This window comes from Zingiber officinale, chromosome 1A, assembly GCF_018446385.1.
Source record: "Zingiber officinale cultivar Zhangliang chromosome 1A, Zo_v1.1, whole genome shotgun sequence".
Lineage (NCBI taxonomy): Eukaryota > Viridiplantae > Streptophyta > Magnoliopsida > Zingiberales > Zingiberaceae > Zingiber > Zingiber officinale.
Window position 1 is genome coordinate 101,939,066 of NC_055987.1, and position 72,089 is coordinate 102,011,154.

The 72,089-nt window shown below is 37.5% G+C and overlaps 1 protein-coding gene and 1 long non-coding RNA gene across 4 annotated transcripts; one reads left to right on the top strand and one right to left on the bottom strand.

The window, feature by feature from the left end:
- Positions 1 to 16,572: 16,572 nt before the first annotated feature.
- LOC122027751 (WAT1-related protein At5g07050-like) lies at positions 16,573 to 31,704 on the top strand. 3 transcript variants are annotated; one of them, XM_042586776.1, is made up of 7 exons: positions 16,573 to 16,840; positions 16,913 to 16,975; positions 17,065 to 17,178; positions 17,239 to 17,467; positions 30,885 to 31,043; positions 31,124 to 31,275; positions 31,353 to 31,495. In XM_042586776.1, exons 1-7 carry the CDS (start codon positions 16,635 to 16,637, stop codon positions 31,381 to 31,383), a joined length of 954 nt encoding a protein of 317 aa, XP_042442710.1. In that variant the 5' UTR covers positions 16,573 to 16,634; the 3' UTR covers positions 31,384 to 31,495. The 3 variants fall into 3 exon arrangements, with proteins under 3 accessions (XP_042442710.1, XP_042442702.1, XP_042442695.1); XM_042586761.1 differs by having other exon boundaries at positions 16,576 to 16,840; positions 31,384 to 31,704; XM_042586768.1 differs by lacking the exon at positions 16,913 to 16,975 and having other exon boundaries at positions 16,575 to 16,840; positions 31,384 to 31,704.
- On the bottom strand, positions 28,046 to 29,220 carry LOC122027774. The gene is made up of 4 exons (XR_006124515.1): positions 28,616 to 29,220; positions 28,429 to 28,514; positions 28,261 to 28,344; positions 28,046 to 28,091 (listed from the first exon to the last, which is right to left on the bottom strand). It is a non-coding gene; the product is annotated as an uncharacterized LOC122027774 (long non-coding RNA).
- Positions 31,705 to 72,089: the final 40,385 nt, after the last annotated feature.

The window sequence follows — 72,089 nt, forward strand, 5'->3', positions numbered from 1 at the left end:
ACGATTTAGCTCGATAAATCAATAGGCCCGATAAGTTGGGAAATGATATTATTTATATGGTGTGCTGTTGATTATAGAATGAAACTATGTCCTAGTAATTTAGGTTGATAATGTCCCCAAGAGGAGCTCATAAGGATTGTCATGTAAATCCTGCAGGTGGACTTAGTCTGACATGACAATAAGGTTGAGTGGTACTACTCTTGGACTAAGATATTAATTAAAGTGAGTTGTCAGTAACGGACATCTGACATCTTAAACACAAGGAGATTAACACACTCATGATAAGAAGGAACCCAAAATGTAATTTGGGATTGGTGCGGTAGTTCAATAATAATTCTTTAGTGGTATGAATTATTATTGATGAAATTAAGTTGGGTGTTCGGGGCGAACACGGGAAGCTTATTTCATCGAGAGACCAAAACCAATTCCTCCTCTCGGTCCCTATCATAGCCTCTTATTTATAAAGTATTATACCCACCTATACCCACCTTCTTATCCACCTTAATGTGGCCGGCCAAGCCTAGCTTGGAGCCCAAGCTAGGGCCGGCCAAACCAAGGTGAGTTGGTTCCAAGGTGTGGCCGACCCAAGCTTAGGTGGTGGCCGGCCACAATTAAAATTAAAAGGATTTAATTTTTTAAAAATCTTTTCTTATGTGGAAGCCATGGTTTTAAAAGAGGGTTTAAAATTTAAATCTTTACTTTTATAGCTTTCTACAAAAGATTAAGAGAAAGGTTTGATATCCTTCCTTAATTGTAGTTAAAAGGAATATTTTAATTTTTGAGAAAACTTTCCTTTTTGTAACCATCCCCATGGTTTTAAAAGAGAGTTTAAAATTTAAATCTTTCCTTTTATAGCTTTCTACAAAGGATTAAGAGAAAGGTTGGATATCTTTCCTTATTTGTAGTTAAAAGGAAGATTTTAATTTTTGATAAAACTTTCCTTTTTTGTAACCATGCTCATGATTTAAAAGAGAGTTTTAAAAATTATTAATCTTTCCTTTTATAGCTTTCTACAAAAGATTAAAAGAAAGATTGATATCTTTCCTTATTTGTAGATTTAAAAGGAAGATTTTAATTTTGAAGAAAACTTTTCTTTTTTGAAATCATCCACATGTTTTAATAGAGATATTTTAATTTATAAAAGTTTCCTTTTATAACCAACCATGGATGGAATTTTTTAAAGAGAAATTTTTATTTTAAAATTTCCGAAAACAAATTAGGAAGTTTTAATTTTGTGATTAAAACTTTCCTTGTTTGGAGGGAATAAGGTGGTCGGCCATTAAGAGTTTAAAAAGGAAATTTTTATTAAATTTTCCTTCTTAAACATTGGCAAGGGATATAAGGAAATTTTATTTATAAAACTTTCCTTATTTGCCAAGACCAAGGAATATAAAAGAGAGGGTAGAGGTGCCTCACCTCATAACACATAATCTAGTATTCCTCTCTTCTATTCCTTGGTTGGTGGTCGGCCCCCTCTTCCTCCTCTTCTCCTATTCTTTTCCTTTGTGGTGGGCGACATCTTCATCTCAAGGAGCTTGGTGGTGGTCAGATTTTGCTAGAGGAAGAAGGAGAGATAGGAGGATTTGTTTCTTGCATCCCTTGGAGCTTGGTTGGTGGCCAAAGTTCTTCATCTCTTGGAGATTTGGAGTGGCCAAAACTTGCTTGGAGAAGAAGGAAGCTTGGGTAGAATCTCGTCTCGGGAGATCGTTGCCCACACGACGTCTGAGATAAGAAGAGGAATACGATAGAAGATCAAGAGGTTGTTTCTTTCAAAGAAAGGTATAACTAGTAATTCTATTTCGCATCATACTAGTTTTCTTTGTATGGATTTTGAAATACCACACACAAGAGGCTAGTGATTCTAGGTTTCAGATTAGTGATTGAAATTTGTGTTTCTTTGTTTTTCGATCTTGTGATTCGATTATTCTTTTTGGTTAAACCTAGGGTTACTATAAGGAGATTAAATATTGAATTTCTTTGAGAGACTTTGTCGAGGCAGTGGTGGATGATCTCATACCCAAGAAGGCCAAGTGTCTCGCCATGTTTGACCTGGGAGCCGATCTCTGAAATAAATATTTAATTGAATTTGTAACATGGGTGGATTTGGATCAACAATGTTAAATATCGTTTGCGATCCAAGTCTAAACCTCTATGAACAGATAAGGTAATTTTGGAATCAATAATGTTATACTTTGTTTGTGATTCCAAATTTAATTTCTAAATAACACAATAGGTTGTTAGGAAAGGTTCAGGACTTGTACAAAATTTTTGTACAGGGGAACCGGTACGATATTCCGAGTGGCAACCAACATAGAGATCGTACCTGACTTACCTTGTTAATCCCGTGATCTGAAGCTCCCCCTTAGGTATTACTTTCTTTCGATGTTGCTCCCCCTTTATCGATGCTCAGACGAGCTTGCTTCATCTCCATCTTCTTGGTGACTTGCCACTAGCGCAAGTCCGGCGAGGGCTTCTATCTCCAATTCGGACGACGTTTTGGCCCACGTCATTTTTAGGTTTCGATGCTTCATTTGAATTGGTCTTTTGTCCTTGCTCTTCAATTTAAGGTAGATGTCTTTCACGTGCCCTTCTTCATTGCAATGATAGCATCTTATTTTTCTTCTTTTTCTTTTATCTTGCACTTGATTAAATTTATTAGATTTAAATAATTTTTTAAATGTTCTTATCATGAGTGTCATTTTGTCATCGTCGAGAGAAGATTCATTGTCTCGTTTGTCCATTTTTGCCTTTAAGGCAATGTTGTGCTTTGGCTCCATCTTCAGATCTGCACATCTCATTTCATGGACTTTAAAAGTTGAAAATAATTCTTATAAAGTAGTTAACTCTAGATCCTTAGATATATAACAACTAATGAAGCCCATTCAGTATTTCTAGGGAATACATTAAGCGCATACCTTAGCGAATCTCGTTGTTGATCTTTTCTCCGAGATTCATGAGTTCGGTGATGAACTCCCTGATTTTTGAGTGAAGTTTTGAAACAGTTTCGCCTTCCTCTAGTTTGATGTTACTGATCTGGTTTCTGAACAGATCTTGTCTCGCGAGTTTCGCCTCTGAGGTTCCTTCGTGTAGTTACAAAATTTCTCCCAGAGCTCCTTGGCAAACTCATAGGCTCTTATCCGATTGACTTCTTCTGGCGGTAAGACACTCAGCAGATGGAACTCTGGTTTTCCATTTGCCAGGAAGTCAACCTGCTCCTTCTTCATCCATTAGTATTCTTCTTTTCCCTCAAGTGCTACAAAACCGAATTTCATTATTAAAATTAAATTGAAATCAGTTTTAAAGAATACTTCCATCTTTATCTTCCAACTCGAGAACTCCCCCTCGAATTTCGGTGGGTAGATGCTCGATTCGACCATCTCATGTGATTCGTGTGGCGGTTAGTCCTCTTCAAGAGAACCCACTCTGATAATAATTGTTGGACCCTTGGGCGGTCGGCTAGAGGGGGTGAATATGTAACACCCATGGAGTACTTAGCAAGATTTTAGATATATTTTTATCATGAATAAAAATAGGCCTATTGTGTAAATGTGTGAAAATAAAAAAAATAAAATAGAACCAAAAAGAGATGACCAAGGCTTGAACCTTGGACCTCTTACTAGATATATGTAGGTGTTAACCAATAGACCAAGAGAAGTTATTATTAAAGAGAGAAGTAACAATATAGTTAAGAGTAAGAAAAGAGCTTTTTCATTGAGAATGAGAAGTTAGAGTTGCCTTCTCCCTCTCAAAAGAAAAGAGGATTCTTGCTTCCTCTTTTCATTAAGGAGAAATAAAAGAAAGGAGAAGGAAAAGTACATTTTCCCTTCCTTCTCTCATGATGAATAAAAGGGAAATTAAAGAGGAAAACTTATTTTCTCCTCTTCCTCCTCCATCCTTCTCCTCACCATGACCAAGACCTCTCCTCACCTCTCCTTGCCGAAATCCAAAAACAAAGGAGGACCCCTCTCTAGGAAGGCTCCACAAGCAAGATATTTCCCTTAAGTAAATCAAACAAGGAAGTAAGTATTCCCTCACCTGTGGTACAAGTCGCTTACGGTATTTTTGAAAGATTTGAACTCTTGAAATTAAAAATAAAAAGAGAAGAAACCATGCTCATGAATCTTAGTAGGTTATGATATGAATTTAGTTAGAAAAAAAAAATTATGTGTATGATGTTTTAAGCTTGATCTTCTTATGAATATGTTTATTGACCTTCTCTTTTCTTTTATAAGGTTCGGCCATGATGAAATTGTAGGGTTCATGAAGCTTAAAACTTAATTTAACATGCTTATGGACTTATTTATGATGTGTTATGAAATTAGCTAGAGATTCATGTTTATATGTTGTCTAGAAGTCATTTTCTTGCTTGAGGAAGTTTCGGCCATGATGAAATTGTAGGGTTCATGAAGCTTAAAACTTAATTTAACATGCTCATGGATTTATTTATGATATGTTATGAAATTAGCTAGAGATTCATGTTTATATGTTGTTTAAAAGTTTAACTCTTGCATGAGAAAGTTTCGGCCATAATGGAAATTTTAGGGTTCATGAAGCTCAAAACCTAAGTTAGTATGCTCATAGATCTCCATATGATATGTTATGAAATTAGTTAGAGATTTATGTTTACATGTTGCTTATAAGTTTACTTCTTAGCTTATGAAGTTTCGGCCATGATAGAGTTTTAGGGTTTCATAAAGCTCCAAACCTAATTTAGCATGTTCATAGGCTTCCTTGTGATATGTTATCAAATTGGCTAGGTATTCATGTTCAAAGGTTGCTTAGAAGTCTACTTCTTGTTGTATGATGTTTCGGCCATGATAAATTTTTAGGGTTCAAGAAGCTCAAAAACCTAAGATAGTATGCTCATAGACTTTTTATGATATGTTATAAAATGTGCTAGAAACTCATGCTTATATGTTGCTTAGAAGTTCATTTCCTACTTGATGAAGTTTCGGCCATGATGAATTCTTAGGGTTCATGAAGCTCCAAACCCAATTTAGTATGCTCATAGATTTCTTTATGATATATGATGGAATTAGCTAGGTGTTCATGTTACATGTTGCTTAGAAGTTTATATTCTTGACTTATGAAGTTTCGGCCATGATAAGGTTTTAGGGTTTCATAAAGCTCAAAACCTACTCTAGCATGCTCATAGGACTTCTTTATGATATGTTATCAAATTGGCTAAGTATTTATGTTCATATGTTGCTTAGAAGTTCACTTCTTGTTATATGATGTTTCATCTATAATGAGGTTTTAGGGTTCATGAGACTCAAAACCTAATTTAGTATGTTCATAGACTTCTTATGATATATTATGAAATTTCCTAAGTATTCATGTTGTATGTTGCTTAGAAGTTATCTTTTGTTATGAACTCTCAGCCATAACTATAACCTAGGATTCAAGAAAGTTTAAACTTAAACTTAGCAAGCCATGAATTTTCCTTATGATATGACATGAGAGTAGTTTGCTGTTTTATGCTCATGTAGAACTTAATTCCATACTCTTAGGGGTTCGATCACAACTAAGTTGAAAGGGCTAAGAAGCTTAGAACCTACTACCTATGCTCATGACATTCTTATTAGCTTATGACATGAATTTGATTTAAGGTTCACATGCTTATATGTAGTTGTAACCTAAAACTTAGCATGGAGACTCTCGGCCACCATATAAAACTAGGGTTAGAGACCCAAACATGACTTTGCTAGGTGTCTCACATACTAGAATATGAACTAGGAGATACTAGTAAATGTTTTCCATGTATGATTATGGTTGCCTACGATAATTTATGTACTTAATTAAGGATGCTCATGAATTATGCATGATGATGACCCTTATGATATGTTTTATGTTTAAGTATGCATGCTTTATGACAAGACCAGTAACATGTTTGATTATATATGTTATGAATTATGCATGATATGATTCTTATGATGACTATGTACTCAAGCATGTATGATTTCAAATATGTTGCATGCTCATTTATGTAAGCTTATGAACCAAGCATGATAATGGTTTTATATGATGGCCATGTGCCAAGAATGTATGCCTTATGATATGATAAGAAAATGGCAAAGAGTTGTTTCCCTTAAGTTGGGATTAAGAGCACTCTTCATGTTAAGACAAGAGCATGATAGTTATGATGATATGATATGCAAGTTATGATGATATGATATGCATGACATGTACTTTACTTTGTATGACTTGTACCAAGGGTGGGCTCCATAAGCGCCCCTAGACCGATGGACTATGAACGGGTCTAGTAAAAAGGGATGGGCTCCTTAGTACGCCCCTAGGCCGACGGACTATGAACGGATCTAGATCCCTAGTAGGTTCGGGGCTAGCTACCCTGTCCTAGGGATTGCGCGCATTTATGTATGTATGTGGTACAAGCCGGGCCCTCATGATGATGATATTATGTTCAAGTATTAAAAGATATGTTTAAAGACATCTTGCACTCGACATGGCATATGTTTTAAAAGGATATTTTGCATAATGCACCCATTCATATATGATATGTTTCTTCTATGTTTCATAATATCTGATGATATGTTATGCTTCTCATGACTCTCCTCATATGATTCCTTTATTTATGATATGTTAGAAACATGGTTTATAAGGATATGTTATGATCAAAAATTATGCTCACATTTCATATTGATAGATGATTATGTTTTCAATGATGATATGCTTATATGATTATGCTTGAGATACGGTTTTTGTGAGTAGGAAAGAATCTTACTGAGCTCATGTGCTCATAGCTTACTTCCTTGTACCACAGATAAAGGCAAGGGATGGATGACCTAAGGGAGCTACAGGAGAGGCAAGGAGGTGTGTATGGCAGTGGCTCGGCTAAGACAAATAAGACCTGCTATAATATTTTGTTATGATTGACATGAACCATTTGTATTTATGTTACATTCCAGTATAACTTTATGATATTTCCGCTGCTTTATGTTATAAGAAAGAAATTTTAAATATGCATGTATCCTGGAATAGTTAAGTAAGTAAGTAGCCCCGTCCATTTGTGTAGCAGGGAGGGCGGGCGTTACAGAATAAACCTACAAAATTTAAACGAACCTTTCTCGATATTTATAGCTTAAAAATAATCAACACTTGCATAAACAAAATAAATGACTAAAAAATAAGAGACACGAAAGGGTTACTTGGTTACAATCGGGAAGGTTGTTAATCCAAGGAAGTTGAAAGCGTACTAAAACTCTCCTTCGGATGAAGAAACCTCTTTACAATAGTTAACACACTCAATTACAGAACAGAACTCAAGAGGATTCAATTACAAGTGTTGTGTTTCATTTCCTAGATCCAGGGGTCTTTTTTATAGTCCCTGAAAAATCTTATCCTGGGTTGGAAGGCACCTCCAATAGGTTGGAAGGCGCCTCCAGCGAGGTACCAAAGGATAAGGCTTTATCCTTTGCCAACTGCAAAGTTTGCCTAGTCGAAGGCGCCTTCAAGTGACTAAAGGCTCCTTCCATGAAGGCGCCTTTAAGTGCTTGAAGGCGCCTTCTACTAGAAGGTTGTGAGGGTGCCTTCAATCCATTAAAGGTGCCTTCAGCAGCTACTACCGAGCTCCAAACTTCTCCTTTGGCTCTTCTGCTGCTTCGCTGGCTTGGGTGATTTCGGCCAACCAGAATAGGGCTCACCCGAACTCATTTCCGACCTTCTCCTTGAGCAATGTTCCTCCTAGCTTCTCATCCCTCGGACCGTTGTACGCATCTTTCTCGTCAACTAGTGTACTCTTCCGCAGCACCTCGTCCCTCGGGCGCACCGAGCCCATCGACTCTCTCCCATGTCATCCTTCTCGCTAGCTATGTCCTTCGCTTGACTTCCTGTGCTCTTAAGTTCCTGCACACTTTAACATAGGGTTAAAAACTAACAGGACCTAACCTGACTTAGTTGATCACATTAAAACTATATTGGGGTACTAATAGAGTGTATGTCGCGTTCCAGGGCGGCACAGTCGTGCCTCAAGGCACGACCAAACCATGGGGGTTGTTAGAGAAAGAGACATGACCATGCCTTTTGACAGGACCAAGTTGTGTCTTTGTCTAGGATGAGAGGGATGATCATGCCTCAAGGCATGACCAGACCATGTTTTGCTCTAGAGACCAAGCATAACCATGCCTTAGAGGCATGACTTGCATGTGGTTCTTTCTAAAAGAGGCACATGCACGACCGTGCCAAGGCTGTGACCTGGGTTGCAAATTTGTTTCGGTGCCCAATTTGCTTCATTTTACACTCTAATTTATGTCCTATCAATCAAAACAAGTAAGGAGTAGATCTCGGAATAAGAGGAGTAGAAGTATGATAATATAATAAAATAAGGTGCTATAAAAATTGATTATACTCATGAAATATAAATAGATATGCATCAAATAATGCCTATAAATATATATATATATATGTAATTTATCCAATATATATATTAAATTTAATTAATTATATATATTTGATATCCAGGTGGAAAAGACTAAAATGATTAATTAAAATTTGATATAATAGAATTTATAGATGAAAATATAGATAAAATAATTATTAATAATAAATAAATAAATAGAAAAGAGTATAGGTGAATTTTAGGAATTTACTGGGATATTTGGAATTTTTTTGAAATTTAAATTGAATTTTTATGGGGATAAATTTGTTGGGCTTTGATAAAGTCTATTTTAAAAATACTCCATGAAGTTAGAGTTGATTGAGTATATAAGTCAAAGTTCATCAATTAAACCCTTAGTTTTAATTACCTTCTACTGTGCATCTCTGTCGCGTCTTCACGAACACATGCTTCACTCCAGTGGAGCTATGTGTCATTGCACCACCATCGCCTCTCTTCGCACTGCCAACCACAACCTTCGGCCTACCTCCAACTAGCACTCGATCATCAGTGCAACCACTGTCAGTGCCACTACTCTGCCGCGCTGCCTCATCACAATTATCGTCTCACCACCGGAGAACAATTGCAACTGTCTTCCAGCCTCTCAACACAAGCAACCAACATGAGCGACAAGCGCTATCGCAACTATTGCTTCCCACACTACGAGCATTCGTTGGCCTTCCTCCTTGCCATGTACGCGATCTATGCGTGCCATATCCACTGTCTGGTCGCCACTCTTTCTGCCACACAGTCGACACAACTGTCCTTACCCTTGGCCTCAATTGTCATCGATGGCTTGACGTCTAACTACCAATTGATGTCGGTTCCATATTCTAGGATTATATTGGTACTTTGTTTTATTTTGTAGCATGTACTTATAGGATTCGAGCACGAGGTTTACTCTTTGATTTGAAGACGGCAACGATATTCTACAATGAGGTGAGTGGTTTTCTGCTTTGACCTCAGTAGTTATCTTGATCTTAGTTCATGATTTAATTTTATATATATATATATATATATATATATATATATATATATATATATATATATATATATATATATATATATTTCATATGTAATAGTTACTTATGTTATCTTGACTCCACTCTATGTATTTCTTGAGTTGACCTTTTCTTCTTGCACTTGTTTAAGTTTATTTTTATATCCATATAGTCTCATTGTTATCTATGTTATTTATAATCATCTATGCTTGTACTTTTATGCTAGTGATACTATATCGTAACATAGCTATAAAATATTGAATTAGGTTACTAGTTTGATATTTATTCATGCCTGTATATTAGTGTTAACATACCGTAGTGTAGGATATCGAGTATCCTACGAAATCGTGTATGTTATTTAGGCTCATGCTTATATATTAATAAGATCATATCATAGTGTAAGATATTGAGTATCCTACTAGACACTTGTTTCTTATTTAGGCTCAAGCTTATATATTAGTAAGATCATACCATAGTGTAGGTCGATATCGAGTATCCTACTAGACTTTTGTTTGTTATTTAGGCTCATATTTATATGTTAGTGAGATTAGACCGTAGGGTAGCTTGAAGAGCATGATTTTTTGATGAATTGTTACTGCTTATTTTGCTATTATGGCTTGGTATATGTATATGTCATATCTGCCTATGGGACCATCCATGGTATAACGTTTCTCCCATAGATAGTGATCACTTATATATCTAGACTGCCCATGGGATGTATCCGTGGTAGTGTGTTTCTCCTGCTGTTCGTAGCTAGATAGCTACTGATATATCCTATCTGCTCATGGGACCATCCATGGTAGAGTGTTTCTCTCATAGACAGTGACTGTTTACTTACTCTAACTTCTCTTAGGACCATCTGTGGTAGAGTGTATCTCCTACAATCAGTGTTTGTTATATGCTTGTTATATATCGGTCATGTATTTATTTGTGCAGGTTTGGATGTGTTGTATATACTCTTGTTTTATTGGTTATACCTGATTGAATATGTTAGTGGAAGGTTATGTAGTTATTTACATTTATTAGTAGTTGATTATATTGACTATATTACTTTTGTAGCAAGCATTTTATCTGAGACTGCATTCTTTGATCTCCTTATATTTAGTATCATGCACTATCTTCTCATACCCACTGAGTATTTTATAATTGCTACCCCCTGTTTTGTTTGACCTCCAGGTTAGCAGATAGAGGATGTGTTGTGTCACTTAGAGGTCCTGACCGCCAGTCCCACTCGAGTTGGATTCTTCTTTTCGGTTGATTTATTCTCTATTATGCTGTCACTATTTATTATTTTCTTGCCCTCATTGAATCGTTGAGGTTTTGTTATAATGGTATAATCGTTATCTCATGTAGTTTAATATGATCACATATACATGCATACATATACACATTAGTTGTTATGAGTTTAATGATTTTATTTTGCATCGATGGTTGTGTTGGATTTTATTGGTTTGATATTAGTTATTTCTTATATTGTCACCAGGGGGTACCATTCAATTGATAGACAAGTATACCCTCGTGACATGACAATATAACCTACACACATCAAGATTTGTGAGATTGAGTATATTATTCTCTACCAACTCAAAAATAGTCACGGGTTGAACTAGTTATTCTCTCTATGATTCTGCGGGTATTTAGGAGTCATGAGATTGAGTCTATTATTCTCTCCCGATTCAGACATAGTCGTAGATTGAGTTATTCTCTCTCTGACTCCATGGATACTCAGAAGTCATGAGATTAAGTCTACTATTCTCTTCCAACTCGGATATAGTCGTGGATCAGCTTATTATTCTCCCGACTAGGACATAGTCATGGATTGACTTATTAATCTCTCCAGATTTGGGCATAGTAGTCGTGGATCGACTTATCAATCTCTCCCGACTTGGACATAGTGGCGGATCGAGCTATTCTCTCTTCGCCTCCATGGGTATTCAAGAGTAATGAGATTGAGTGGGGCATAGTCGTAGATCGATTATTATCTCTCTGACTCCACGAGTATTCAAGAGTCATGAGATTTAGTCTACTATTCTCTTATGACTTGAACATAGTTATAAATTAAGTTATTCTCTCTCTGACTCCACGGGGGGAGTTATGAGATTTAGTCTATTATTTTCTCCCAACTCGGATATAGTTACAGATTGAGTTATTCTCTCTCTGATTCCATGAGTGTTTAGGAGTCGTGAGATTGAGTTTATTATTCTCACTCGACTTAGATATAGTCGTGAATCGAGCTCTTATATTTCTCTGGTCTTGGACTAATGGTGTCCATCAGCAATTTTCCTTTTCAGGATCCAATCTCTCCCGACTTAGATATAGTCACGGATCGAGCATAATCCCCCTTGTACAATGACATCTAATTGCCTTTTTCAAGCTCCAATATTTCTCGACTTATACATAGTTGTGGATTGTGCTCCTATACTCCTCTTGTCTTAGACCAACTCCATCAGCAATTACCCTTTTCAGGGTTCAATCTCTCCTGACTCGAATAGTTGTGGATAGACTTATCAATCTCTCCCGACTCGAACATAGTTGTGGATCAAGCTATTCTCTCTTTGACTCTATGAGTATTCAGGAGTCATGAGATTGAGTCTACTATTCTCTCTCAACTCGGGCATAGTTGTGGATCGAGCTATTCTTTCTCTAACTCCACGGATATTCAGGAGTCATGATATTAAGTCTACTATTCTCTCCCGACTCGGACATAGTTGTCGATCGAGCTATTCTCTCTCTGACTCTATATGTATTCAGGAGTTGTGATATTGAGTCTATTAGTCTCTCTTGACTCAGGCATAGTTGCAGATCGGCTTAGTATTCTCCCGACTCGGACATAGTCATGCATCAACTTATCAATCTCTTCATATTCATACATAGTTGTTGATTGACTTATTAATCTCTCCTAACTCTGATATAATCACAGATCGACTTACTATTCTCTCTAACACGGATATAATTAAGGATCAAACATTTGGTCCTCCTATCTAAATGGTCATTGACATTTCATCTCTTCTGCCCCTAGCAAAGTCAGCATGCCTAGGTCAAATATGTTTATCTCATTTCTAACAGTCATATTTCCATTAACAATGGAAGACTTCCCCGATCTTCGGCACCAATAGTCTAGTTAATTGGACTCCCACCTCTTTTGAGTAGACTCGAGGGGATGCTTGTGATGCAGAGATAAATAAGGGTCTACATGGAGGGTCCTTAACTTAGTTAACATAAATTGTATAAAACGTGTCAATTACTAAGCCCATTTAACCAGTTGAGTAGTTAACCTCCCTGAGGAGTTTCCCTACAAAGGCCGACTCACCCAATGAGTCTTCCCTACAAAGGTCAACTCATAGAAGGAGTCTTCCCAACAAAGGCCAACTCACTAAACAAAGGTCAATTCACCCAAGGAGTCTTCCTAACAAACACTAACTCACCCAAGGAGTCTTCCCAACAAAGGATGACTCACCCAATGAGTCTTCTCTACAAATGTTGACTCACCCGAGGAGTCTTCCTACAAATGTTGACTCACCCGAGGAGTTTTCCCAATAAAGGTCGCTTTCTAGTCTTCCTAACGAAGGTCGACTCCCTAGTCTTGACTCCTCTAAGGAGTCTTCCCTATGAATGTCAATCCCATCAACTCAGTCACTCAACTCAACCAGTCGGTTTGCCCTCCTCTCCCCCGATCCGACACCTCCTACTCAACCGTCTTGGCCCTGCCAACCATACTCCTCAATACAACATGCCAAACCCTATGGCTTAACTCCCCAATTGATTAATAGCACATGAAATAACACGACACAACACAACATGTCAAATCCTATGTCTCAACTACCCCAATTGACTAATACCGCATGGATAGAACATGGAACATCATGGTGTACATAGCATATGTAACATGAGTCATCCCTCCACAATATAGAATGTGGATGATATGACCCTTTGATACGATAAGGTGACATTGCCCTTATCAGGATGTGAACAGAGAGGTACCATTTTTATAAAAGGAGCCTCCCGTGGGTAGAGGTACGCAGGCGCACACCCACAAATCCCCATATGTATTTCTCATCTGTTGTTCTTCCTCTTTTCTTCTCCTCATCAAAACATAACTTGAGCATCAGAGTAGATGAGCTAGGGTACTTCTGACCTCCATTCTAATGCTCTCTCCTCTCTCTTCTCGCATGCCCCATGGATTTCCTTATTTGTCTATTCTCCTTTTGGCACATGACGACTTCGTTAACACGGTTCACCGTCAATGGTCTCAGGCGAGAACATAGGTCAACCGTCTATTAAAAAAATTATATATTAATTCGTCGAAGTTGGGACTCGCTCCTTAAATAATGATACCTGAGAAATTGATAAAGATGTTGTGTCATTATATCATTGCCTCGAGGCATGTCAAGTATTAATGTTGATGTGGCATTTTATAGCCTTCCAATGGAAATTGAAACAATGGAAATGGGCCTCAACACTAATTCTAAAAAATCAAATTATATATGAATAAGTAAAATTAGATTTATTTATTTTAGATAAAATGTAAGGCATGTTGAGCTAGGCACCTAACTAAGTCATCATTAACAGCTCATGACGTTAGCTAACTTTATTGCTTTTTTTCCTGTTATCTGGTGTCTTATTAATTAATTATGAAATTCAAATATATGTTTATTTACATATTTTTATCATGATTTTTTTTATTTTAATAATATTATTATAACAGTTAGAATTAATTATTATAATATTTAAAAAATTAATTTAACTCGATCAAAATACATAAACTATTATTATATTAAAACCAATTTAAGCAAAATTTATTAAACTTAACTAAAATAATTTTAAAATTATTATAGCATATAACTGCCACAATAATATATATAGGCTACATTTCATAAGAAGTCAAAATTACATTATAATCTAATATAATTTAGATTATAAAATATAATAAAATTTTATAATATGGATTACAAGACCAACACTATATAATCCGATTACATTATAAGATCATCGTTTAACTAAATTTTAAATATCAAATATACCCCTCATCTATTTTCGATATCAACCGATCATCGATGTCGCTTTCACCGCTGTTTGTCGCTAGCAGTCGCTCGCCACCGCCTGACGACGTCGGCCACCGCCTTCGGGCGCTGCCTCAGGGCGTCATCAGCCACCACATCCCACCGTCGACCACTGGGCATCGCCTGTCGGTGCCACCAACCATCGCTGGTCGACGCCGCCTGCCACCGTCACTAGTTGCCAGTCACCGACGTCACTACAGCCACTGCTACCTGCCTCCACCTCCAAGCACCGTCGGCCACCTCCGCTGGCCACCTCCGCTGGCCACCGGTCACTACCGGCCGCCATCTCCAGCCACCACCGTGGGCTACCGCCGCCAGTAGAGGTGTTGCGACCGTCGCTGCAAGCAGAGGTGTGGCCTCTGACAGAGGTCGATGGATATTTTTATTATTTTATAATAATATCAATTACATAGTTTATAAAAAATATTGGACACCAAATAACAAAATATAATCATTCTTATAATTAAATAATATATTAATATATATATATATATATATATATATATATATATATATATATATATATATATATATATATATATTACTAAACATAACAATAATATAATCAAAATTATATTACATTATATTATAAAACATTATAAGCGTGATTATATCACCCCTAACCAAACCTAATAGTACAGGTTAGCTTATTACAAGTGTAGCAACTATATGATAATTATTGCAATAATTTTAAAATGATTTTGATTAAATTAATGTATTTTTATTTAAAATTAAAAGACTATTTTAATATAAAAAGTACTTCACCCCATAATTAATGGGTTGAAATGAAAGACGCCAATTAAAAATTAAAAAAATAAAAATAAACAATCTTAAAATAAAAATATTTTTTAGATAAAAAATATACTAGATGCACTATTTTAATATTTTTCAAATACCTTTTTAATGAAAATGATAATAAAGTAGCCCTTTTAATTTTTACCCGTGGAGAAGAAAAGGACACCGTTCCGAACAAATTTCAAGTCAGCAATATTAATAGTTCTTGTGCTAATAGAACATGCAATTGGCAAAAAGGTGACTGATGGCTTTTCCTAAACGTTACTTATCGTCGTGAGATAAAATAAATAAATCATTGTGAGTAAGTGACTCTTTAAGTAGGAGAAATTTTATTTTTCAAAGAATTATTTTTTTTTGAAAATTCGATCCTTATTCTCGTATCGTAATTTACCAAGTACCAATTCGACTGTATCCATGTGGGTGCTAATAGAACATGGAAGCTGCTTATTGTAATGGTAATTCATTGGAATTATGTTCGAAAGAATTATTCTATGCAAGCTGAACTGTCATGGCAACCCTACTTGATCCACCATATTTCCATGTTCCATATTGTATTTGAATCTGTTCTTATTCATCAGATCACTATTCTAATTATCAGATTCAACTAATTAATAACTTGCGAATTAGCGAATTATCCGACAAAGGATCCACTTGTGCTTAGTGGTGCACACAATTATCCTGATCATCATAATCAGCAACTGAGTTGGTTCTTTTTTTGGGTTTATTCTAATCCATGTTGCAATTTGGCACAAGTTAGTGGAACGCAACTATTCACGACATGTTTTTAGCATCGATTCCTCCTCGTCGGTTCGAAACACTGTTGATTCTCCTGTGCATTGTCCATGGATACTTGAAAGATCGGGACAAAAATTATACATTAAAGTGATGGTTTTGTGGGTTCTTCTATTGCTTGCTGTTATGACTTTAACAATTTACTGAACTACACATATAAATTTTCTAAATATTCAAATCACGCACCCATTTCCCAACATAGCTCTCGGCCGTCTGTCATCTACCTTCCTCAGCTAAGGCGACTATGAAATCACAATCGAGCTGGCCGCAAATTGAATCGCATTGAAGGTTTGTAGGCCTAGAGGGCATAGTTGATGGATGAATGGTGGAACACTATCTATCCTTCAATAATAGAAACTTATCGTTCACCAAAAATCAACCAAGATTATGCCTATAGACTAGGCATTGCACTAAAGACTCCCAAAGTGTGCCCACTTTCAAGAATCCAATCCACTTTGTACGCCTACAAATCCACTTCCAATGCATGATTCTCATGCAACATGTAACAAAAGAATCTTATGAGATTTAATTTGAGTACTTGATTGTATTTATAGGCACGGGCGGTTCTATCACTCCCGAACTCCTCTTCCAAACATGGCACCCTCAATGACACACGTAAGAGGAACATGTAGGAGGTTCAAGGCTCACATACTCATGATGATAGTTCAGATAGGATACACAATTCTCTACTTCATCACTGAGGCTTCCTTCAACCGGGGATTGAATCCCCACGTATACACCACCTACAGACACTTGGTTTCAGCCTTGGTCATGTGGCCTTTTGCTTATTTCCTGGAAAGGTACAACGTCGACTCTTCAATTCATACGGTCGTTCTCTTTCTGACTTGTTTTTTCAGCATATATTGATGTAGGAAATTAAGACCCAAGCTTATATTAACATTGTTCATGGAGATATGTGTGCTTTCCCTTCTAGGGTGAGAAAATTAAGCCAGTTATTTCAGTTTATATCATACGAATACTTCGGCTAATAGAATAGTGGTGTTGTCTCTTATAATTTTTACAGGAGCTTAACCCTAAACATGTACTTTGCGAGCTTAAAATACACATCTCCTACCTTTGTTACTTCCATGGTCAACACCATTGCTGCCATGACCTTTATCATTGCTATTCTACTCAGGTAATTAATATCTTACGATCTCTCCCCTCTTCTTCTCGAAATGACAAAGTTTTGGTTCAGATTCGAGCATCTTGACATTAAAAGCCCCAGAGGAGTGGCCAAGGCTGTTGGCACTCTAGTGTCGTTGGTAGGTGCTACGATCATGACGCTTTACAAAGGACCAGCAATGAGGAATTTTTGGGAAGCACTGATCCACATCCATGGAAATGCCATCCATGAGAGCTGGTTGAAGGGATCCATCCTTACCGTGGCAAGCTGCATCACTTGGTCCATGTGGTACATAATGCAGGTATTTCTGTTAGAAGTAAAGTTTTCTCCTGGGCCACATGAATATATTCTACAAACTAAAGAACTCAGAACAAGAGAAAACAATTCTAAGCACAACGATCTAGTTTCATCAAAAATATGACATAACAAAAGTAAATACAGAAATAATGATAATAAAATCTGATTGCAGCTGAAGAGTCATTGTTGTAAAACGTCGTCATCGAGATCTTGTAGAAGAAGAAGAGGGAGAGGTATTCCTTCAAACTTAGGGTGACGGCGTTGAATTCTCTACATCAATGGGAAACACAGAAAATCATCGATCTCTAATCAAATGGAGACGTTACCCATATATAGTAAATTCACATCTGTTATCAGCCCATAAATAATAAAGGATACAAGAATAGGTTCTACACATACAAGTTCACATCCAATAACCAAAACCCGAGTTAACATAAGTTGATCGCTTATTGGGTTTGGATTCTTAACGGCATAAATATGTACACTAACAAATCGCATGTGAGCCCACCTAAAGGAAATAAAATCCAACAATCTCCCACCATGGATTACATGTGATTTGCATATAGCATACGAGAATAACTTTAGTTGACGTCAACAACAATCCCAAACTTTGTGTATTGAATGCCCCTGAACATGTAAACAATTTGATCCATTAACTTCATTGGAATAAGACTAAAAATGGCATACTATATATGATTGTAACAACCCCTAACAATAATCATAATACCAATGTCATTAATAATAAAAATATGGATGTGTAGCATGAAAATTACATGAAATGTGATCATCATTACATGCCGATTTTTAATTGATCCTAAGATGACCCAAAAGCATATTTGCTAAGACTTTATGTTAAACTGCACTAGCAAATCATGATCTAAGCCTTATGATTCCAAAAGATATCACATTTACAAATAATATTATATGTTAAACAATAGTTGTAAATCATGATATTTATTTCATAGTGTCAAATAAATAAAATACCCATGAATGTTTTAAACTTTAAGTACATACAATAATCAAAACAAAATATTGATCTTTATTAACAAATATAGCGCAATAAAATAAATATTGACTCTTATTAGATGAGTACTTCTTCTATTAGAAGGGCTCTTATATCTACAATATGGGCATGAAATGCTTTAGGCATTAAGCCTTTGGTGAGTGGATCTACCAACATGGAATCTGTGCTGGCGTGATCTATCATCACTTGACAACTCTGAACTATTTTTTAACCACTAGAACTTGATGTCAATGTGTTTTGACTTTCGACGAACTGCTATTGTTTTTGACATAAAGTTATGTGATTTTATTATCATAATTGATCTTCAATGGTCTGTCAATGTTATCAACGATCTGCAATGCTATAATGAAGTTCCATTGCCAAATCCTATGATTGGATGATTTGTAGTATGCTATCAACTTTACCTCAATAGTAGAAGTGGCTACTAGCATCTACTTGATGTTCTTCCAAAATATATCCCCTCCAGTAAGCATGAAAATATAGCATGAAGTGGACCTCTTACTATCCAAGCGTCCAGCAAAATCAAAATCTGAATATCCAATCACCTTCAAGTGATCTAACCTCCGATACGTGAGCATGTGTCCTATAGTTCTTTGTAAATACCACATCACTCTTTTCATAAGTTTCCAGCGTGGCAGTCTTGGGTTACTTACATATCTACCTAACATCTCCGCTATGAACGTTATATCTAGAGATATACAAACTTGTGCATATATGAGACTTCCTATAACTGATGCATAAGGGAATTGTTCAATTTTCTTTATTTCAAGTTTAAGTCGTAGATATTGTAGCAAAATAAATCTGTCACCTCTAGACATAGGTGTATCACTAGGTGCACAGTTTTGCATATCAAACCTTAGAAGCGCATTTTCAATATAAGTCTGTTGTGAAAATTTAATAATACCTCTCGAATGATCATGACATATCTATATGCCGAAAACAAAGGATGCTTCACTAAGATCTTTTATTTCAAAATTACTGGATAGAAATGATTTGGTTTTATGCAACAAACCTTTATTATTGCTTGCAAACAATATGTTATCCACATATAAAACAAGCATAATAAATTTGTTCCAATTGAACTTTACATATATGTACATATTAATAAGATTCTCCTTAAATCAAATGTGAAAACCACTTAATCAAATGGTTGGTACCATTGACGGGATATCTGTTTCAAACCATAAATGGATTTCTTGAATCTATATACTAGGTGCTTTAAGTCCGCAGAATCAAAGTTCTCTGGTTGCACCATATATATAGTCTCCTCAATATCACCATTGCGGAATGCAATCTTTACATCTATTTGATGTAGCTTTAAATTAAAATGAGCTACAAATGTTAAAATTATTCTGAGCGAGTCTTTCGTTGACACAAACGTGAAAGTCTCATTGTAATCAATGTCTTCCTTTCGAGTAAATCCCTTGGCAACAAGATGAGTCTTATACATTTCAAAATTGCCCATTGAATCCCATTTGTTTTAAAATATCCAGTAACAACAACAGGTTTCATACCTTCAAGCAATTCGACAAGTTCTGAAATGTCATTGTCTATCATAGACTTCAACTCTTCTTGCATGATATTAATCCACTATTCAGGATAGAGCATTATTTGACTTATTGGAAAGATGTAGGATCGCTTTCCATCCTTATGTTAAACTCATACTCTTGGAGATAAATATAATCATGAGGAATCATGGATCTCCTATCCCTAGTGGATCACCTTAATGACACTTGTGTTTGAGCAGGATGAAGTACAAGACCATCAATATAAGGCAATATCTCATTTTGACTGGTAGGTTTCACCCATTACATTAGAGATAACATAGAAATATCTTAATTCACTACTCCCACTAGATGTACAATATCCATAATATAATATATGGTAATCATACCACTATTAATTGCACTAGTAGTAACCACAAGAGGATCTCTAATGTCTTTCTTAAAAGATATTTCCCTAATCTTAGCACTTCCACTGTCCTCAATAAATTTAGCATTTTCTATTTCAAAGAAGGATCTATTAAAGGGATCATAAAATTTATACCCTCTTGATTTTTTAGAGTAAACTCTAAAATTACAGATAATAGTCCTTGAGTTTAGTTGCTTTTCATGAAGCCTATAAGGCCTAGTCTCAGCTAGATAACTCTAGATGTGTAAATGCATAATACAAGGCTTCTGCTCATCCATATCTCATATGAGATTTTAGTTACTACCTTACTGGTACTCTATTAAGTAGGTAAACTATAGTCTTGAGTGCTTCACCCCATAAAGATTTCGATAGAGATCGTATCTTTTAGGGTACGATTGCGACATTTAGCTACGCCATTCTAACTGAAAGTACTAGGCATTGTATACGGAGGTATGATCCCACACTCAGTTAAAGCAATTTGTAAAAGTTCCCAGACGTTATTCACTTGATCCATCATATCGACCGTAATATTCACCTCCATGATCGGATATGACACCCTTAACTTTCTTACCTAGTTGATTTTCAACTTTGGCTTTACAAATTTTGATCATGTCCAAAAAGTGTGATTTTGCATGAATAAGATATAGATAGCCGAATCGAGTGTAATATTATATGAAACTAATAAAATATATATATTCATTCCAAGCTCCCTTAGTGAATGATCTATAAATGTCTGTATATATTAGCTCCAAAATGTCATTACAATGTCTAGCCCCCTTATTCCTTTTGTTAGTGGTCTTCTACTTCACACACTTTATGTAGAGATCAAAATTTGACATATCAAGCGAATTGAGAATTCCATGTGACATTTGAAGGTCCCGTGTAAGTCGGCTAGAGGAGGGTGAATAGTCTGTAAGCACAAGTTGTAGCTTTTCTTTTGCTATCATTCTTAGCAAAGACACACGTTTGTTGAATTAAAAATAATAAACACAAATTAAAAGATGAGGTAGAATTTACTTAGTTTGCAACTAGAGGGATTACTAATCCAAGGTAGTGTAAAACTCTACTAAAGATCTCCTTTTGATATAGGCGGAGTAGCCTCTTACAATCGTTGAAAGCACATACTTTAGAAAATAAAAAAACTATTCGAGTACAAGTGTGTCATTTACTAGTGTTATATTGAATGAAGAGGATCAAGGCTCTATTAATAGCTCACTAGTCGGGGTTCTGGTGCTTGGATCAGGTCTGGGCACCTCCACTGTGCCACCTTTTTTGCTCTGCAACAGCTTCACAATAGCTTCATGATAACTCAAATTATGAACATTAAGTGTACAAAGCAATTAAATTTTGCAAGCAATATTAAAATTAAGCTAAATAATTTTTATTTGAAGCATGCATAAAAATTAACTTAATTTAGACTAAGCGTGATTAAGAACCTAAAATAAGTTTCTACCTACTGGATTTACCAAAAAATTTCGTAAGATATATTTTTTTTTTTTACTTTTATAATTTGACCCCTACAATTTCATAAATACCAGTTAAGCCCTTTATAGTTTCTAAAATTTAGAATAAAAGAATTTTAACATGCAGAATTTTTAAAACATTCTATTTGTTCTTTTAATTTTATATTTCCATTTTTAACTTTATCAAATTCTTCTAGTGAACATGCTTTAGCTAAGATAGTTTTCAAATTTACAGTTTCCTTTTTAAATTTTATATTCTTAGTTTTAAGCTTACATAATAATTTAAACATTAATGTTGTACCTAAATATAGCTGATCAGGAGGTAGAAGGCATACCTCACTTACTAAATCTGATCTGAAGCTAGATTCTCCCTCTTCATTGCTACTTTCTTCAAATATAGCTCCCCCTTTATTGATACTCTTCTTTTAGTGACTCTCCATTAGTGCTAGTCCAACATACTCCCCATTTTGGACTCTGATGATGACTTGTCACATGTTGCCTTCAGAATCTTGTGCTTCAATTTATTTGGCCCTTTTTTTTCTCCTATCTTTTTAGCTTCGGGTAGTCATCCTTAATGTGTCATTCTTCTTGGCAGTTATAACATCTAACTTTCCTCTTTCTTAGAAGAAACTTCTTGGCCTGCAACTTGTTAAATTTGTTAGATTTAAAATACTTTAAAAATTTTATTACCATGAAAGCTTCTTCGTCTTCATCTAACGATGAGTCGAACTCAGTTTGTCTTTTCTAGCTTTAAGCGATAGATTTTAACTTGGCTCCTTTTCTTTCCTCATATATGCACATCTAGATTCGTGTAATTCCAAAGTTAAAAATAGTTTTTCTAAATTACTTACCTCCAAATTCTTTGATATATAATAGACATCTACTATTGATGTCCACTGTTGAGTTCTAAGGAAGGTGTTGAGACCAAATCAGATTGAGTCCCGATTTGTTACTAGTTCTCTGAAGTTTATTAGTCTAGTGATAAGCTCCTTAATCTTTCCATGCAATTGGGCTACCATTTCTCCTTCTTACATCCAGAGATTTGTCAGTTGATTTCTGAGAAAGTCTCGTTTTACTATCTTAGCTCCGATTTTCCTTCATATAGCTCCAGGAATTTATCCCCGTGTTTCTTGGCTGAGTCATATGCACCAATCCAATTGACTTCTTGCGATGGTAGAACATTTAGCATATAGAACTCTACTTTGTCATTTGCCACAGAGTCAGCTTGCTCCTTGTTCTAAAATTGTTCCTCTTTTTTTTGGCGCTTTGCTGATTTTTTGGGTGCTACAAAATTATATTTAATTGTAAGAAATATATCGAAGTCTGTTTTAAAGAATACCTCCATTTTTTTCTAGATTGCGAAGTCCACCTGAAACTTTTGTAGATGAATACTCGCTCATGTCAGTTGTGCTTTAGACAGAGGTTAGTCCTTCTGAAGTGTCCTTGCTCTGATACTAATTGAAAGCCCCGTGTAGGTCAGGTAGAGGGGGTGAATAGCTTGCAAGCATAATTTGTAGCTTTTCTTTTTCTATCGTTCTTAGAAAAGATACATATTATTTGAATTAAAAACAATAAGCATAAATTAAAGATGAGGCAGAATTTACTAAGTTTACAACCAAGGAGGTTACTAATCCAAGGTAATGTAAAACTCCACTAAAGATCTCATTTTGACGTAGACGTAATAGCCTCTTACAATCGTTAAAAGTGCAGACTTTAGAAAACAGGAAAAACCATTTGAGTACAAGTGTATTGTTTACTAGTGTTATATTGAATGAAGAGAACCAGAGCTCTATTTATAACTCATTGGTCAAAATATAGCTGTTAATGACGTGGTGGGTCTCGGGCGCTTGGATAAGGTCTTGATGTCTCCACTATGTCGCCTTATCTGCTCCATAATGGATCCACAATGACTTTGTAATAAGTCTCTTAGCCATGCCTAAGTACCTAGACCGGTCCAGGCGCCTGGAATGTTACTGACATGGACCCAAATTTTATCCCCATTGTAATGTCTCCGAAAGGGTGCCTTTGCTGGCCTAAGCTGGTTCCGGCGTTTAGAGTTCGGGAGTCTAGAGTCTGGGCTCCTGGACTTGGTCCAGGCTCCTGGACTTGGTCTAGGCTCCTAGACAAGTAAACTTTGTGTTGACTTGTCTAGTTGTTGCTCTAGTCACTTGGGTGATTATCCAGTCATCCAAAATTAAGCTCACCCGAATCCAATTCTGACCTTCTCCTCAAGCAAATTTCCTTCACGGCTTCTCGTCCCTCAGAAGTGTCGGGCGCATCCTTCTCATCTACTGGTGTACTCTTCCGTAGCTCTTCGTCCCTCGGATGCACCAAGCTCATCGACTTGGTTCCTGTGTCATCCTTCTTACTAACTGTGTCTTCCGCTAGACTTCCTGTGTTCTTAAGTCTCTACACACTTAGACATAATGCATCAAATATGTAAAACCTAACTTAACCTAGTCAATCACATTAAAATTAACCTGGGGTAGGCATTAACCTTTGTAGACATTATTTGGATATATGTCCCAAATGACTATGCTATAACATGAAAGAATTCTTGTAAGTTAATTTACATTTCATACATATACTATACATAATTACATTGTCAAACGTAGGAGCTAAGGTGTTTAATTTATACAGTTTATCAACCAATGAACCATTGCCAACCAACACTTAATTAAAGAAAATACCGAATACTCCATTTCCAAATGAATAAGAAAAACCTATTTTTTCAAAACAAGAAATTGAAATCAAATTTCATCTAAAAGATAGTACAATAAATATATTTTTTAAATCTAGAAAGATATCAATTCCTAAATAAATCCTAAAACCTCATATGGATTCTAATTTAGCATTCTTTCCATTCCCTGTATAGATGTATCTTTCACCATCAAGTGGAAGATAACTCCCAAGACAATCATGCATAGTGACATTTATGTAAGTAGTAGCACCGATATCTATCCACAAGTATCAATAGGCACTATAGCTAAATTAATTTCCAAATTAACAAGATTAAGAAGTTTACATTTCTTTACACGCCAATTAGCATATTTGGGGCAATCTTTCTTCATATGGACTTTCTTCGTGTAAAAGAAACAAATAGACTCCTTATCCTGTTTCTTATGTTCCTTATGGCCATAACTTTCAAAATATGCAATTTGCTTTCTTTTTTTCCCCTTATTGTTGATTTTCTTTCGCTTCTTGATCTAATCTTAAAAACCATATGCTAAGTGAGCACTCTTAGATGTCTTATGCCTCAGTCTCTCCTTCTCTTACACGTATTGAACTATAAGCTCATTCAATGTCCACTTTCCTTTTGAGTATTGTATGAAATCTTAAAAGTAGTGAACTGTACAGATAATGATATCAAGATAAAATACACTAACATACTCTCAGACATTTTGAGTTTTAGTGCTTTCAGACTTGTGACGATATTGGACATTTCTATAATGTACTCTCTGATATTTCTTTTGTCATTATGTCGTGTGGACACAATTTCGAAAGAAGTGTAGTAGCCTCAACCTTTTCGTTTGCCACAAAATGATCTTCTAGTTGGTTTAGAAAACTCCTAGCATCCTCTCCTCTAGTTATTGAGTCTTTAATTGGTGCTGGAATAGATAGCCTCATGCTAATTAGACTCATATGGTTTGATCGCTCCAATTTTTTAAATTCAGTATTCTGCTCTATAGTACTAGCACTAGTTAGGGGTGCAAAGTGATTGTGTCTCAATGCACAGTCTAAGTCCATGCATCCCAAGATTATGATTACATATTCTTTCCATTTTGCAAAGTTTGATCGAGTTAATGTGGGGATATTATTAATACTGGTAGTTGTTGATTGCATTGAAATCATAAGAGTAAAAACAATGTAAGTTCCCACGTTAATTAAAGACAAGAAAAAAGATAAATTAATATGAATTAATATCATAAGAGTATGCAAATAAAAGCATATGAATGAGCTCCTTATGAGATATCAAGTAGAATATTGTATTTTACTCTTTGGACTAAAATTTTATTTGTTAGCGGTACTTTCTAATATAACTTAAACTTTAGTTGGTCACATAATATGTCTTCTTTTGGGCGACCCATTATACGCATACTTTGACACTTTGTATGAGTTATATTATGGTCCATAGCTCATAACAACCTTAATCAACCATATAATACATTTTCCTTTCGGCCAACATATTTTGCGCGGGATCTGAATAAATAAAAACATTTATTCCTTGGTTGTAAGCAATCCTTAAATATATATCTGGTCTAAAAGTAATTTTCCTTTGGGTCAAATACTTTCAGTATAGATATACATTTATTTACACAAAATACACTAAACCTATCTAAAGTACTTTACTTTGGACCGACACACTAGTTCAATTTAGTAGCACGTGTGTAGATAGACCCAATAAATCCCTAGAAACTTTAATCGAACAGATAATCATTTGATCAGACTTAATTGCTCAGAATTAGACTTATCAATCAATTGACACTTTATGACAATTAATTGACATCAACTAATTGAATGCCTCTGTCACGCCCCGGAGGAGTCCCTGTCCGAAGAAATTTCGGCAGCACTTCCCCTGTACGGCGGACAATCTGAAACTTTCTACATACACAATATACATCAGCCACAGGCGGCTGGAACAAAATATAAAACACAGCAGAAAAACGATAGAAATCCAAATACATGACTGCTAGCCGGCTAGGCTTACACCACACAACATCACAATACTCCGGGAAACAAAATCGGAACACAAAGTCAACTATACACATACCATACACCACGATAAACATAAACAAAATGCGAAGACTAGTCTTCTAATGTGATGTGGGGACCGGCAGTCAGGATACTCCAAGCGACTCCATAAACAACCTGCTACCTGAAAAAGATAGTATCAACGGGGGTGAGTTCAACAACTCAGCGAATACCAATGGACATGAGTAGTAAGATATATCTAACAGCAACAAACATGGAATACAGCTTCCTAATCATATATAGGGAATATGCAAAACTGAAAGGTAACTGAGGAAGCTGTACTCACCAGGAACTCCTATCCAGACAAAAGGGTCGTCAAACCAAAAGTGTCAATAACCCTGTATGCAGGTCAAAAGTATGCATCCAACCAAAATGCAGCAACCAAATGCAGCAAACACAATCATAAGAATATAAATACATCAATGCATATGATGCTAATGATGCGTCCTGGTCACCCCTGACGCCAGTCAGTCCTCTCACACACAAAAGGCGAGACCGAGTGGGTAGGGCTGTGACAACCGTGCACTGCTCCTGATGAGTGACCGAGTGGACGGGATCTGTCGGAGTACTCCTCCGACCCCAAATCATAAATGGGGAGCTCAATGCCTCATCTCCTGACACGATAACGGGAGGTATCTCTGCTACCACGCCGAGTCACCGACCAACGGAGCCAAACAGAGTCCACCGTCACGGCTACTACGCCACTAAATGCCAGCGGAGCTAAACAGAGCGGAACTGTCTCGGCTACCACGCCGAGTCCTCGGACTAACGGAGCCAAACAGAGTCCACCACACACTATCCGATATACCACTAACCCATGAGTGGTGGTGTGCGCGATACATGACTGGCGATGGGCTCAACCGTAGTGGAGCCGATAATCGACAAAGATGCAATCGATGATTGACACTAAGCATAGCGATCAACGTATCCATATCCATATATCATAATATGGGTACCACAAGATCGTAGGTCAAATCCAGATCTAGGGTATACTGGTTCTCTATGATATAACAACCTAGATCCTAAACATATCCCCTTCCATAGCATATGTACCACACAGATCAAAGAAAAAGGGTCTAGGTACACAAATCAGATATGATATACAAATAGAGGTACACAAGACAGGTATGGTATAAAAACCTAGGTATCAGATAATCTAGATACACATGCCAGAAAAATAAAATCCAGAACCTAGTCCGAACCTCAGTAGGTATGGTATGCCACTTACTCTAGGAACCAAGGTACTCATGGCAATAATCCTGAAACGTAAACATGGATACATAACAAACGGCCAACAGATCATGCTATGGGTATCAAACCGTGACATACCAAGGCAAACATGATCATTGCTTGCAGCTATAAAATACTATGCATATCCAATAGACAATATCATAAAGATAAGTCAAGAGGTACCCGCCTCCGATATAGATCGAATCGAACCAATCCGATGTCGAGACGCCCAATCTCGAATCACAGTCCTGTAACAATATGATATACGGATTTAGCTAATTACATATAAATTAATTAGCTAAATCATATCCCCGAGAAATTAACCTAAATCCAAATCCAATTATATATGTATCAATTCATACCTAAAACAACATGTATCAAGAGCGTGCCAACTAAATCCATAAACTAAACCCTTACCTTACTGCTGCTGGACCAAGATGCTGCTTGAAAACAAAACTTACTGCTAGCAAAGATAAATTGCTGCTGTAAATCAAAAGGTTGCTGCCCAAACAAACACATGTACCCAAGTTAACAATTCTTGCTAACACTTCTCATTTACCACAAAGATCAATTCCTACACTATACCTCAACCACAGTCGCTGTGGCTCTATAGCAAGGATCGTTGCTGCTGAAGTTTTACAGCTTTGCTGCTAAAATCCACCGCACAGATTCTGTCCAGAACAGGATCAAGAACAAAACAACACTTAGTTGGAAACGATTTACATTGTTCGGATCAAGAACAGAAGATGCAAAATCGACATTCCAAACTTACCTCAACCGGAACCTAGAACACAAAGGAAGGCTCGGCCGCACCTAAACTAGGCACGGCACAGTAAGGGGAGGAATGGTGCTCTTGCCGGGGTGCTCTGCCGTGAGGAGGAAAGGAGGATCGGTCGCCGGCACAAAGAGAGCCAGAGAGGTGGCTCGTCGCCGACGGCAGAGGGGTCAGCGTCGCGGCAGAAAACCGGCGATAGGGCACAGGAAGTCGCTGTGAAGAAGGCTCGACTCTGATGAGAGGAGACCGGGGAATTAGGGCACAGTGTGGAGGAGTCCGACACAGAGGAGATCGGAGAGGGACGGCGGCGCTAGGTCGAACCTAGTGGCCGGCGAGGTCTCGGGAGAAGGCGCCGCGAGGTTTAGGGCAAGGGTCGGCTCGCGGTGTGCAACGGGGAGGAGCGGCGGTGGTGGCTCGCTGCTGCTCTCTAGGGCACAAGATCATTCGGCTGTGGAGAGGAAGAAACCGCCGGCGTCGGCGCCGGTTAGGGCAAAGAAGGAGAAGCGCGCGTCGGCGTCGAGGAGAAGAAGGAAGGGGTGCGGGGCTTTGGCTCAGTTTCGGCGACAACAAAACGAAAAAAAAACAAAGAAAATAAAAAGGAATAAGATATATAAATAAAATCTTTTCCTCTCTTAAATCGGGTAGCCTAAACAGACTTTTCTGGACCCCGTTTTTATCCCCGTTAACTCGCCCGTACGAGCTCCGAAAAATTCCCGAAAAATTTTCAAAAATTTCGGAAAATTCCCTTATTAATATTCGCCTATTTTCGGTATTTTACAGCCTCAATCGACTTGAGAGCCTGTTGTGTCCAATTTTTTGACCATCAATCAATTGACGGTGTGTGCCAATGGATTGGTGAAAACCAATCCATCCGGCTAATTGATCATAGATCCTTCTATGTTAGACATATCATTCATCAATCGATTGTTGATTCCTGGCAATTGATTAGTAATAACTAATTGATCCACCCGTCAATCCGAGAACCTTTTGTGCTCAACTTCATTAGCAATCGATTGGTGTAAATCACCAATCAATCGGTAACTGCAATCGATTATCATAATCGATTCCAATCGATTATGTGCCTGATTTCAAAAGTATCAATCGACAATCGATTGGTAACTACAATTGATTAGGAGAATCACTTACAATTGATTATGTATTGACTTCAAGGCTATAAATCGATTGGTAAAAATTATCAATCGATTGGTAGCTACAGTCAATCCAGCCAATCAATCAAAATTTATTTTGTGCCCAACCCTTCAAATAGCAATTGATTGGTGCTTGGCACCAATCGATTGCTAAAAGCAGTCAAACCTCAATTTAGTTGTATCAATCAATTGCTACTCAGTAGTAATCGATTGACCTCAACTGATCAATGTGGTCAATCAATTCCAAATGTTTTTGTTTATAAATTTTGGCTTGGCAATTGATTGTCCGACCAAGGCAATCATTTGCTCTATTCTAAGTTTACCCTAAATGGGTCAAATTGCCACCAGTTCTTCTCAAAGACAGCGGTGGTTCACCATTGTTCTTCGTGTTCTTCACGAAAACATGAAAAACTTGGAAAACACAAGCCTTTCCTAAGTTTTCTTTGCTTGATCTTTGACAATCCAACATCGGGTTATACTAGCAAAATCTAATCTATCATAAAACAAGGAAAACGATGAAAAATCCTAACTTTATTGCCATGAAAATGATGCAACAACTTGACTCTTACCACTTGTTAGAAGTAAAGTGTTCTCCTAAGCCACATGAATTTTACAAACCAAAAGAACTCGAACAAGAGAAAACAATTCTAAGTACAACGATCTAGTTTCATCAAAAATATGGCATAACAAAAAAAATTACAGAAACTGTAATAATGATGATGGAACTTAAATGCAAGGGAAGAGACATCGTCGTAGAGCATTGTCAAAGAATCCGAAATCCTACGGAAGAAGGAAGGAGAATGAAGAGAGGTCTTCCATAGGAGTTAGGTACCTTACATGTATATAATGGATCCATATCCGTTATCAGCTTATAGATAATAATGATTACGGATAATGAGTTCTACACATACAAATCCACATCCAATAAGTAAAACATGAGTTAACTTAAGTTGATTGCTTATTGGATTTGGATTCTTAATGGCATAAATCCGTATGCTAACAAATCACATGTGAGCCCACTTAAGGGAAATAAAATCCAACAATTTCATCCCCTCTCATTACTGAACTAAGCTAGCACTGAAATGGTTGCTCAGAGAACAAAACTGAAAAATCTGCAGGCAGTGACATTGAAGAGATATCCAGCACAGCTTTCACTGACTGCATGGATGAGCCTCATTGGAGCTACACAATCAGCCAGTTTCACAGCCTTAGTGCAGCACCAACCAGCTGCATGGAAGATTGGATTCGACATTAAACTCTGGTGCATCTTGTATTCTGCAAGTACCCTTTAACACAGACCAGAACCTTTTTGATCATCCTCTGATACAGTAATTTTAAGTTTTTCTTTTCTTTTCAGGGAGTTGTTTGCTCTGGTTTATTCGTCTACATACAGCTCTGGTGCACTGAGCAAAAGGGACCAGTCTTTGTGACCATGTTCAATCCCATCTCCACAATCATGGTTGCACTTCTAGCTTACATTGTCTTCGGCGAAAGACTATTTCTCGGGAGGTAGATTTTGAAGACTTGAGTTTCAAAGATTGATTTGGATCATTTGAATCAGTATCACTAACATTGATTGATCGAAGATTTTTTGTTTTGTTTTTATTATTTATGTAGCATCATTGGGGGGATCATTGTGATTGTTGGACTATACCTGGTGCTTTGGGGGAAAGACACAGTTCAAGAAAAAGAAATGAGAGCTGAGGCTTCTTTTGAGGCTAATGGAAGAGGAAAAGAACAGAGCAATAATTCTTCAGATAGTCCTGCCACTGATGGCAAAAGAGACAATGTGAAGAGATATGAAGAGGTTTAAGAATGCATGGTGAATTATTCAGCTATTCTTTGAGATTGATATCTAATATATGAGGTAAAACTTCACAAGGAATTGTACTTTGTTTGTTTCATGTTTTCCAGTTGAACTGCAATTACAATCTAAAAGGAAGAGCTAGATGAGATGGTTTTAGTTATCAAGTGCTACTCGTCAGTGAGTGTCAATTTATTGGGTAGTGAAAAATGTAAACATATTTTCTTATTAGACAAAAACATAAAACATAAACAAGTTAAATACAATAAATATCATTAAACCAAAATAAATATCAGAGATTACTTGAACCCCCTTCGATAAGGCTTCGACCTTACTAACAAATAAATAACCATTTATTTCAGAAACATCTATGAGAAACAGAGCAGATTCCCACTAACCAAGCAGACAAAAGATGTCTTTGCAATCACCTTGCCTGACCTTGTTACTATAGCTCCAGGCTCACTTATCACCTTCCTCATGGCCTTCATGGCTTCATCCAATCTTTACATTCAGATGGCCCATGTGACATAGTGATAAAGTATCTAGAGGAACAATAAGAGAACCAAAATCTAATAGACGAAACAAAGGAAAAGTCCGTCTGCCTCAAATCAACTCAATAGCCCCATGTGCCTTATAAATCGACTACCAAGGGATGAAGGTTTGTTTAGCAAATCAACAGGATAGGTCATCTAAAGCATTCCACGTAGATTGGATAAAAACCTCAGTTTTACTCATTGAATCAATAGTGAACTTAATTACTGATTGAGTCAAACCCAGATGTGGTTTTCAAAAATAAATCTTTTTCGTTTTTAAAAACAAAGTGTGCGTGGAAAATTAAGAAAGTGAAAAAGAAAAACAAGTAAAAGAGAACGTGTTCGGTTTTATTTGATTTAGAGTCTTCAGCAACTCCTACTCGAAGACCCAGGTCCCACGGACCTATCGATGAATAATTCACTAAAATACCTCTTCCGGTACCTCCGGAAAAGGGAATCGAGTACAAAAGAATTTGGAACAAGTGCAATACACTGCACTTATCCTTTTGCAGTAATTAAGTACACAAATGAAAAGATTACTAAACACTTTTTCAATATGGTCGGCTTGAGCTCAGTGTTTTGGCGGCTTCTTAGTAGTAGACGAGTATAGCATCTTCGCATCAGAGTTATTGTAGGAAGCCAGAGCGTTCGGAAGTCTGATTAGAAGAACAGATGTTCATATGAGTGTATGCTTTGATGGCTTGGGCGAGCAACCCTTATATTGAGCATGGAAGACGTCTTCAAAGGCCTTGAAGGCACCTCCAATGTGGCAAGTCTGATCCCGAATAGCTCGGTCATTATCTTTGACCAATTCTGAACTTTTATCCTACAGAAAGCACCTTCTATGCATTGGAGGCACCTTCTATAAACAGTGTCAAGTTGCCTTCAGTACTTGAAGGCGTCTTCCATCCCCTGGAAGGCGTCTCGGGTACTGTTCACCTGAGACTTTATGTGCTCTTCTTACCCTACAAAGCGTGTTAGTCCAATAAACCAAATAATAACTTGTAAGATAAGTGTTAGCACAATAATACTGAGTAGTAATTAGATCCGGTCTCCCCGAGACTAGGATCTAGTCAAGGTCTCAGTTTAGGGGTCCGAAATGGGTCTAAACTGGACCGATGCCTACTGTCCCTCAACCGGGATGCATCCTCACCAAGTCACTCTTCTCCAATGACTTACCTTTACTTACCAACTTGCAGTCAATTTGACAAGCCTCTTGATCCACAAGGTCTTTATACTAGCTATCAGGTCCATAGACTCAACTGAACTTTTGTCGATTGTCAAGTCCTGCGGACCTAACCAGACTTTCTACCAGATATCAGGTCGGCCCGTTGACCTATCTAGACTTCACACCAGTTATCCAGTCCCGCTGACCTAGATGGATTTCAACCTGGTGTCAGGTACTCCGGACCCATTAATTCCTACACACTTGGTAAAGTACTTAGATACAGAATACACCTAACTTTACTCACTTGTCATTCATCAAAACTTGAGTTAGACTATTAGTACAAATTATACCAACAATCTCTCCCTTTTTGATGAAATGACAACCTAAGTTAAAGTTAGGAAAAATATGCAAAAATTTATAGAATGACTTAAGATAAGTCTAAAGTAAGGCAATTGATCATTTTAGGGGCTAAGTTTTCTAATTTTCTTGAATGTCTAACTTAAACTCTAACCCTCCTCCTTTGACATTTATCAAAAATTATGTAGAGAGAGAAGAAATGTAGTAAGCTTTGTACAGTAAGCTTGGAAAGAATTTGGCAAAGTAAATATAAAATTTTCAGGTTTAAAAAATAATTTTTCAATTGTCTTAACTTTAAAATATGAATTTTAGGCACAAATTTTGAACTATGAAATAATTTATAAAATATTTTTTACTTATAAAAAGTAATTTTGAGTAGAAATTTATAAATTAGAAATATTTTCAAAAGATTTAAACAAGAAAAAAAAATTAAGTAAAGATTACAAAACAGTTTTCAAACATAGTTCTCAATATTTAAAAAAATAGTATTTTTTGAGATAATGCAATTTTGATATTATAATTTAATTGAATTTTAAAAATTAAATTTTAGAATACAATTTCAAAATTATGCTTTAATTGAACTTGACACTATTTTAGAAAGATACTCAAAGATAGTAGGTTTTTCAAAAAATACTTGTAAGTTAAAAAAAAAATATTTTTGAAAGTATTCTCCCCCCGAACCTGATATCTTTTAAGGAAAATGACCATCTAGAAATTATTTTTAAGTGTCTAACCGTTAGTTATTAGCTGACTATTATGAGATAGTAGTGTTCACTTGGTTAATCAAGTTAAGTACATGTATCTAGTTACTGTTTGACTAAGATAGATTACTTAACTTGATTACTGTAGTTTTGGTATTTTTCGCCCAAACTTATGTCGATCCACTGATATAAGGATCATAAGTCTAGGCAATTTACTTACACATCTCACACCGTTCTAAGTTTTTGAATATACAATCAAGGGAGTCCTAGTGTGTTTATGAAATGCTCAAGTCCTAAGTCTATAGGATCTTGCTTTCTATGGATTTGATCTAAACTAAGGCTAAAATCAATTTTTGAAAATCTAAGGAATTGGGAAATTTTTTAGAAAGTAAGAAATTTTTCCTAGAATTTGCAAATTATTTAGAAAATATTTTGAAAATAACAGGTCTAGTCTATGAGACATAATCCTAGATTACCCAAATAAGATGACAAAAAGTGGACAACCATATATATCCAGTTAATCAAGTATACAAAGTATGATAGTGTACTAAGATGATTAGGTCTGGTGCTCATTAGCTGGAGGGGGTGGGGACTACTCAGGTACTTGCAAGGCTCGTAGAATCTGCTAAAGTCCGATGGCCATCTCCTCCTGGAGCGAGGAGAATTTAGTGGTCATCTCTCCTCGAAAAATGCTGAATCTGTCCGAAATAGACTGCCAAAGCTGTGCGGAAGACTCCTCAAGTTGTGCTAGTCGGTCTTCGACGGAAAGTGAGGTCGAAGGCTAGGTCAAGGTCGAGGGTTGGGTCGGAGTCAGAGGCTATCCAAAGAGCTCCTCGGCCATGAATGTTGGCAACTCCTCTCCCTCAGTCGGAATGATAGGTGGGAAATCATCCTCGGCCTCACCTGGTATCTCTGGATGTAGTCCCACTCTCCATGTAAGTCCCCCATAAGCAATAATCTCTATATGCACTAGTGTAAGCTGTCGCTGACCAATCTCATCATATGCGCTAAGTGGAGTGGATGTACCCTGTGTCATATCTACCCCTATGGTCAAGAATATGTATGTCAAAATGTGACAATAGGGCATATGAACCTGATGCCTAGTGATGAGACTGGATGCATGAATGAAATTATGAAATATATGTAATGCATGTCAATGTCAAGAAGTTGACAGAGAGCATATAGGAAGGAGTGAGAGGGTCGCATCATCGCAACATCACGAGATGTGATTAGAAAAATGCATGTGGTTAGGATTCGATACAAGACATAGTCCTGGACCCTAAGGGAAAGTCACCTAAAATCAATCATAGTAGGTAGTCTCTCCTCCCCAAAAAATACATGTAGATAGCATCTAATGTAATATGGGAGTAAGATTCGCCAAATGAAAAATCCTACTAGGGTAGTGTTGTAAGCGAATATGTCACATCCGCTAATCAAATTGATACAAATGTATTTTTCCACTGAACCCCTTAATTTTGCAATAACGTTGTAGTAACGAGCCCAGGATCGCTCTCGAGGAATCAACAGTATGATGTAATCTAGGATTGTCTTTTTATTCCTATTTTTGGGGTTTTCGATATAAAAATGGAGTTGTGGGGATTTAAACTTTAAATCTAAATCTAACAAATGAAAACACAGCAGTAAAGAAATTAATCTAAAGCATAACTAAAACCTACCTATGTGCCAACAATCAAACCTTAACGCATTGTCACTCCTACATTGAGATTAAATCATTGACACACTCTTAAACTAAGAATGAGATAACAAGACTCAAGTAAATCTGATCTAAAGCAAGATGTAAACCCTAGCTTAGAATTTAAACACTAAACAAGTAACCAAGCATCAACTAAAACTTAAACTAAGCTTCAACAATGAAAGAAATGCTAACTACTTGCATAAAAATATAACAAAACTTCAAATAAATCTGTTCTAAGATAATAAAAACAGTAACAAAATGAAATAAATCCTAACCAATCCAACTCACAACCAATTCCACAAGTTTCACACTCTTGCCGTCACACAATAGTGCCAAAGTCGAGACCACCCAACTTGGGACCTCAATGGAACATCTCAATGGCGTATCAGCTCAAGGAGTGCTCAACTACAACGACGGACCACCCCCGGCGAGGTAAGAACAACCCTAAACCCACTCAAGTGCCGAAAATCTGGAAATCTGCCATCCTTGACCTCTGAATCTGGAATGGGAGCTACGAAATGCGAATTGTGGTAGGATGAAGCTCAGGAACGCCGGAGGACCACCGCCGAGCGTTGCTGATGGGAATTGGAACTCAGATTTGGAAGAACACCTCCAAATCTGAGGTGAACAGAGGCATCGAAGAAATGGAGATTGCGCCGGAGGGAACACCCAAATCGGTTCCAGAGAATCGGGATGAAGCTGATGGGACGTCTTTCACGGAGGTTGAAGCTCGGGAGAATGATCGGAGAAGAGAAAGGGGCCGGAATCCGGAGAAATGCCGCGGGGACGAAGCTGCTGTGCGTGGAGGATTGACGAAGAACACAAAGCACTGTAGCTTCTCATTTAAACAGATCTCAGATTTGAACCGACGGCTGAGATTGATTTGGAGCTAAATCAACGGTGAAAGCTTGCCCAAAATCCGATCTGAAGGTACTGATGTTGATCTAGGGTCTGGATCTACCCTCCCGTAGGTCGGATCGATCAGATCATCACTGGATGGCCCAGATCGGCCCAGTCTTCATTGAACGGCCCAGATTAATTAAACTGGATCAATGGCTGGATGAACTCAGATCTGCATCAAAACTTCTGGATCTTCATCAGTGGCTTAGATCTGCTCCCCATTAAGTTGGATCGGCCAGATCTTCAACGGATGGTCCAGATCTGTCCTATTCTTGATGAACGGCCCATAATGCTTCAAAGCTTGATCTTCTCGTTTGAACTCCGATTCGAGCCCAATTTCGGTCCAAATAGATCCAAATCCAAGATCCTTTGATGCCTACAAAATAAGAATCAAATATTAGCATCAAATAGCACAAAAATAAGATAATTTGCAATTAAGTCCAAAAATACACACTATGCACAAAATGTGATGTAACCATGATTTAAACCTATAAAATCAACATCAAACCATGCATATATGAATCAAAATAATGCAGTAACATCATGGTTATCAAATCCCCCACACTTAGTCTTGAACATCCCATGCAAGTAAAGAAAACTAAAAATCATCTTCATAGAAAATTTCCTAGCAATACCTAAAAGATAGTAAAAAGAGTTTAACTAAGATCATCTTAAAGATCACAAACAATCATGAATACAATCCAAACACTAATCAGTAGGTATGGTACTTTCAATCCAATTGAAAAATTAAGCAAGTTGCAATCTCACAAGGGATTTACCTATTCTAGCTCTCACACTCAAAATTGCATATAAGTGGAGCTCTCTCAATGCAACTCACAACATTTCACTACCATAAACTTGCTTATTTTCTACTTCTCCACCACTATAAACACATAGCATACATGAATCAAAAGGATTTTATCAACAATAATTGAAATTGAAGCAAAAAGAACAAGGAAAGTGAATGAAATAGGCAAAAGGAAATAACTCAATGAAAAATTAAGGAGATGAGAGTATTGGAGGAATATACTTGATGAGTTGACCATTTTGATGTATAAAGAGATGAATACCATTTGTTGTTACTAATTCAAAATATCAAGCTAACCTCCCCTTCAATTTGATGGCAAACAAAGAATCTTGATACTCTATCTTCCACTTGATACTCTCTTGATGTGCCAAAATTTTTTTTCTCACTGGATTTTTCACTTCCACTCCATCACTTGAAAGCTCAAAAACAAACTCACATTAGCTAATGGAAAATAGCTCCCTCCCCCACACTTAAATTGTTGGCCGTCTCGGGCAATAAAACACCACATTGATTTCCAATGTCTCGATACTCTCTAAGTCACTGCTTTTCTTCTCTTTAAAATCTTCATTCTGAAATTTTTTTTCTATTTTTGTTTTGGCAGATTCAAAATCAGGCTTTCGTTTCCCTGAATTCGTGACGTTACTAATCAAAAGTAGCATAGACATTTAGCACTCAACATGCACTTGATAATACATAGGTTTCATTTCTTCTGCATTCTTTTTCCATTTCAGAAACTGTACCCTTAGTTTTCAGCTTCAAAACTGTAATTTCAGCAGTAATAGATTTCAATACAGAAATTGTGAATTGTCTTAACAACATTACAAAATCCATTTCCAACCTTTGCATTTCTGTTTTAAACTTGGCTCCACAATTTTGTTCACTTTCACAGCTGGTACCTCAAATCTGCAATCACTACTACTGATTCCAAAACTGTTCAAGACTAACTAGAATCCAAATCTTGATACTAAGTCTTTGAACTAATTTTCCAAACCTTATTGTTGAATTATTGAAAATGTATTGATCACAACTCATCAGCACTTGAGATTTATTACATTCAGATTTAAGAGTCCAAGGAATTCCAGGTTTTGGATAATTCGAAGCTAAAACACTCATTGTCAATAAGAGAACAAAACTTAACTAATGTTTTTCACTAGTATGAAAAGAATTCAACACAAAGCATTTCAAGCTAAACATCAACTGCAAATTTGTTTCTCTGCTGCCTCAACTTCTTCAGTTCTTCCCTTCTATATATACATATTTTTTTCTGTGGACAACTCGCATGAAGAGGAATGCTACTCGTCAATGAGATAATAAAGGCTTTGCTCAAGTATTTTACCAATATAAGAGCCCTCTTTCTCACTGAATTCAGTTCCGGAACTAAATCTTGGCACACCATTGATGTTGCATCTTCCTCTTGCTACTGCTTCTAAGTTTTTCACACTTTACTGCTTTTCACTAGCACTTCCTGTTTTGTTCTGTTTCCTTGAGAATTAATTACCTATAGCATTCTTCAATTTCATAGAATTTAACATAGTGTATCAAGATTTGGAATTCCAAGCCATTCTAGCATGAGAACTGAATAGTTGAACTTGTCCATGTTCATCATTTAGCATTCAATCAACAAAAACTCGAATTCAATCTATTTCTAATCAGAACATGAGTGACAAGATATGTACAGATGCTGTTCCATGAATAGTGTTCTTGTTTTGTATCAAATTCACATCACATAACCTCCAAAAATTCAAATTTCTTTACCTCTGTCCTCTTCAGATCCCTATCAAATTATCCTTCAAAGAATTTCGGAATTAAGCACTCATGCTTGCTATAACACAATTTCCAAAATTGCACAGAATCTGCACACAAAATCTGGTTGCAATTTCATTTCACTCTCTGAATTCTCTTAAGGAATAAAGCCTTGAAGCTTCAATCCCAATGGATCATCTCAGTTTATTTTCTAAAAATGAAAGCTTGACATCAATCTAATTCCAATATGGAAACTTAGCCAAAATAAAAAACTACAAACATATCAATGCTGATCAATTCCAGAATTCTGCCTTAACCTCACTGATTAGAGCAACACTCTGAAAAATACAGTTGGAAAAGGGTCTTGAATAAAATAAGAATCCATTTGTTACATAAGGTATAAGATCTTCACTAGATATCTCACTGAATTAATAGATGTCAATAAGAAATTGACATAGCTTCTTATATTTGATACATCTTGATACCAAGTCGCAACATTTCTCAACTTCTGAATTATGCAAAACTCAAATTTCAGTTCCCTTTCAGATTCAACAGCAGATTTCAGAACTTGCAGCTAGAAATTTCTGAAACTGACAACTTTTTTTTTTCTTCAAAACTTAATGCTTCAATGACAAGAGATTTACATCCAGAACTTAGCCCACAGTAGTCTAAATTTTAAATCACATGAGACTTGAGAGGAAAGAAATGCTACTTGTCCTTGAGTAAGCAAAAACTTCACTTGGTCTTTACACTTATTCAGAAACTTGCCACTGAATTCCACTGCTTCCTTCTGCATTCTATTCATTTCTGATTTACAGATTCAAAATTTTTTTTTTCTGTCTAACAGCAACCATTTTCAGCCTACTTCCAATTCTTCCTCAATGCCCTGTTAATACAATCTTGAAATTTTCTGCTGTAAAACTCAATTTCAGAAATTAGTAGATCAGATTCTGAATTCGGAAAGTGAACAATCAGCAATCTCAATTCCCTGTATCAAAATCTGAAAACAGCAAGAACTTCTAGTATATTTAGCACATCAACTTTTCCTTTCAACAATTGTCTCCAAGAGTTTGAATGTATCAACATAGTATCAATTCTTAAAATTCAAATCAATTGTAACTAGCTCTTGACATGATAAAACTCAAGAAACGAACACATTTAGCATAGAACATTAGAGCCATTCTTTCACAAACGAATTTCCCGAATTTTGCACCATAAACACCTCCTAAAATCAGCCCTTGCTCAAACATTTTCCAAATCTTGATCCATTTCTGCCATTTCAAATTCAGTGATGTTCTTTCCCCCACTTAAAATCTTGGACATCCTTACTCATCAAGCAATTCATCCAAACTCGCAATGAAATAAAAGAAATATGACAAGCAAAGAGAATTAAGATTTAGAATGCTAGATGAGAATGTTTCAAGAAAATATGAGGAAAGGAATTGGAAAGTATGGGGAACAAAATTGACAAAATCCTCAATTTCCATGTATACTTATGATATTGTGATTTTGAAAAGAAATTAAGCAAGTTCTAGAGTTTCAATTGCTATGAGTGCATGCCACACAAGAATATAATAGTGTTTAGGCTTAAAGTGGACCTCTTTAGGTAATATTATGCAATCAAGCTCAATTAATCAAATTGATATCCACCACCATTTTAACCAATATCATGTAAGTAGAGCACCCAATCATGTCAAATGACCTAAATTTGATGATCAAATTTAAGAGACTTTTACCATCTTAAAAGTATCACTAAACAATTCATGGAGATTTTTATTCAAATGACATGCTATGTATACCAAACTAAATGCAAAGTATGGAAGCAAAATGCAAAATAAAATGCAAAATGTAAAAACAAAGTGCAAGTGCAAAGTATGAAACCAAAGAAACGTATAAAGAATTTATTAAAGAAAAACTAAACTCAAAGCATGAATCAAAATGCAAAAGAAAGCAAAATTGGAACCAACTCCCCTTTCATTCCCGGTGGTTGAAGAAGGTTTAGAAGGAGAAGCCACCCCGGAAGTGGAGTAATCATGGTTCCACTTAAATTCTTCTTATTAATCCTTTTTCCCTTCACCATTCTTTCTGGAGGTCTTAATCGGTTCAGTTTTAGCACCCACTCCGGGAGCTTGTGTTCTCCTACAACATCAATAAAAGAAAATTCCTCCCACACGCATGTGGGGTAAAAAGAAAATAGGAGAATATTAGTGTGGGTAAAATATATATCAAGAATTGCATCACAACTAATAAAATCAACAATTTGTACCTCAATAAAATTCTCTGAAAAATTACACAAAATACTCACCTTGTCATCTTGAAAGGTACCTGGAGTAGTGATTGTTACCTCCTTTCCACCTAGTAAATGCTCAAACTCTGGTTCTAGTGAGTGTACAACTTCATGTAGTGATTCTTGGGTGCTTGGCTCCATAGCACAAGTCCCTACACTTACATCTTCTATCCTTGGTGATTCTTGAGGTAATGCTTCCAGTAAGCACTCCCCTACACTTATATCATCTTCTGCAACAATACATGCATCTTCAACATCATCTAAAGCAACACTATCAGTAGAATCAGAAATCTGAACAACTACATCATCATCACAAATAAAATTAGATAAATCTTGTGAATAAATGGGAATAGGGTCAGGCCTGACAAAATCACTACTCTCCATCTCTCCACTGGAGTTCTGTGCTTGTAACTGATTAATGGATGATACAATTTGATCCAATTGACTCTGTATATTCTGTATCCTTGCAAATTGTTGCTCTTGATGCTCTCTCATTTGATGCATAACTTCATTGCGTTTCCACATTGATTCTTCAATTTGTTCTTGTGCATCCTCATACCTATTCCGCTGCTCCATAGGTAGGTAGGACTGATAGAACTGAGTCTGAGGCGGATAAAAATAATTCTTCATCCCATCTCCAAAATTCTGATGATATAGATCCATGGTCACATGAATTTCCTGTTCTTATACTGAAACACTAGCAAATAAAATCAGAAGACTCGGGAACAAATAAAATCAACACATGAATATATAATCATGAAAGCAATCAAAACAACAATCCTAAAATTACTAAACATTGCATATTACAATTTCCCCGTCAACGGCGCCAAAATTTGATAAGCGGATCTGTCACATCCGCTAATCAAATTGTACAAATGTATTTTTCACTGACTGAACCCCTTAATTTCACAATAACATTGTAGTAACGAGCCCAGGATCGATCCGAGGAACCAACGGTAGAATGTAATTTAGGATTGTCTTTTATTCCTATTTTTTTGGGGGTTTCGATATAAAAATGGAGTTGGGGGTTTAAAAGCTTTAAATCTAAATCTAACAGAGGAAAAACACAACGGTAAAGAAATTAATCTAAAACAAGAGTGAAACCTAAACAAATGAAATCTACTTGTGTGCCAACAATCAAACCATAATGCATTGTCACTCTACATTATAATTAAATCATTAACACACATCAAACTAAGATTGAAATAACAAGAATCAAGTAAATCTGATCTAAAGCAAGATGTAAACCCTAGCTTAGAATTTAAACACTAAACAAGTAACCAAGCATCAACTAAAACTTAAACTAAGCTTCAACAAGGAAAGAAATGCTAACTACTTGCATAAAAATATAACAAAACTTCAAATAAATCTGTTCTAAGATAATAAAAACAGTAACAAAATGAAATAAATCCTAACCAATCCAACTCACAACCAATTCCACAAGTTTCACACTCTTGCCGTCACACAATAGTGCCAAAGTCGAGACCACCCAACTTTGGACCTCAATGGAACATCTCAATGGTGTATCAGTTCAAGGAGTGCTCAACTACAACGACGGACCACCCCCGGCGAGCTAAGAACAACCCTAAACCCACTCAAGTGCCGAAAATCTGGAAATCTGCCATCCTTGACCTCTGAATCTGGAATGGGAGCTACGGAATGCGAATTGTGGTAGGATGAAGCTCAGGAACGCCGGAGGACCACCGCCGAGCGTTGCTGATGGGAATTGGAGCTCAGATTTGGAAGAACACCTCCAAATCTGAGGTGAACAGAGGCATCGAAGAAATGGAGATTGCGCCGGAGGGAACACCCAAATCGGTTCCAGAGAATCGGGATGAAGCTGATGGGACGTCTTTCACGGAGGTTGAAGCTCGGGAGAATGATCGGAGAAGAGAAAGGGGCCGGAATCCGGAGAAATGCCGCGGGGACGAAGCTGCTGTGCGTGGAGGATTGACGAAGAACACGAAGCACTGTAGCTTCTCATTTAAACAGATCTCAGATTTGAACCGACGGCTGAGATTGATTTGGAGCTAAATCAACGGTGAAATCTTGCCCAAAATCCGATCTGAAGGTACTGATGTTGATCTAGGGTCTGGATCTACCCTCCCGTAGGTCGGATCGATCAGATCATCACTGGATGGCCCAGATCGGCCCAGTCTTCATTGAACGGCCCAGATTAATTAAACTGGATCAATGGCTGGATGAACTCAGATCTGCATCAAAACTTCTGGATCTTCATCAGTGGCTTAGATCTGCTCCCCATTAAGTTGGATCGGCCAGATCTTCAACGGATGGTCCAGATCTGTCCTATTCTTGATGAACGGCCCATAATGCTTCAAAGCTTGATCTTCTCGTTTGAACTCCGATTCGAGCCCAATTTCGGTCCAAATAGATCCAAATCCAAGATCCTTTGATGCCTACAAAATAAGAATCAAATATTAGCATCAAATAGCACAAAAATAAGATAATTTGCAATTAAGTCCAAAAATACACACTATGCACAAAATGTGATGTAACCATGATTTAAACCTATAAAATCAACATCAAACCATGCATATATGAATCAAAATAATGCAGTAACATCATGGTTATCAAATCCCCCACACTTAAAATGTGGTCGTCTCGGACAATAAAACATATCATGTATCCAACAACTTAGATGCATCTCTACCCACTGTATCTTCCTTTCTTTCAATCCTTGCTCAAGATTCAACAGCTTCAACAGCAAAATCCAAGTTTTTGCTAAGTTGTGAGGATTGCAGATTAGCAGAGATTCTCATCTGGCACTAAACCATAGGAAGCTGAATATTCTTGGATTCTGAAATTACTGCACATGTGCAATGTCAACTAGACAATCCAATAGTCAATCCCATTCCTGCATTCCTAACTGCATTCCTGTTTTTTTTTTTTAATACAGATTCCAAAAATTAAACCTGAAATTCCAATTACAGCTTATCAAGTTGTGTTTCTCAGCATTATATACTCACTGATCCTGCTCTACAGAACTGTCACGATGCTATCTTCAGCAACTACAAAGTTTATAAGCAGATTTTTCAGAATTCAACACTGCCTAATGCTAGAAATTTAATTCCAGTTTATAATCAGCACAATGAATTCAACTAGCTGGATTAAATTTCAGCTTAAATCATTAAGAATTCAGCTCAAAATCAGATTTAATTTATTCTCTGCATAATTCACAAAACTGCAGCAACAATTCTTATCATTTTCTCAGCAATAACACAGAATTGAAATCATGCAATTAACAGCTCTTGACTAGCATGAAATTTGTTCCTCATCAGAAATTGAGTTGAAAGGTTGGCACAAACTAGCACATTTCCTATAAAATTTTCTTACTGCTGTGAAGCTGCACTCTTCAAATTCCAGCCACTCTGCAACTCTTCAATTATCAGAGAACTGCACAAAGAGATGACACTCCACAGATATGAAATTGGCACACAAATCAGTTCTTAAAGCTGATCTGCAGCTTTGAAATTGGCACACAAGTCATTTGCATATCTGATTCCTAAAAATTTCAGCAACTTCCACTGCAGTAATGTATAATCTGATATAGATTTTTAGTTTTGAAATAAAAATGGTTGTAGACATTCTTCAACAGCAACATCTTCTTCATTTGTTACTGCAATTAATAAAGTTCTAATTGAGTTCATAGCTGATTTGAAGGATGTAACTCGAATTTAACTTCAACCTGCTGCAGAACCCAAACTGCAGAATTGGTTTCCAGTTAAAGTTCCCAGCTCTGTGTTTCTTTTTCGTGCAGTAACTATATAAGCTGCTAATGAAGTAGCAACTAAACTTCAATTAATTCCAACCCCTTAGTTTCAAATTCAGTTTCAGAGGTCATGCCCAGAAATAAATTCAGAAATGAAACTGTCTCAAAATCCTGGGTTCCAAATTTCAGTCTAATGCTTGGAATTACAGATGTACTTCAGTTTCAGAAATCAAATTTAATGAAATTCCAGAATTAGCTTTTTGCTTAATCTCACTTTACTTCTGTATTTCAGATTCCAGCATACACTTCATTGAGTAATAGACGTTATCCTTATTTAAGCCTACCAGCAGTTTCATAAGCAGCAATGACAACAAGAGCCAATTCTTCACAGAATGTTTCAGATTCAGCCTATAAAAATTTCCAGATTTCCAGATTGTTTCAGATGCAAAATGGTTGCCTAATCTTCATGAATTTTCTAGATTTCCAACTATTGAACTTGAATACCATTTGTCAATGAGTACACAAATGATTAAACCTAACTCTTCTTCAATTGGATAGCTATCCAAAAATCTTGATACAATGTGTCCTCAACTTAACACTCAACCTCTTAAAACCAAATATATAGCTGCCAAAGATATAGAATTTCAGAAATTCTCATTAAAGAAATGAAAACCAAGTGCTCCACTTGGTGAAATTTTTGCACAAGCAACTTCACACCACTTGCAAATTCTGCTACATCTTATATATCAATTATAGAATTCAGCAACATGTCAGAATTTCCTGAATTAAGTTCAAAAATGCTACTCACATGCCCATTTTAAAATGACTAGCACATTCTTTGATAATTGACAACATGGTTAAATTAAGTTTTGAACTGATTGTGATACAAACTTGACAATTCCGTACCCATCCAATTAGGAATTTTCAAGAGTCACAGCACTGATCTGAATATTATACTGCAGTGGAACTGGACAATTCCAGCAATATGTTAATGAACTCTGGTTTTGTAATCTGCTACTAAGAAATCCAGTATCAGGGTTTCAAAGCTGGATTGATAGAAACTTGATTCATCGCTCTTGCACAATGAAGAAGAAGAACAACTTAGTTTATCTGTTCACACAACTCTTGGAATCAACATCATCACTACTTGCTCCTGATCAGCCACTAAGTTGAAAGGTTTGTACCATTGCATTCCTGCACGCATTACTCCAAGCTTCAATGACATCACAGAAATCAGTCCCCATACAGTTACATGCTCTTGTGCTAGCACTTGTTCCCTCAACCTCTTAAAAAGGTGATTCCACTTCACATTAGTTAAGAACTGAAACGAAATTTATAACAACAAAGTCCAGATTTTCAGAAATCTGCAAATTAGTTTGGCACACAAAAATTCAACATCAAAGCTTTGCTGCTGGGATGTTGCCAATAATATCAAAGAATTGCTGATAACAAGAAATAAGGTACTGGTAGTATCTTTGAACTTGACTTCTGAAATTGTTCAGCTGAGAATCTGTACCATGTTACTGCTGGAGCAGAAGTAGTTATGCAGAATGCTGGAATTTCCCTGGATTATCAATTCTGATATTCTAGGTTTGGAAGCTGAACTTCTGAAGTCAGAATCTGTAGTAAAGAAACTCAAGTCCAGAATGAAACTATTGAGTTGTGAAATGAATGAACCGATCTCAGTTGTTGTGCCAATCTCTTGCTTTAATAACTGGCACTCAATTTTTGCATTATGGGTTCAAAAATTCCAATTTCAAAAATAACACAGATTTCAGCATTTGAACAGTTTCAGAATATAATTACCATTGAATTTGCATGCATCCATTCACTGCAGTAACCATATTCCATGTCAATTTCCTAAGTAGAACTCAACATCCAACATCCAATTCCTCCTCAATCCTTTGCAGCTATTAGCTGAAACTTTCAGAGAATCAATTGTCACTGAAATGTTAAGAGCTTGAGTTCAGTTAATTTTCTGGTAAGAAATAACATTGATGTGTATATCTCAATTGGTCCACCCATCAATTAACTCCCAGCGAGTAAGAAATCTTCACTGGATCAGCTTCAATGAAATTACAGAATCCAGAATTTCTGCATTTAAACTCCAGAATTTTTTAAGGTCTTGGAAGGCAAGAACAACATTTGTTGCTGCACAAAACAGGACTCCACTCAAGTTTATCACTGATTTACATTAGTAACTGAATTTTGATACACCATTTGATACACAACAGCCTCCAGCTTCCTTGTTCTGCACTTCTATTTTTCTGCAGATTTCCTGTTCCTGCATCTACAAATTTCAGGAACTCAATTTACTAGAAAACTTTATTTCCAAAAATTCAGAAATCTCGACCTTCCAGGTTATTCATTCTTGTAAGTTTCTGATTTCTTACAGCAGAATTCAGTGTAGCAATTTAAGTGTCTTCACTTGAGTATCAGCAATGCAAGAGTGCATGTATGTTCTTCCTCTATTCTCTTCTTCCATCAGAACCTTGGACTCAAGTTTCAGAATTCAGATTTACAGTTTAAGTTGTGCCATTCAAAACCTACACTTAAGTTTCAATTTTTTACTACTTTGGAATTTTGCATTTCTGCATTTAAACTTGGCACAGCTCAACAGAATTCTCAGATTCCAGAATTCTGAATGTCAGCTTGATAACTTGATTTCCACATCTGATGTTATTGCTTTCTCACTTCAAGCTTCAACAATTTATCCTTTAGAACTTAACAATCATTTTAATCAAATAATAGCTTGATTCCATCTGGTTCCAGCTTATAACATCACTTAGAAAGTTACTGCAATTCAGAATTTCAGCAATTTACAGCTACCAGGATTCTTCCAGCAAGTTTGTAAAGAATTTAAACAATTGTTGCTGGAATTTCAAGAGTTTCAATTCATTTATAAGGGTTTCAAGGGCTTCTAATGAAAGAGTTGCACACCCTTATTTCCATCTGTTTCTAAATTTCTGTTTCCAGTATTTGTTTCAATTTGCAGTAGAGTTTCTGAATTCTTCTTTTCTTCACACTGCAGATATCATGAAAGGTAAGCATACCATTCTTGTTCAACAAATTCTTAAAATTAAATGAAGTTTCCTTCATTGGACATTGCATTCTGAATTCTAATACAATTCTGATACAGAATTTCAGCTTCACCTTCAATTCCTGCAAATTTTCAGAATTCTCCACAAGCTGTCATAACCCAATTCCAGATTCCCAAAGCTGTTCACAATACTTCTTCTCACAAACAAATGTACCAATTATTGAAATAATGACACACAACCAACTTAATCAAATGAACTTCCTCTCTTCCTGCAGAATTCACTTCTCCATCAACAAAAGAACTCAATCAAAGACCAAAGCTCCCCCACACTTAATCTTGTGTCCATCAAATCAATCAAACTCATCAAGAATTCAACCAAAACTCTTAACAAAATGGGCCAAGCAAAGGTAATCAAAAGTTAAAATGAAAGATGAGAATGCTTAAAGGAAATTGTTAAAGAAAATTGTGGGAAAATGAATTGGAATTTGAAATAGGCAAAAGAAAAGAATTCATCCTTCCTTTCCATGCAACGCGGGTCACGCGGGTGACCCGGGTTCGTTCCCCGACAACGGCGCCAAAATTTGATGTAAGCGAATCTGTCACATCCGCTAATCAAATTGATACAAATGTATTTTTCCACTGAACCCCTTAATTTTGCAATAACGTTGTAGTAACGAGCCCAGGATCGCTCTCGAGGAATCAACAGTATGATGTAATCTAGGATTGTCTTTTTATTCCTATTTTTGGGGTTTTCGATATAAAAATGGAGTTGGCGGGATTTAAACTTTAAATCTAAATCTAACAAATAAAAACACAGCAGTAAAGAAATTAATCTAAAGCATAACTAAAACCTACCTATGTGCCAACAATCAAACCTTAACGCATTGTCACTCCTACATTGAGATTAAATCATTGACACACTCTTAAACTAAGAATGAGATAACAAGACTCAAGTAAATCTGATCTAAAGCAAGATGTAAACCCTAGCTTAGAATTTAAACACTAAATAAGTAACCAAGCATCAACTAAAACTTAAACTAAGCTTCAACAAGGAAAGAAATGCTAACTACTTGCATAAAAATATAACAAAACTTCAAATAAATCTGTTCTAAGATAATAAAAACAGTAACAAAATGAAATAAATCCTAACCAATCCAACTCACAACCAATTCCACAAGTTTCACACTCTTGCCGTCACACAATAGTGCCAAAGTCGAGACCACCCAACTTTGGACCTCAATGGAACATCTCAATGGCGTATCAGCTCAAGGAGTGCTCAACTACACCGACGGACCACCCTCGGCGAGCTAAGAACAACCCTAAACCCACTCAAGTGCCGAAAATATGGAAATCTTCCATCCTTGACCTCTGAATCTGGAATGGGAGCTACGGAATGCGAATTGTGGTAGGATGAACCTCAGGAACTCCGGAGGACCACCTCCGAGCGTTGCTGATGGGAATTGGAGCTTAGATTTGGAAGAACACCTCCAAATCTGAGGTGAACAGAGGCATCGAAGAAATGGAGATTGCGCCGGAGGGAACACCCAAATCGGTTCCAGAGAATCGGGATGAAGCTGATGGGACGTCCTTCACCGAGGTTGAAGCTCGGGAGAATGATCGGAGAAGAGAAAGGGGTCGGAATCCAAAGAAATGCCGCGGGGATGAAGCTGCTGTGCGTGGAGGATTGACGAAGAACATGAAGCACTGTAGCTTCTCATTTAAACAGATCTCAGATTTGAACCGACGGCTGAGATTGATTTGGAGCTAAATCAACGGTGAAATCTTGCCCAAAATCCGATCTGAAGGTACTGATGTTGATCTAGGGTCTGGATCTACCCTCGCATAGGTCGGATCGACCAGATCATCACTGGATGGCCCAGATCGGCCCAGTCTTCATTGAACGGCCCAGATTAATTAAACTGGATCAATGGCTGGATGAACTCAGATCTGCATCAAAACTTCTGGATCTTCATCAGTGGCTTAGATCTGCTCCCCATTAAGTTGGATCGGCCAGATCTTCAATGGATGGTCCAGATCTGTCCTATTCTTGATGAACGACCCATAATGCTTCAAAGCTTGATCTTTTCGTTTGAACTCTGATTCGCGCCCAATTTCGGTCCAAATAGATCCAAATCCAAGATCCTTTGATGCCTACAAAATAAGAATCAAATATTAGCATCAAATAGCACAAAAATAAGATAATTTGCAATTAAGTCCAAAAATACACACTATGCACAAAATGTGATGTAAGCATGATTTAAACCTATAAAATCAACATCAAACCATGCATATATGAATCAAAATAATGCAGTAATATCATGGTTATCAGGTAGCATAAAAATGGATAGGCTGACCTCCTGAGTCCTAAGCCATCATATAATAGAGTGGGGGAGAAGTGAAAGTCGTTTCCACCAACTCTAGTAGAATAAGTCTGGTCATCAATCTTAAGAAGATTATTGTAAAACTGTGTACATAAGTCTAGATTTACTGCATGGCTACAGTAAACTAATATAATTAACTGGTAGTAATCAATAATCTCTATAATCAGTGCACAATATCTGGTGAAGAAGGACCTAGTCAAAAATCTAGATTTTAATGCAACATATGTATGCTATAAAAAAATCTAACCTAAGTCATTCAGTGTGGAATCTAGCATCAGATGGGGTATTGCTAGAGCTACGATTAACATGTCGTTATTTCCTAAAATAATTTATATATGCAAAACATTCATATAACAGAAATAAATAACCAAAAGAAGCTATATAGTTAAGTTAGGATATACCGAGGAGGCATGTAAAATACCAAAAAATTGCAAATAAAGATAAGGGAATTTTCTGGAATTTTTAGAAATTTTTCAGGAATTTTTCAGAGCTCGTATGACTTAGGTTACGGGGATAGCCGACAGAGATTCCTCCCTGTCATCGTGTACCGGGAGATGAGATCATTGAGCTCCTCCATTTATGATTTGGGGTAGGAGGATAGGTGTACTCCGACAACATCCCGTCCACTTGGTCACTCATCAGGAGCAGTGATGACAGAGTACACAGTTGTCACAGCCCTACCCACTCGGTCTCACCATTGTGTATGAAATGGCTGACTGGCGTCAGGGGTGACCATGACATTGGCATCATATGCATGATGCATTTATTGCTTGTGTTTGCTGTATTTACTTACTGCATTTATATGGATGCATATGATTGACATGCATACAGGATTTTGATACTTCTTGGTTTGACGACCCTTTTATACTTATACCCTAGTCCTGGTTAGTACAATTTTCTCCTGCTTACCTCAGTTGCATTTATCCTTCTTGTATCAGGAGACTGTATGTATGATTAGTGCTGGTTGTTATTTTCTTTATTATGCATATCAGTTGTTACCCGCTGAGTGATGGACTCACATCCTCCTCCGTTGTTATTTTCAGGTTGATGCTGTCCGGAGAGTTCTAGTCGCTAGTCCCCTGCAGTCCACGAGGACGTTTGTTGGTCTTTTGGTTCTTCTTTATTAGACTATGTTTAGACTTATTCTGCTTTTGACATCTGGACTTGTATTAGTTTACTTTATGGATATTCTCTATGAGTTTTATTTGGATTTGTTTTATTACATGACTGCTTAGACGGCAGAAGAGGTGAGTTGATTTTATCGTCAGATTTGAGCTTTATGGGTGTAGTGGAGTAGGACATCGGTTTTGTGCTTTATGAGTGTAGTTGAGTAGGGTTGTTTTTGAGTCCTCTTATCACTGTTCTAGTTTATTAACTATTAACTGCGTGGGTGATTGCCTTATATTATTGTTATTGTTCCGGTCGTGTTGGCCGAGGTATATGTGGCCTAGAGGGCATTGTAGACAGTTTCAAATTGTCAACCGTACAAGGGAGATGCTGCCAAAATTTCTTCGGACAGGGACTCCCCCGGGGCGTGACAAGGCATTCTGGAGGTTTTGGAGGGGAAAAGACCAAGAAATAGTGGAGATTGGTTATGGAAAGCTGCCTTCTTACTGCCAAAATTATGAATCGAGCGTTGCTCGATTCGCTGGAAAGAATGGAATCGAAGGCGCCTTCAGCCTCATCGAAGGCCCCTTCAAGGTGTTGTGGAAGGTGCCTTCAACCGACTGAAGATGCCTTTAGTCGGTTGGGGCAAAAAATATCCCGCCCTTGCGAGGGCACCTTCAATTGACTCGAACGCGCCTTTGGTGGTGCAATATTTTTTTAAATTTAATTTTAGCTTTAATATTAATTTTATTTTTAATTCTTAATTTAAGTTTTAAATTTAATTTAATTTTAATTTTTAATTTTATTTTAATTTTTTAATTTTAGTTTTAATTCAAGTTTTTAATTTAATTTAATTTAATTTTAATTTAAGTTTTAAATTTAATTTAATTTTTATTTAAGTTTTAAATTTAATTTAGTTTTAATTTTAGTTTTAGTTTAAGTTTTTAATTTAATTTAATTTAATTTTAATTTTAATTTTAAATTTAACTTAATTTTAAGTTTGATTTAGTTTTAATATTAATTCTTAATTTAAGTTTTAAATTTAATTTAATTTTAATTTAGTTTTAATTTTTAATTTTTAATTTAAGTTTTTAATTTAACTTTATTTTTATTTTTATTTAAGTTTTAAATTTAATTTAATTTTAAATCCTTAATCATCTCACTCAATTTACATTTTCAATCAAGGAATCTTATATGTTGGTGCAGGAAGTAGCAGATGATCAAACCTGAGTTTTGATTATGATAAAGGATCCAAAGTTAAGATGTCTTGTTGTCTAACAAGTGTAATTGAGCTTACAAGAAAGTCCTAAATGTTCTTAGGAAAAAGTCCTAGTGATTCTAGGCGGGTGGAAAACCCTAGGGGGAGGCAACCCTAGGTCCTAAGAGATGGTAACCTTAGGTCAATGAAGTCCTAGTCCAGGGGATTTGGCAAAGTCTTGGCGAGTCGAGCACTTTGGGTGAAATCCTAGAGTCGGAGACTCTAGGTAAAAATCCTGGTGGTCGCGGATCAGGTGAAAGTCTGGATGGGTCGTGGAGTGGACATTTAGCATGAAGACCTAAATTCTCAGATACTGAGCAAAAGTAACTCTCCTGAGAGGAGTAGGTGAGGATGCGTTCCCTGAAAAGGGAACAGTAGGCGTTAGTCTGACCTAGAGTTTCAGCAAAACTTAAAGTCAAGACCGGATAGTTTGAAGGCTGACAAGTTATCTATTTACATTCCGAACGATCTTCTTACATGCTCGCTGCTCCAGAACAACTCAACAAACGCTCAACCATTGCTCCTATAATCAACAAACACCTACTAATCATTTGTTGTCGATATACTTTGTCTTTTCAATACTTGTACTTGCATATTTATAAAGAATTTTTGGATCTATAATGATTTCCCAATGAAAGTGATCGACGATCGCGAGCCTTGGAGTAGGAGTCGTCACAAGCTCTGAACCAAGTAATATAAACCTTGTTAGCATTACTCCTCATCTATTTCTATCTTCCGCTGCATTATTCTGTATTTTCCAAAACAAGTAAAAAAGTCACAAGTGTTATTCACCCCCCTTCTAGCACGCATCAATCCTATAATTGGTATTAGAGCTAGGCCACTCTGAATTAGTGAAACCACCAATCAAGCAGGGGTAATTTTTAAAAAAGAAAATTATATATCATTTTTGTTTAAAAAATATTCTTACACCTTTCGTTTTCCCTCCAAATTTCTTTTTCAAAAAATTCACATTCATTTTTTCATCATTAGTCAAAATTTGTGAAATATTACATTTAACAAAATTTTGTCTAATATTTATTATTATTATTATTTTAATATTTTCCTCGAAACTAGTGCAATACTACTTGAGTAATTTCTTTATCTCCCGCACTACTAATCCAAGACTAAGTCTTGGAACAAGTTTCACTATTTTTTGTGTGCAAGATTTATTTTTTAAATGGTTTACTAAGAAGACTACGACACTGGACACCCACCACTCGATTTATTTTTTGTGTGCAAGTTTCGGGTACTGGAAAGACCTGATTAAGTACCAACTAAAGACCCAGGCGGAGATATGGATCATGATCTAGATCGGATTCATACTCCCCACCGAAGAAGGTATGCCCATCGCTTGCGACAAATGGGATGCACAAACAAGGAGAAAAATCAAGGCATATACAAAAATGACCTGTACTCTCCTATGCAGACTAACAAATGAAGAGATTGATCGAGTTGGCAAATTCAACGCTAAGGAGCTTTGGGAAAATTGATCGAGCTTCATGAGATTTTGTCAAAACCAGAAGACCAAGTCAAACCTGAGTTCAAATCCGAGTATGAATCCCTTGAGTCAACCTCCGAACAAGACTTAGAAGAATCAGATCAAACCAATTTCATAACACTAATGGCCAAAGAAGAGATAGTGAATCTGAGTCCGAATTCGAGATGGAAACAGATAAGGGGGAGAATTCTATCATGGATTTAAAAGGTAAAATTATAAATTCAAATTTTAATTTTCACATAACTTGTTTTAAGTATAGGGAGAGAGGACACCACAGAAACCAATGCCCTTCTCATAAGATTCGAATGACACAACTGGAGGAGAAGGAGAAATCAATGTCAAGAGTTCGAAAAGGAAAGGAGCGCATTGAATGCTTCAAGTGCAAACGGATGGGTAACTACAAAAGTCAATGCTTAGATAAAAGACCCAAGAATCTAGGGGAAGAAATAAAGGTCAATAAATTTGCATTACATGAAAATCTAATTTTTCACAACATGTGTCGATACTCTAACTAATCATTATTGCTCTAGATTAGTTCTCTCTCAAAAATCAAATATGTATGCTAATAATGCAATGAATAAAGTTCATTTAAATCTAAATAAGAATAACTCAAAATTATTTAATAAGAATAAGAAATTAACTCTTAGAAAATTAGAAAAATAAAATAATATTTTAAAAGATAAAATTGATAAATTAGAATAGATTATTAATAAGTTAACCAATTCACAAAATCTAGACTTGGGTTAGAAGTCTAAGGTAAGACTTAAACTCTACAAATCAAGCTATAATCAAGTGCCTTTTTAATTATGAAACTAATCAATAAATCATAAACTAATAACTTAAACTTAAAACTCAACTTAAAAAAGTTAACTTGAACTTGTAACTTAAAATTAACTAATATTTGCTTGACTTGGTTGATCCATGCATAATTTCTATAACCATGCATATGCTGATAAAATGTCATTCATGATTGCTTAATCTATAATGGAGAGATAAGGGCTTAGGCTTGATTCACACTTGACTAGCTAGACCTATGATTTTCAGAAAAAATTAAATATTTAATTTTTTTTAAAAGTTTTGTCTAGAAGTGGTTGATGATCCAATACCCAAGAAGGCATAGTGCCTCGCCACACTCTGGAAGCCAATTATTGAAATGAATATTTAACTAACTAATTGTTAAACCTTAGTCTAACTCAAATATAAATCAATCCTTATATTTGAATTTAAATTAAAGATTAAATTAACCATCTCACAAAACTTATAAGGTTCCCTGATTGAAAATCATAAAAAGGGTGAGATAGACCTAGGTTTAAAGTAAAAAGTAGTTAACCAAACTAAAATTAATTAAATTCAATTTAAGTAAGTTAATTTAATTAAAATTCAACTAAAATTAATTTAATTTAATTTAATTTGTTGGGACCAAAATGTAGCTAGAGGGGGGAGGGGGGGTGAATAGCTCGGTGCGCTCGTCGTGCTCTTCGTTGCTTGTTTCTTCAAAGATATGCAGCGGAAAATACAAAGAAAACAAATACAACGCTAACACTAAAGATTTACTTGGTATCCACCTCAAGAAGAGGTGACTAATCCAAGGATCCACACACTCACATACCCTCCACTAATAAAAACACTCCTTTATGGTAACTACCAAAGGCGGAGAAGCCCTACAAATTCACACTACAAGAAGAAAGAAAAAGGGAACAAAATATAAGCAAAATCTTACAAGTTTACACAAGAAAAACCCTAACCCTAGCTTTCTTCTTCGCCTTTTGACTTGGATGTGCCTCCAAGATTCTTCAAGAACTGGCGGTGAGAACTTTGTGGAGATGCTATGAAAGCGCTGAGATGATCGGAGCTGAACTGTGCGAGAGCTGCCGAAGAAATCGCACGCCAACGACTTTATCCAGCGCCAACGGTCGGATCCCGATCGATTGGATTGCTCCCAATCGATCAGGGAGGCTTTGGATCAATCGGTCGATCGATCCAGAGCGCCTCTGTGCTCTTGGGAAACACCTGGATCAATTCACCGATCGATCCAGGGCTTATTGCGTAGAATCACACCTCCCAATCGATCGGCTGATCGATTGGAGGCTTCCAATTGATCGGCTGATCGATTAGGAGGCTTTCTGTACGCGCGACACTTCTCCCCAATCGATCCACTGATCGATTGGGAGAAGGCTTGTCGCAGGGACTCACCCAATCAATCAGCTGATTGATCCAGCTCCTGTTTTTGCCCAAAAATAAGTCCAAAGTCCCCTGCACCAACATCCGGTCAACCATGACCTGTTGGTACATCATGCCTAGCATCCGGTCACCCTTGACCTGCTAGGACTTGCTCACCAAGTGTCCGGTCAATCCCTTTGACCCACTTGGACTTTCCTCCTCATGCCAAGTATCCGGTCAATCCCTTTGACCTACTTGGACTTTCCAACACCAGATACCCGATCAGCCTTGATCCATCTGGATTTCCTCGTGCCTGGCTTCACTCACCAGGACTTTCCCAATTGCCTAGATTCACTCACCAGGACTTTCAACTACCTAGCTTCACTCACTAGGACTTTCCATTTGCCTGGATTCACTCACCAGGACTTTCCATACTGCCTAGCTTCACTCACTAGGTCTTTCACCTGGCTTCACTCACCAGGATTTTCCAACTACCTAGCTTCACTCACAAGGTCTTTCACCTAGCTTCACTCACTAGGATTTCCCATCTGCCTGGCTTCACTCACCAGGACTTTCCTTCTATCTAGTTTCACTCACTAGGTCTTTCCAATCAAGCATTCAGTCAACCTTGACCTACTTGACTCTCCTTCACAATCTTCCCACATGAACAATCACACCTGCAATCTCTATGTGTTGTCTACATGTATTGTCAAAAATCGAAACTCAAACATCAAGACTCGAGCTTGACCCGATTCAAGCTCAGTCAACCAGGTCAACCTTGACCTAGGGAATATTGCACTAACAATCTCCCCCTTTTTGATGTTTGAAAATACCACTAGTAAGTTAGGCTAATCCCATAGCCTCAACTCCCTTCATGTCAATATGAGAATAATGGTTTCCTTCATTCTCCTCCTTTTCTAGAGGGCAAACTCCCTCTTAGGTAATGAAGGCTTAACTTAACCACACATTCTCTATCACACCCCGAGGGAGTCTCTGTCCGAAGAAATTTCGGCAGCACCTCCCTTGTACGGGTGACAATCTGAAGCATTTCTACAAACATAATATACATCAGCCACAGGCAGCTGGAATATACACACAACCACGCAGCTATATGTAAAGCAGCCTACTCGGCTATACCAAAACCAAAACATAACGAAAAATGACAGAAACCAAATACAAACCATAACACAAAACTGCTAGCCGGCTAGGCTTACACGACCAACAACTAATACAAAATACCACATAACAACATCAACGCTCCAGAAGCAAAACCGGAGTACAGAGCTAAACACACTGATACATAAAACAAATAAAACTTAACGGAAATTATAGTCTTCTGATGTGACGTGGGAACCGGCAGCCTGGATACTCCCAAGCGACTATAACAATCTGGTACCTGAAAAATATAGTGTCAACAGGGGTCAGTTCAACAACTCAGTGAATACCAATAGACATGCCTAGTAAGATATATCTAATAGCAATAAACATGGAATACAACTTCCCAATCATATAGAGGAAAAATGCAAAACTTAAAGGTAACTGAGGAAGCTGTACTCACCAGGAACTCCTATCCAGAACAAAAGGGTCGTCAAACCGAGAGTGTCACGAACCTTGTATGCATGTCAAACATATGCATCCACCAAATGCAGCAAATAAATGTAGCAAGCACAAGCAATAAATGCATCAATGCGTATGATGCCAATGACATGGTCACCCCTGACGCCAGTCAGCCATCTCACACACAATGGTAGACCGAGTGGGTAGGGCTGTGACAACCGTGCACTCTGATGTCACTACTCTTGATGAGTGACCGTGTGGACGGGATGCTGTCGGAGTACACACATACTCCTACCCCAAATCATAAATGGAGGAGCGTAATGCTCTCATCTCCCGGTACACCATGGCGGGGAGGGATCCCTAACGTGCTACCATGCTGCGTCACACTACCCATAAGCGGACCAACGGAGCACCGAATAGAGCAAAACTGACGTGCTACCACGCTGCATCATGCTACCCATAAGCGGACCAACGGAGCACCGAACAGTGATGAAACTGGCGATATGCTCTACAATAATGGAGCAGTCTATCATGCAGCATGCAACCATGCGAATAGTGCATGACACTAAGCATGACAATATCCTGAACCAAATCTATATATATATAAAAATGTGTACCCTAGTACCAGTAAGTCAAATCCACAGATCTAGGGTATATAGGTCCTCTATGGTATAACAACCTAGGTTCTGAATATATCAACCTCCATAAAATATGTACCAACAATATACATGGATCAAATCAAAAGGGTCTAGGTACACAGATCAGATATGATATAAAAATATAGGTACACAAGCCAGATAATAAAAATCCAGAATCTAGTTCTAAACTCAATAAAACATGGTATGTCACTTACTCTAGGAACCAAGGTACTCATGGCAATAATCACGAGATATAAACATGGATACATAACAAGCGACAAAACAGAACATGCTATGGGTATCAAACCGTGACATACCAAAGGCAAACATGATTATTGCTTATAGCTATAAAATATTATTGCATATACAATTGACAATATCATAAAAGATAAGTCAAGAGGTACCCACCTTCAAAAGAAAGGATCCAATCCGATCCAAATCCGACGTCGAGATGCTCGTCCCGAATCAGAGTCCTGCGTCAAATAACATAAATATTTTATTTAGCTACATTTATAAACATAGCTAAATAAAATCCCTAAGACTAATTTAGGGTAAAACCCTAATCACATAACCTCAATTTATACTCCTAAATTAAAATCCAATAGTTGACTAGGGTTAATTATCTTAACCCTAATCATTCCGGTAGATTAATTCTAAATTTAATCAATCTACACATGATCAACTAATTACAACATCCGATTCAAACCACAATTAACAACATAGATCAATTAACTACCCTTACCTCACTTCTTTCAAATCCTTAGCTGAATCAAGATCGCCGTAGCAAATCAACAAGCCACAAAACTGAGTGCCCAACTGTTAGGTCACTGTCAGATATGTGAGCTGTCAGAAAACAGTGACTGGTGCCACAGTGACCAGCCCATCCATTAGTTCGAATTTGAGCTATAGCAAGAACCAAAATTCCTAACACCTTACCTTCAACCCAAAACCTCTCCTGTTGATCCACAGCCAAGTAAAACAGATGCCAAAAAAAAACTGCTTGCTGGAGAATATTGCTGCCAACGATCTTCTGCCGAAACTACAGAAAACTACAACAATGCCAAGTTCTTCCTCCTTGTCGGAACTGATCCTCATCAACTAAAGTAGAGATGTAAGGGAAGAGGAAATCAATAATTCTAGGTCTAAGTGGGTAGCTCGGTAGAACCTGGTGGCGGCAAGCAGTGATTAGGGCACGACTTAGCGAATCAGGTGATCAACGATCGGAAACTAGGGCGACACCTAGGCACCAGCTGTGGTCTTTGGCGTTCAGCGGAGAGGCGTCGACTGCGCTAGGAGGTGTCGGACGGTGTCGGCTGATCGGCGGCGATAGTAGTCGTCGACGAGTGAGAGACGCCTAGGGCACAGGGTGCCACAAAGGGGTGACCACAGTGAGGGAAACACCGTCAGCAACAAGGCCAGTGGCCGCTGATCGGTGCGATGGGGGAACCAAAAGCAAGGATGTGCGGCGAGAGACGGCTAGGGCATGGTGTTAAGCCGAGGGGAATCGAAGAAGAGGAAGAGGAAAGGTGAGGCTCGAGAGAAGCTGGAGAGGTGCGAGGCTTTCCCTTGGCCACTGCCTTTGCACAGGAGGGGAAGAAATGGACACAAGCAGCAGGCGGCGCGTCGATTTTGGGAAGAGAAGGAGAAACGGTCGGAGTGTCGCTCGGGCGCGCGGCACAGATCAAGGAAGAAATGGGGAAGAAAGGGAATAAATAAAAAGAAAAGGAAATGATTAAAGAAAATAAACATTTCCTCGGTTAAACGGGGTAGCCTAAACAGGCTTTCTCGGGCCCCGTTTTTATCCCCGTTAACTCGTCCATACGAGCTCCGAAAAATTTCTAAAAATTCTGAAAAATTCCCTTATCATTATTCGCCATTTTTCGGTATTTTACATTCTCCCCCTATTGGCACACATCAAAAACTCTCCCCTTGAAGAGTTATCCAACGTTGTTGACAACTTCACTTGTTGTTCACAACACAATAACGAAGGTCCCACACCCTTCATTATTCTAAACGCTCATCCTTGAGCATATACCACTTGGTATATTCACACACGATTCAAATGAAGGTCACATACCCTTCATTGTCATCAATTTGCTCATCCGTGAGCAAACACCACATGAATAATGAAGATATTCATTCTCCATTATAGTCAAATGCCCAACCTTGAGCATTTTCACTAAAGAAGGTTAACCACCTTCTAAGGTGTATGAAAAATAAATTTTCATGTCCTTAAAGAGTAACTCCCCCTAAAGACATGCACGTAACTTCTGTCATTGCACCAACAATGACTTGGAATCCCTAAACCTTTAGGAAACCCAAAATTAGAAGTTTTGAGGTTCAAAAATTCAATATTGAAACCAAACCTCAACCTAAACTTCTACTTTGTCTTCCTTAACCAATCCGTCCTTGTTTTCATCATGAAAACTCTCCCTAAATGTATACAAATGTGTTTTGAGGGGTTAGAAATGATTACCTAGACTAAAGGTGGTTCAAAATGTTGAAATCAGGCTTTCCCAGCCAAAATCAGCATCCCCAATCGATTGGAGTTGGGTCCCAATCGATTGAACCCTGTTGAATCGATCCACTGATCGATTCAGACTGCGTGGATCGATCGGCTGATCGATCCAGCGAGCTTCTGCTCGCGAGAAATACCTTCTCAATCGATCGCCCGATCGATTGAGGCACTTCAATCGATCGGTTGATCGATTGAAGCTCTGAAAAAGATGAAATTCAATTTCAGTCAATTTCAGAAACTCCCCAAGAATTCTACAAAATTCAAAAAATTATAAAAATTCATGTAGACATTCCTTAGGGCATATACTATCAAGGAAAAATAATTTTCTAAGAAAATACTTCATATTTTCCAAGATTGACACAAACTAGAAAACTTGTAAAAACTTTAGTGTTTTCTTCTAATTTGTGTCTAACTTTTCAATGATGAATACTATCAAAAGATAGTCTTCACCAAGGTTTTCCAAAACATTTTTGAAATCATTTTCAAAACCAATTTCCAACCATGTTCTTTGGGCTCAATGCACATGACTTGTACATTTGCTTTCCCAATGATTGGAAAACACATAACTATGTGTTCGATGAACTTAAAACTCACAAAAACGCACTAAATCAACATCTTGAGTTTTGTTCATCATCCTAACATCTCACTTGTATTTAATGTGCGCTAAAACACATACAAGTCACCTTATAGTTCTTTTGTGAGGTGTAAAGTTTGATTTTGCCCTAATCTAGGGATCATGCATATCTACCTAGGCATTTTGAGATTATGAACATCCACCAAGGATATTACTTGTTAATAAAATTCCATTATTTCTTAATTTGCATAAAATAAATTAATGCATGATAATGTTATGGCATACATCAAAAAGAAATAATTTTCAAAAGAAAATATCCTATAACTACATGATGTATGTATGACATGATATGGTATTCAATTTTTTTTTTATGTTTTTCATAATAAAATATAAATGCAAGAATAAACATGATGTCATGACATATGATGGGCAAACAAAGCATGGCAAGGTTTAGCATTAATGAAATATATCTAGATTACCTATCTAAGTATTCTAAAGCCTTAGCTGACTTAAAATTGGATCCTAGATTGCCCACTATTTCCCAAGAAGATGCCAAAATCTAATTTTTACATTTCTTTTTATTTTCCCAATTTGTGCTAATTTAAATTAAGCATATTCCTCAAATTTTGGCACAAATTACTCTTTTAAAGAGTAACAATTTAAAATAAGGCTTAGACTTGCCTTTAACTTCCCAATAAAATGGCAACATCCTAACTTGGCATTTCTTTAGACTTGATTTCTTTTGCCAATTAAAATTATATCCAAAAACTCAAATTTTTAGCACATCTTACTCTTTCCAAGAGTAAGCCATTAATCCTTATCATTTTCAAAGGTTAACAATAACATTGAAAAATCTCTTAGAGTGCCAACTTTATCATGATTGGGTTAACTACCCTTTCAATTAGAGTTGGCACTCTCTAACCCATCTAAGGGGTAGAGAATATGCTCCTAGGAACCCAAAACCTATTGGTGCTCCTTGGATGCTCTAGGTATTCACTAGGGATAACTTCCCTAGATACCTTCCTAGTGGCCTTGTTTGTGACTTTCTTGGACTTCTTAGAAGTCTTAGTCACATCTGTTGCAAAAATACTCTTAGGAATAACCTTTCTAGTATTTTTTACTTGACCATTTGACCTAGACTCGGTTCCATAGCTATATGGAACCCTATGATAAGAAATTACATCCTTCTTGGCCTTTGGTTTGTATCCCAAACCTTTATGGTCATTGGATGGCTTTTGTTGTCCTAAACCTAGGTTATGCTCATTTTGCCCTTTAAGGATATTTTCCATCCTTTTTAGGGTCTTTTCAATTTTATCAAGTCTTGACCTTAAGACTTGATTCTCTTCTCATAAATCCCAAGATTTTGATTTTTCACTAAATCCTTGAGCATTTTTGTTTCTAGGCTTATAACTAAAATCCTTAGAATTCTTGCCTAAATTCTTATCTACCTTCCTAACCTTAGGTGTGGTAGTTTTAGCATGAAGAGCCATATGATTTCCCTTAATGCTATTATGCTTCCTATGTTTATGGTAAATAGTATTAAAATGATATAAACTTGAATTGGCATGCTTTTTACCATTATTTTACGGGGTAGGCTCAATAAATGATACCTTTCGTTTTACCTTGGAGGCTCCCCCTTGAGTTGTGCTTCCTCCTTGAACCTTGACCACTCTCTTTCCCTTGGGACATTGGCTCCGATAATGCCCTTTTTTATTGCAAGAGAAGCACACAATGTGCTCCTTGCTCTTCTTTGTTGTGGGGACGGTCTCCTTGGGCTTCACCTTGCCCTTTAGTGCCACTTGACCCTTCTTCTTGGCTAATTTGGGGCACTTGCTCTTGTAGTGCCCATGTTCCCTACACTCAAAACAAATAATGTGATTTTTATTTTAAATTGAAATATTTATACCTTCATGTGTAGGGATGACACTTGATCCTCCATTTGATTTTGCTTGACTTGTGGAGGTGGAAGCTTCTTCATCCTCTTCTTCTCTTGACTCGGATGTGGAGGCTTCTTCTTGATCCGGTGTCAATGATCTACACTCCCCCTCAATTCTAGAGGTGGAGGCTTCTTCATCTTTATCTTGTACCTGGAACAAGGAGTATGCCCTCTCCTTGCCCTCTTCATTGCATTCTTTTGAAGATGAAGCTACTTGGACTTTTTCTTCGGAAGATGAGCATCTCTCACCTTCAGAATTCTCCTCCTCTTGGTCTTACTCCAATGAGTCACCCTCTTTGGATTTTTCTTGGCTTGGTACAGTGGAGGGGATCTCATGAATCTTGGCCAATTTGCTCCATAGCCCTTTGGCATATTCAAAATCTCCAATTTGCTCCAAGATGTTGCTCGGCGATAGATTGACCAAAAGCTTGGTCACTTTGTCATTTGCCTCACATCTTTGGATTTGGTCTTGGCTCCACTTACTCCTCTTGAGAATTTTGCCCTTTGAATTCTTTGGAGCTTCGAAGCCTTCCATTAGAGAAAACCATTGCTCTATCTCCATCATTAAGAAATTCTCGATCCTTGATCTCCAAACATCGAAGCTCATCATTGTGAATGGTGGAGGCACCCTTGTGTCGAATCTAAGACCATCTTGGAATTCCATTTGAAGTTGAGCTTGATGATGAAGTCTTTGACTTGATAAAATTTGCTCCAACTTCTACACCCTCTAGCCTTATTGCCCCTTCCGGCGATGATTCCGGTGAAGAGCAGCCTCGCTCTGATACCACTTGTTGGGACTAAAATGTAGCTAGAGGGGGGTGAATAGCTCGGTGCGCTCGTCGTGCTCTTCGTTGCTTGTTTCTTCAAAGATATGCAGCGGAAAATACAAAGAAAACAAATACAACGCTAACACTAAGGATTTACTTGGTATCCACCTCAAGAAGAGGTGACTAATCCAATGATCCACACACTCACACACCCTCCACTAATAAAAACACTCCTTTATGGTAACTACCAAAGGCGGAGAAGCTCTACAAGTTCACACTACAAGAAGAAAGGGAAAGGGAACAAAATACAAGCAAAATCTTACAAGTTTGCACAAGAAAAACCCTAACCCTAGCTTTCTTCTTCGCCTCTTGATTTGGACGTGCCTCCAAGATCCTTCAAGAACAGGCAGTAAGAACGTTGTGGAGATGCTATGGAAGTGTTGAGATGATTGGAGCTGAACTGTGAGAGAGCTGCCGAAGGAATTGCACGCCAACGGCTTTATCCAGTGCCAACGGTCGGATCCTGATCGATTGGATTGCTCCCAATAGATCGGGGAGGCTTTGGATCGATCGGTCGATCGATCCAGAGCACCTCTGTGCTCTCGGGAAATGCCTGGATCGATCGGCGTAGAATCACACCTCCCAATCGATCGGCTGATTAATCGGAGGCTCCCAATCGATCGACTGATCGATTGGGATGCTTTCTGTTCGCGCGACACTTCTCCCCAATCGATGCACTGATCGATTGGGAGAAGGCTTGTCGCAGGGACTCACCCAATCGATCAGCTGATCGATTAGGCATGAGCCAATCGATCGACTAATCGATCTAGCTCCTATTTTTGCCCAAAAATAAGTCCAAAGTCCCCTGCACCAACATCCGGTCAACCATGACCTGTTGGTACATCATGCCTAGCATCCGGTCACCCTTGACCTGCTAGGACTCGCTCACCAAGTGTTCGGTCAATCCCTTTGACCCACTTGGACTTTCCTCCTAGTGCCAAGTATCCGGTCAATCCCTTTGACCTACTTGGACTTTCCAACACCAGATGTCCGATCAGCCTTAATCCATCTGGATTTCCTCGTGCTTGGCTTCACTCACCAAGACTTTCCCAATTGCCTGGCTTCACTCACCAGGACTTTCAACTACCTAGCTTCACTCACTAGGACTTTCCATTTGCCTAGCTTCACTCACCAGGACTTTCCATACTGCCTAGCTTCACTCACTAGGTCTTTCACCTGGCTTCACTCACCAGGATTTTCCAGCTACCTAGCTTCACTCATTAGGTCTTTCACCTAGCTTCACTTACTAGGATTTCCCATCTGCCTGGCTTCACTCACCAGGACTTTCCTTCTGCCTAGCTTCACTCACTAGGTCTTTCCAGTCAAGTATCCAGTCAACCTTAACCTACTTGACTCTCCTTCACAATCTTCCCACATGAACAATCTCACCTGCAATCTCCATGTGTTGTCTACATGTATTATCAAATATCGAAACCCAAACATCAAGACTCGAGCTTGAGCCGATTCAAGCTCAGTCAACCAGGTCAACCCTGACCTAGGGAATATTGCACCAACATAATTAACCTAAGTCCCTTTAATTAATTTTAAAAGTATAATTAATTTCAAATTCTTAAAGTATAATTAATTTCAAAAGTATAATTAATTTTAAAATATAATTGATTTTAAAAGTATAATTAATTTTAAAAGTATAATTAGTTTCAAAACTTAATTAAATTTAAAAGTATAATTATTTTTAAAACTTAATTAAATTTTCAAAATTCAAACTTAATTATTCGTCAAATTAAAATTTAAACTTAAAAATTCAAATTCAATTTGTTAAAATTTAAACTTTATTAGTTTGATATTCAAAATTAAATTATTCTCTTTAGACTTAAATATTTTTCAGAATTTAGATATAAGATTAACTCCATCTCATATAAACTCATAAGAATCATATGTTTGATAACTTAGAAAGGGTGAGATGAAAAATTAGGAAAATAAATAATAACTTTTATTCATTTTTGTTTATATACTTGGATTCTAGAATTCCCAAACTTAATTAAAATTTTTAATACATTAATAAGGGGGAGTGAAAGGAAATTAAGAAATTAATTTTTCTTAAATGTTTTCTCAAAGTTATAGTATTCTTTTTCAATATTTCAAATCAAAATATTTTTAAAAAAGGAAGTTCAATTTTTTTTGGATTTAACTATTTTTGAAAATAAATATTAAATATTTTATTTGAAAAATATTTTTTTTGAAAAGTAAGTTCAAATATTTTTTTAAAAAAGTATTTTTATAAACTCATAAGATTCATATGTTATAACTTAGAAAGCGTGAGATGTAAATCAGGAAAATAAATAATAACTTTTATTTTTTTTGGTTTACATACTTGGATTCAAGGATTCCCAAACTTAATTAAATTTTGATGATCTGTATACACTCTGCACTGAGCTCCATACAAGTAATGTCTCCAAATTTTGAGGGCGAACACAACTGCTGCAAGCTCAAGGTCATGAGTAGGGTAGTTCCTCTCATAGTCCTTGAGTTGTCTGGAGGCATAGGCGATCACCTTGCCATTTTGCATCAGTACTGCTCCTAGTCCCAATTTAGAGGCATCACTGTAAATATCAAAGCTGTTTGTATTTTCTGGCAGAGTCAGAATGGGTGCACTGGTCAATCTTCTTTTGAGCTCGGTGAAGCTATTCTCACAGTCCTCTGTCCACTGAAATTTTTTATTTTTCCTGGTGAGAGCTGTCAGTGGGGAGGCTATCCTGGAGAAATCCTCTACAAATTTTCTGTAATAGCCTGCTAGTCCCAAAAAGCTTCTGATTTCACTGGTGTTCTTAGGTCTCTTCCAGTTACTCACAGCTTCTATCTTACTGGGGTCTACCATGATACCATCCTTGGAGATGATATGACCCAAAAAGGATACCTGATCGAGCCAAAATTCATATTTCATGAACTTGGCGTATAGCTGGTTCTGCTGAAGGGTCTGTAGTACTATCTTCAGGTGCTCTGCGTGTTCTTCCTGAGTTTTGGAATAAATAAGAATGCCGTCGATAAACACGATAACAAACTTATCTAAGTATCCTCTGAACACTCTGTTCATGAGGTCCATGAACGTAGCTGGAGCATTCGTCACACCAAAGGGCATGACTACGAACTCGTAATGTCCGTATCTGGTCCTGAAAACCGTCTTGGGTATATCCCCTTCTTTAACTTTCACCTGGTGATATCCCGATATGAGGTCTATTTTAGAGAACACTGCTGCTCCCTTTAGCTGATCGAACAGGTCATCTATCCTGGGAAGAGGATACATGTTCTTAATCGTGACTTGGTTTAGTGCTCGGTAGTCTATACATAGGCGCATGCTCCCGTCCTTCTTCTTCACGAACAATACAGGCGCTCCCCATGGTGAGTGACTAGAGCGTATGAATCCCTTGTCAAGCAACTCCTGTAGTTGCTCCTGAAGTTCCTTCAGTTCTGCTGGAGCCATGCGGTAGGGTGCTTTGGAGATGGGATTCGTACCGGGAATAAGTTCTATCTCAAATTCAATCTCTCTGTCTGGTGCTAGGCCTGGTAACTCCTCAGGGAAGACTGCTGGGTAGTCACATACAACTCGGACCTCCTATAGCTTTTGGTCCTTGTCCTGGCTGGTACTGACTACATGTGCTAAGAATCTCGTACATCCTGAATCGAGTAGTTTCCGTGCTTTCAGAGCTGAGAGAAACTTCTTGGCTTTTCTCTTTAGTTCTCTGATGTACCCAAACTGCACTCCTGCTTCAAGTTGGAATACAACTCTCTATTTACGACAATCTATGGAGGCACCGTACTTAATCTCCATTCCCAAGATAACATCGTAGTTAGCCATATCTAGCACTATCACATCACCAAAAAGCTCTCTGTCTGCTATAATGACTGGCACTGCTCGGAGTCAGTGCGTGGATGCCATAATTTCTCTTGAAGGTAGCGTCATCAAAAACTGACCACTGAGTACCTCTGGAGATATTGTTAGCTTTTCGGCGAATGTCCTGGATATATAAGAATGGGTTGCCCCAGTATCGAATAAGACAGTTGCACTTTACTGTAAAATACTAATCTGACCTGTAACAACTGTCGAGGCATTCGCTACGTCCTCTCTGGTGAGTGAGTAGATCCTCGCGTTCGTCGTGGCTGAGGGGGCTTCTAGTCTGCCCTGACTGATGTGTGGACCATCTATAGCAGCCTGTATCTGATGTAGCTGTGTTGGGTTACCTCCGTACTGGATCGACTCTGGTGGAGGGAAACTGATCTTGTTTGGGCATTGCTTAGCCATATGCCCTTCTTGGCCACATTCGAAGCATCCTCGTGTGCCCTTGCGACAAACTCCTGGGTGGAATTTCCCATAAGTAGAACACTTGGGATAGCTAGGCTGTTTACTAGCTGGTCCTCCTTTTGGGTAACTCCCTGATTTACGTTTTTGACTGGAGTTCCCTTTCCAGTTAGAGCTGTGACCCTGGTGTTTCTGAGTACCTGAGCCTCCTTGGCCTTTCGACTCTGAGAGGGCTTGCTTCTGCTGTTTGATGCTGTTCTGGTAATGCCCGATGGTTAGAGCACTACTTACCAATTCTTCAGTAGTTTGCGGCCTATGAATGCCGCTGGCCACATTCATTGCTATTTCCGGCCTTAACATCTTGAGCATCAACCGAACTCATTCTCTCTCAATACTGACTACTTCAGGGCGTAGACGAGCCAGTTTGTTGAATTTCTTCACGGCGTCCTCAACTGAAAGGTTGCCCTGACGAAACTCAGTGAACTCGTCGTAGTGGCAGTTTATGACCCGCATGTGGAAGAACTCCTCGAAGAATTCTCTTTCGAAGTCAACCCATATCATCTGGTTCACTCGGCGCTTCGCTTTAATTTTCTCCCACCACATACGTGCGTCTCCTGTCAGGCAGAAAGAGGCGCATTTCACCTTTTCATGTTCTGGCCAGTCTAGAAGCTCCATCGTACTCTCCAGTGTTTTAACCAGGCTTGGGCATCCCATGGTTCACTGGTGCCTGAGAAATTCTCGGGCTTGATTTTCTGCCACTGGATCAGATAGTCTTTCCTCTTTGCCCCTGCTGCTGGGGCTACTGGTGCTACAGGTTGAACTGGTGGAACCTCTATCACTACTGGGGTTGCTAAGTTAGGCTCTGGGGTGATAGTGGGAGTGTTCTGCTGATTAGCCCTTAGGGTGGCTATCTCCTATTGCTGTTCAGCTAGTTTCTTCTGTAACTGAGCCACTACTGCTACAAGGTCTGGAGGAGGCACTGAGCTGCCTGCCTCATGCTGGGGCTCAGTAGCTGGTGTCTTTCTAGCTGGGCGTCCTCGTACCATTTTCTAGAGAAATAGAGGACATACATAACTAATACAATTATAGGTCAATAACTACTATTATCATGTTAAATGTTGTCATACATAAACATGCTTTAGTTATCTATAACATGAAAGCAAAAACATAATAAAGTGAGAGATGTTCTTACTTGGAAGCTGTAGGTTCAATGCTGATGTGTGTGTGAGGAAGTATGGAACTTGCTCTGATACCACTTTGTAACGTCCCACCTTCTACTAACTGAACTGTAAGGCCGAGGGTTACATTATGCTAACTATTCTTGTGCGAAAAAGAACTGAACTAATTAAAACTCTCGACTATTTACGATGGAATTTGGAATTTATATTCGGGTTACATTTCTGAAGTTATACATATGCTAAAGAAGGGGGCTTAACTTTCTATTTGGTCAAAAACTGAAGTTAGGCACTTCTGGATGAAATCAGATATTCCAATTGATCAACTGATCGATTGGAGTTGTCTGATCGATCCACTGATCGATTCAACTCGCTACTGTACACGGGGGAAAATCTGGATCGATCGGCTGATCGATCCAGCCTCGCTAATCGATCCGATGATCGATTCAGAGGCTCTCTGTTCGCAGGAATTAAATTCCCGATCTATCGGCTGATCGATCCATGGCCGATCGATCAGCTGATCGACTCATCAGCTCTCTGTACACCACAGATCGCGTTTCGATCGATCGCTGATCGATCGAGGGTTTCCCAATCGATCAGCTAATCGACTCCCTAGCGTTCTATACGCGGGGACTTCTTCCAATCGATCGGCTGATCGATTGAGGACTGCTCAATCGATCGGCTGATCGATTGGGTTTCTGATTTCCGCAGAAATCAGACCCGACCTCGTACAGAATTTCCAAGAATTTTACTACAACCATAACACTACTACTGGGCATGCCATTACTCATAGTTAGCTATCTACTATCATGACAAATAACAATCTAAGTATAACTTGGTGCATACTTTCATGAATTAAGACACTTAAACATCTAAAAGTGCAGAAAAGTAATACTATAAGAAGTATTAAGTTCTTAATTTGCTACTTCTCCCCCAAAGATCTTCATTCCAAGTTCCTGCTCACACACATCTTCATCGCATTGCCTTCAGCCTCTGCTATTCCATCTTTCCTTTACCCTTATCTGCAGTATAAGGAAAATGCAACTATAAGCTTGGGAGATTAGTAAGAAACCATCTACCTCACAAAAATATGCATTTGCAGAAATCATGCTTTTTAAAAGATGTCATGCTGATATGCAAGTTGAGAATCATACTAAAAATGCTAAAACATGGCACATGAGCATGTAAATCATGACAATCAAGAACTAAACATAAAGCTGTCTGCTATATCAATAGACAACTGAACTGAATTCACTTATCTGATTTGTGAAGTTTGAAAACTATTTTCGTAAATAGGTAAAAATACTAAACAAGCTGCTGATGGGCCCGACAACTGTACTTGTTGTGCGCGCATCCCTAACTAGGCCCGAGGTAGCAAGTCCCGAATCCAGTAGGGTTACTAGGTTATCTAAACCTAGGGACGACTATGGGAGCCCAACCCAAGGACAACCGAGGTCCAGTATAGTGCCACTAATAAAGTAAATATTGTTTATAACTAATTTATCATATCTTATTTTTTACTAGGTTATCTGAACCTAGAGGCGACTATGGGAGCTCACCATTGGACCGTAGTCCCATGTAACTGAAGCAAGGCTATGTATACTATTTTAAATGCATCTAGGGCATTTAACTGAGCTATTAAAATGCCTATTGTAACATTTAACTATACTAG

Coding starts and splice junctions, on each gene's coding strand:
- LOC122027751 (XM_042586761.1), top strand. CDS start 16,635: ATGGCACCCTCAATGACACACGTAAGAGGAACATGTAGGAGGTTCAAG. Junction 31,044..31,123: donor TCTGGTGCATCTTGTATTCT/GCAAGTACCCTT, acceptor TTTTCTTTTCAG/GGAGTTGTTTGCTCTGGTTT. Junction 31,276..31,383: donor GAAAGACTATTTCTCGGGAG/GTAGATTTTGAA, acceptor TTATTTATGTAG/CATCATTGGGGGGATCATTG.